This window comes from Folsomia candida, unplaced genomic scaffold, assembly GCF_002217175.1.
Source record: "Folsomia candida strain VU population unplaced genomic scaffold, ASM221717v1 Fcan01_Sc005, whole genome shotgun sequence".
NCBI classification, from domain to species: domain Eukaryota; kingdom Metazoa; phylum Arthropoda; class Collembola; order Entomobryomorpha; family Isotomidae; genus Folsomia; species Folsomia candida.
This window is the reverse complement of record NW_019091197.1, coordinates 10,740,189-10,809,630: the sequence shown is the minus strand read 5'-3', so window position 1 is coordinate 10,809,630 and position 69,442 is coordinate 10,740,189. Positions and strand designations below refer to the sequence as shown.

Here is a 69,442-nt window from a genome sequence, read left to right as displayed (position 1 = left end):
ATCAGTTGGGACGCATACTACGATTTGGACTCGGTTAAAAAACTTACATATTTATCTATTCCATTCAAATCTCACCAACTAATTTTCCCGCTAATTCTTTTTTTAAATAGATCAACCAATACCTGACCGTTCAAAGTGTCGGACATCCTGACCTCGTGACCCTCACAACGATCGGAAAATCGTTCGAGGGAAGGGACTTATTTCTCCTCAAAATTAACAATGGCAGCACCACGAAACCAATTATATGGATTGATTCTAATATTGTAAGAATATTATTACCGCCATTTTTAAGCTAATTATTTCTTCAAATGGAATCTTATTTTAGCATGCCCGAGAATGGATTTCATCCGCGGTCGGGCTCTATTTGATCGATCAACTCCTGAATAGCCCAGATATTGAGATTCAAGCTTATTTGGACGATTTTAATTTTCACATTTTACCCATGGCTAACCCGGATGGATTCGTTTTCTCTCATTTAACCGTATAAATTCAAATGAATGTCAAGGGAGACCTATTTAGTTTTTTTAGTTAAAGCGCATAATCTCTTAAAATGGTCTAATCTCGCAAACGCAATTTCCGACTCGTAGACTATCAATTTACCTTTCACATTACTTAACTCGCTTAATCTTGATTGGTTCAAACAAATTTACTTCAAATTAGTTCAACTTTATGCGCTTAAAACAAAAAATACTGGATTCCCCCCCCCCACCTATTTGCTAACCCTGTACTGCATTGGCCGCGGATGACGACCTTTGTTCATGTCAAAGAATCTCCCCACATTGGTTGGGGAGATTCGCCAACCAATGTGGGGAGACGCGGCGTGGGGAGACGCGGCGGCTAACCCAACGCGGCCACAGTTCACAACAAATATCTAATTCCATTATTATTCCTAAGTAGGACAGATTTTGGAGGAAGACGCGATCAAACACTTCCGCAACGGCAATAAATGGATGCCGTGGCGTAGATCGGAATAGAAATTTCGACGCCTACTGGCTAGGTAAGGTTCAACAAAGACTTTGTTTTTCTTACCCCTCACGAGTTTTCTCCATATTTTTCCTCTCCAAATTTTTTAATTAGTTCCGACAAGAAGGTCACAATGTAGTGGACATACTATAAAATAGTATAAAAAATTGGAAATTTTAGTAAATTTTAGTAGTTTTCAAAATTTCAACCTTTCTACTTATAATTTACCGATTCACAGGTTATTGCATTTGAGCAAGTGTCCATTTTATGGGGCCAACTCTCTCTATAACTTGAAGGCCAATCAGTATCTATTTTCTATTTTTCAGAAAACGATGGGGGTTCTAAAGACCCCTGCGACCTTTATTTCGCTGGAGACGCCGTTTTCACGGAGTTGGAATGCATCGCAATTGCGCAATATTTAGACTCCATCCGTGCCAACCTTATTGCTTACATAAGCCTGCACAGCTGGGGGCAAAACGTTTTAATTCCGACGGGACGAGATTCTACGCAAATACCGGAATATAATGAATACGTACGTGCGTATTCCGCCGTTTGTAAATTGTCTAACTCAAAATTTTACCCTATTCGATAGATTTAAAGTCAAAATCACCTTCTACAAATTTATATAAAATGCTCCTTCCGTTACCTAATTTACGGATAGACGTTAACAAAAATTTTACCCAATTCCGCCACAACAAATACCAACGAACGTAAATATTTTATTAATCTAGATTAGAATAGCAAATTTGGCCGCGGCAGCCCATCAAATCCCACATAGCATGATTTACACAACCGGAAGTGTGTTTGATGTTTGGCGTATGCTTTTACAATCATTTCGTCCAGTAAATTTCACGATTTATAATTGTCTTTGAATAGACCCGGCCCCAGGGACCAGTATGGATTGGGCGTACTTGAATTTCCCATCCGCCAAGATACATCTGACCTATGAATTCAGGGACAAAGGTCAATACACCGTCCTTTTACCCGCAGATCAAATTTTGCCGCAATGTGAAGAATTCATGGCAGGGATTAAGGTAATTTTCGACGAGCTTAAATAAATTCCATGTAAAAATTCATGAAATAACTTATTACGACTTGAGCGAAGCGGTAATAAACTATTGACTTAAACTAGCTTGGGTTTATGTATTTACGTATAATAAACTATTTTCGCTTCAAATTTTTTTACTACATTGAATAGTTTACAGTAGTGTCGTTTAAACGAGCGGTTAGGTCGCATACGAGGGTGAAGCTAATGAGAACAAGATAAGAAATTATATTTCCTATGAAATTAGTGATAAATTTGTCTATATTTTTAGGTTTCGTTAGGTTCTATTCTATTTCTGCATTGAGGGCGAGGCAAGTTACGTAGATATTGTCCCATTACATAATTAAATATTTAACTATCAGAATTTACTTTCGTTTTGAAAGATTTAATCTTTTTTTAACAGTAGTTACAGTGTACTGCATAATCAGAGACAGATTTATTATTTAAAATAATCGGAATGAAAATACACGCAGAAGAACAATAAATCTTGGATAAATTTCGTATCTCCGTTCCGATATATTCGCTTTATTCTTCATGTAAATCCGAGACAACTTTCAGCATACAATCGAAATCATCCCCCCGGGAAGCTTTTCCGAGAGCTCCCAGCATAACCATTATGTACATTAGAGGTCTTTTTAAATACTAGTCCTATGATGTGACAAAATCTCCGTGTCAAAATGACATTTGGTTAAGCAGTGACGATGTTGGTGACGCGCGGAACGGTCACTATCGTTATGCGTTTAGTAGCGCAGGTACACTTTCACCACCCGCTCATCACTCATCTCACTGAAATCTCAACCCATTTACTCACTGGGCACATTGTTACTTAATTTAACTATACTTGGAATATTATTGTAATTTACATTTATAGCTTATCAATATTATTTTTTCCCGTTTGAGTTTTAAAATTATAACATTCTGACGCCCACTTCGAAATCTGTGAAGAACAAATCCCTCCACTTGCTTGAATTATGAATTATATTATATGTTAAATTAATAAAAAGTTGTGACATTTTTTTATACATAATTCTTATACTCATATTTTAAAGAAAAACACAATATTGACAAGCTGTAAATACATAGTAAATAAATTGCAATTATATTGTAAATACAGTTAAATTAGGTACCAGTGTCCTCGATGAGTAAATGGGTTGAGATTTCAGTGAGATGAGTGATGAGCGGGTGGTGAAAGGGTACCTGCGCTACTAAACGCGTGGCGATAGTGACTGTTCAGCACGTCACTAAAATCGTCACCGCTTGACCAAATGTCATTTTGACACGGAGATTTTGTCACATCATAGGACTAGTATTTAAAAAGACCTCTAATGTCCATAATGGTTATGCTGGGAGCTCCGGGCACTCTAAAAGTTTCTCTCGTTAGACACGTCAACCTATATGATGCGGGATAGTCTGTTTTCAATCAAGAATTTAAACAGTAATTTTAGTCAGTTGCATTGGTTTTATCCTTCATCTATCTAATTTGTTAATGAGAAATAGAACATTTTGTTAACTATTAAAATTTAAAATTAATCCTATTATTACCATTGTGACTAACAGCATATAGTATTTGGACGTGGCAAAGACCAATTTGGATAAGGCACCGTGTGTTGCTTAGAAAAATGCTTGCCATCAAATAACATATTCTAAAAAATTACGGATAAACCTTAAATTGGGCAACTTGGGACAAGCATTGGTCAGAATATATAGGAAATATCAAGATATATCAGAATCTGGTTAATAACGCCCGGGTTGCCCACCCCTAATTTGGGGCCTGGAATCGCAAGGCATCAAGTCTGCATAAACCTTTTGCGAATTTTGTTGTAGATTTTTGGTAAAGTTTGTTTGTTGGAATGTGACAGAATGGTGTACCCTTGGTTGACGATTACGGTTGGACTGTCTTTCATCAGATGGGTGATATTGCAATTAATAATAATTCACATAAATTCGTGCGAAAACTACATGCAAAAAGTTGGAAGTTGTAGCAATGAAACCCTTAATATCAGTACATTATTGTACCAGTAAGCAAATCCAGTTTTATCCGGAGATAAGACTGTAATGGATTTTTAAAAGATTGGCACATTCAGCCTTGATGCCTATGAATTATCCGACTTAAAACTTTCTACATGGCATGCAGAAAAATTCCTTTCAATATACTTTGCATATTCAAACGAACAAAAATAAGCAAAAAACAAAAGTTGGTCTAAATCTAGTAAATTTTACTTCAAACCTTTGTACCACTTTACAAGATTTCCATGCAAACTTTAGTCTCATTTTATAAAATTCCCATTGTCAATTTCATTATTATCTTACATTATCTTTATTATGGAGTTCCTCCCTGGCATCCAACCGTGCACGACGTGTCTCTCTCTCGCTCTGCATCTGGATCCTCTTCCATCTGGGTCGCGGGTGTGCCAGGGCAAGTGAAGTGTGTCCCAAGGCCTTACCGCCATGTGAGCCTCGTCCACTCATAACCCCCACCTGCGTGCCCGGTGACACCCCCTGCCACACCCGTCCCAGCAACGACAAGCTGAGCCATCAGGCGAAGACGGATCGCCGGACTCTGTGCACGGGAGGATCTACGCCAGGAGGAGTCCCCCAGGTAAGACCTTTGATTGGTATATTGTGATGGTGAGCATGTGGGGGTGGTCGGCAGAAAAATGGGTGTGCGCAGTGCTGGTGGGAGCGGCTGGACTGGGTCTACGGGGTTTCCCATGACTTCGTCATGTGCTTGTCGTTCAACCTTGACTTCCAAATCAGCACCCTTTCCTTTTGCCTTTTCGCAGCAACCCTAACTGGTCGCATTGGTTTACTAGCTGTTGGAATATCTTGAATAATATTCTCACGCGACGTCGTGTGCTGGGATTTGCACAATTTATAATGGTTCTTGAGACTTTTCATTAACGCGTGATATATTCCACAGAGGTGGCATGTTCGTTGCTGAAGTAAGTCTTTTACAGATGGACAGCAATAATCAAAAGCAAATTCCTTCTTGGTTCCTTGACGAAGGAAGTTATCGTCGAGATTTTTTCTAAACATCATTGAAGGGAAAGCGTCGATTCCACTAGAGTTGTCGTTAATTGTTAACCCATCCTGAATGACACACAGCGGTGCAGGCACGAATTGATTTAAAATCTTAAAATACGAACTTCGTGGTTGAAAGCAGCAATCGAAGTTTGAACATTTCACCACCTGAATTAATATGCAAATCATTCTAAAATATTCGACGTTGAATAAAAAACAAAATACCTGGAAGAAATAGTGACTTTCTCTGACGTGTCTACTACTCCAGTCTGCATCAACACAAGAGCTAATGATTTCTTTTTCTGAATCATCCGGCTCGACGTAGCATGCTACAGTTTTACTCCCATCAATTACTATACCTGACCAAATTTCGGCCAAAACTTTGCCAGCATGTTTGAAGTTCTCCTTCTGGAGCTCGATGTCCATCGTCTTCCCGTTATCATCCAAATGGCTCCGGAAATGGTCATGGGGAAGAATTACGCCAGCAAGTTCTTTACTTAGTGGGGCCATCCCACGTTCCACCCGATTGAATGCACTCCGTCCTGGAGCATTTGTTGCAATAAACAGAGCATCGAGATTGTACTTCTTGAAATGTCCAATTGCAGCGTTCATCACCTTCTCATACCTGAGAAACAAATAAATATTAGGAAATATATTTAATTTCAAACGACGTCGTTTGAGATGGACATTAACCGTGGATTTTCATCAGGCCCTCCATCGACAACAATCACCACAACTGGCTTAATATCGTTCGGGTTGGTCTTGCACAGTTCGACAAAATCCTCGTTTTCTAAAAGTGTTTCTATATCTCTGGCATGCGATGCAGCGCTGCTGGTACTATGCTTTCCACTACGAATGCTAATAAACGTAGGACCACCGTATGTAACAGCTTTTGGATCTCCAAACATATTCGATTTGATCTCAATTATCGCGGATAACTGAAGGAATCAGTTTATGCTTATCTGCAACGACCCAGTCATGATGAGGAAGACGAACTCTGTAGTCTAGGTGCATCAGCAATGGACTCTGTTTATTGGCTGCAGTCTTGCCAATCGGTACTCTGGTTAGAATTAAAAATATAATTTCCATGGACGTCCATTGAGCCGAATATGAATATTTATATCCGAATATGAAGGTACCAATTACCTGATCATCCTGACTAATGAATAGGACCTCGCTGGGCCCCAAAACCGAACAAATCTCTTCCCAGAAATTTATCGTGGCTTTGCAGAACTTAGCATCACTGTGTTCCTTATGGAGGTCATTTGTGGATCTTGCAAGTTTCACGGGGACAGTTGTTACGTGGCGCTTTCCTTCCGCAGTCCGTGAGTTGTTTGGTAACAGGCGAAGAAACACTCCACTACGTTGAAGCTTTACACAAATCAATACATTTTGACTAGTATCAATCAGTAAATAATGTTAAATTATATTAAAAGTTAACTGATTTTGATAAAGCAATTCGTACCATGTAACCTTGTAATTTCAGCTCAGCTGTTAAATCATCCAGCGTTTGAACTGTTCGAATCGTATCCGAACGACGTCGTTCGTCTGCTCCGGATCCATACATGGCAATCTCAACAATCGCCTTAAGTAGTTCAGGCTGATCTTCTTCTAGTCTTGGTCGTCCGCCGTGTGACCTCTTTCGAAGTCGAACGCCAATTTCTGGATCTTGGTCAGTCAACTCCTGTAGATTTCTTTTGAAATTTACTCTGTATCTGTGTTGTCGAATCTGTCCCTGGTTAGTTCTTTCCGTAGTTTTTCAATTTGTGTCTTGGTATGTTTTAATTTCTCCGTTTCGGTGGGCGTGGCATGTCCAATCTGTTGAGCGAGTTTACGGGATTCCGACTGGTCCAAAGCGGCATCAAATCACAGAATGTGCTAGTTTTTTCCCACCTAATTGCTAATTTTTCGCTGAATTTTTTGGTGCATTTAGTTTCTTAATTGATCAAACCACACCCACACAAAGATTAAAATACTCAGAATTTCGAAATTGCTTGAGATGGAATATCTCAAAAGAGGAAAGAGATTCGACCAAAATGTTCATTTAACTTAGGTTTTATAAATCGAAAACTGTGGTTTAAAGGGTTTCAAAATCACAAATTTCGAAATCTAAGGGTGTGGCACATGCTCTCTTTGTCCCCATTTTTCAACCTGTGCCTGTGCCCCATTCCACTACCTGGTGACAGATTTGTGTACCTCTCGACACCAGAAGTACGACAAAATTTTGTCCCAGTGGAATGGGGCACAGGCTCATGGAGATAATGGGGTTCAAAGTTTGGGGGTGTGTGCGCCACTGAAGGAGCGTGACAGAACCACGAAAGTTACTTTATGTCAATGAGCTCCGTCTGTCCGTCTGTCCGTCCGTCTATTTAAATCCAACTTTTTTCGATTTTTTTTCAAAAATGTACAACATTAACTCCATTAGGTCAGCCCGTACGTGACGAACTCAGTTTTTGACGCCATGACGTTTTCTGACCGTGTTGGTGACCTGAGTGGACGCCAGCCGAACCACTGTGTCGATTGAGTTGAAACTCGAAACTTAAGCTCTATTGGGTCAGTTCTATGTGCAGAACTAAAATTATTGACGCCATGACGTTTTCTGACCGTGTTGGTGACCTGAGTGGACGCCAGCCGAACCACTGTGTCGATTGAGTTTAAACTCGAAACTTAAGCTCTATTGGGTCAGTTCTATGTGCAGAACTAAAATTATTGACGCTATAACCCTTTCGTTCCAAATAATTATAAGAAATTATAAAACACAAAGGTTAGATTTAGTTTTTAATGATTTTTAACAGGTTTCGACCCTCCAAAGGTCCAAGGCGGTCGCAACTCCGCTCATTCAGAGAAACGGACCAGTTTCTGACCTGTCTGCAGTCGTGTACCAATGCCTGTGCTAACCACAAACAGGCCACAAGGACACATTGCAGGTGCAATGTGCAATGTGCCATTGTTGCAGATATTATGAATGCCGGGTGCTCGTATGTCTTGCGTGACAATTTAATTACAAAATATTATAAATTATTGCCGACCTTTTCCTTTGCCACTACCTGTCCCAGTCAGCATCTCATTTGGGAATAAATTCCTTGTACTTAACTCCTATCCGAAGTGCACTCAAATGAGACACTTTTAATGACATGGGACACCCAAAGATGACTTTAATGCAACAAATGCAATCAAAGACACCTACCTTGTCTAGCGAAGAACGTGAGTAATTTTGAGTTTTGTCCGCACAGGATACGATTTCAGCTGAAATAAAGTTTCTGGAAGGCGAAAAAGGAGTTGGTGTCGTGCTGGGTTGAATCACTGACCATAGAGTAGGTCGCGTTGTAGGTCTTGAAAAGATCTTCACCAGGTCCTGTTCTTGAATTTTTAGCCCTCCAGTAGATGGTGAATGGATGGAGAGTGACTTGCTTGTGGCTGAAATATTCCGACTGCACAGCTGGCTGAATGATTGGAGTGTAGTTTTCTGAAAAGTCTCCCCACACGATGATTTCACCCTCCCTCAAATTGTTCTTGAGTTTGTTGAGGAAGTCCTGCTGGTTCTTGTAGATGTAGTGGTGCTTCAAGAGTTCTTCCAAGGATTGGGTGATGTGATCCAGGAATTCTTCTTTTGACTTTTGCTCGACGACGAAGTGCGTTCCATTTGTGAAGAGCCAACGCCGGTAGGAAATGGTTTCTTGATTCTTAAGGACCTTGCTGTCTTCTGAAATCTTCAGCAAAACTTTGCTGTTCTTCTTGCAGTGGTCGCACCTACGATAGTAGCAGTTCTTACCTGCGCCTGGGCAGACAAGTTGCTCTATGTAGGGCTTCATTGATGGAAGACCCACTGCATTGAATAGAAGCTTTACGTTCTCATGATAAATGCAAAGGCAGACGTTGTGGAATCCTTTTGAATTTTGTGATACACACTCCCGTGGACGCTGGGTGCAGAACTACGTCATTCCGATCTTCTCTTGAGGGTGATCCATCTTGAACAGTTGGTAGAGTTCCTTCAAGTTACTCCTGAGATAACGCTTCTGTTTCTTTTCCCGCTTCTTTTTTGATGGATTGAAAATGGAAAGGACATCTCGTAGTCCAGGTCCGGGTTGGGAGACGTCATCTCGGTAGTAAAATTCTTGAACTGCCAACTTTGCTGATTCCGAAAGTTTTCTTCCATTCTTGGGCTTGATTGGGGGTAGGATGCATCCTGCTTCCTCTCGACGTTTCCTGCTACTCCTAACCAGGTGCTCACTTCTGCTGAAGAACGCAGAAGTGTTATAAACACTCCAGTTAGGAGGAGCGATGGTTAGTAGAGATTTAGCTTCTGCCCTGGAACATCCTTCGAGTCTGATCTTCAACTCGTTCATGATCCAATGGAAGCTTTCGGAATCCCTTTCAAGCTGTTGGATTCGTTCTTGCTCATCCGGGACAAGAATCTTTAGGCCCTCTTCTTCGAAAGTCTTGATTATGGAATCTTGAACCTGTGCCATGGAGGATTTGATTAGGACGGATTGTCCTGCTGCATTCCTTTTCCCGAAAGAAAGGGGTTCTGCGGTTGGATCCAGGATTTGGCGGATTCTGTTCAAATCTTCCAAGGCTTTTTTCTTCTTGGCGGGTGGGGGTTCGTCTTCTTCGGAGGAAACACTGTTGAGAGTGTTAGGGAGTGTGCATTCTTTGCTGTTGCAAATTGCGTCATTTGGCAGTAGTCCAAGGTGTTTATGGGTTGAGTAGTGTTCTTCAGCCGTGATGAAGTGCAGATTCTTCTGATGTCTGGCTCGTTGTCCGACATGGTGTTTGTGCTGGCACTGGTTGTATCTTCTTCTTGCAAAAGTTTTGATGCACTTCGGACAGACTTGGTTGAGTTAGGTTAGGTTAGGTTAGGTTAGGTTAGGTTTAGAGAAAAGTTTTGAAATCCCTTATTTTTCCAAAGTAGGATTCATGGTCCACGGTGGACACGCTCTCGGGTGGTGGTTTCATCGAAAAGGCAACAAAGACTTTTTCATGGTCCGTGGTGGACAGGCCATGAAACAGCTTTTATTTTCATGGTCCGTGGTGGACAGGCCACGAAACACCTCATGTTTTCATGGTCCCTGGTGGACAAGCTCTCGGGTGATGGTTTCATGGAAAGGACAACGGATTTATTCATTGTCCGTGGCATATATGAGCGATCTTGTATATATCGCGGACTTGCCTTCACACGACTTTCTACCACTACCACCGCCACCACCACCACTGTGATGAATCTCTCTTCCATGCTCGGTGTCTTTTTCGCAGGGTGATGGTTAAGGTTGTGCGTGAACCAATCATAGTGTTGCATTCTTAGTGCTAAGTGCACCATTCTTTTGGGTATTTTCTTCCCTGGCACTGGGGCCAGGGAAGAAACGACTGGGTATTCCGCGTTCCATAAGGATTGCTATTCCATGGGTCCGTGGAGGACAAATTCTAGTATTGTGGTTCCATGGAGGAGGCAACGAAGATTTTTGCATAATGAAAGTGGGCGCATGCAACAGTCACTATATGTTTTTCATGGTGGACGTGCCGGAAAGACAACAAATTCATGTCCTGTCAATTGTGGTTTCATTGAATAGGCAGCAAAGAATTTTCCTAACTACTATTTACGTATGTGACAGCCACTACATGTATTTCATGTCCTAATGGTCCAATAGTAGTCAAGAAAGGCTTCATTGTGGTTTCAACAAAAAGACAATGCGATTTCCAACTATCAGGTTTGGTTTGAAAAGACATGCCAATCTGTTATGCTTGGTGGTTGCTAGCTATATTATTAGCTGGAAATGTTTGTTGGCAACGGAGGTGAAAATAATTTTCCGGAACGGAAGTGAAAGTGGAGAAAGTTAAGTTTCGAATGGCGCGAAAATTCAAAATAAATTAAATTCGAAAAATTAAATGCCAGAACGTGTGGTACTCTTTGTGGGCGGTTATCTGAGAGTGGAGGTTATTTGGGGCGATGGTTATCTGGGGGTGGTGGTTATCTGGGGGTGGGTGGTTATCTGGGGGTGGGTGGTTATCTGGGGGTGGGTGGTTATCTAGGGATGGCGGTTATCTGGGGGTGGTGGTTATCTGGGGGTGGGTGGCTGTACCCCCAGATAGGAGGGGCAGTTAGGTAACAAGATTCGATTCGAACGTTCATGTCATGGACTGTTTGTGTTTAGTGTGCACATGTTTGCACCAAACAAGATCGTCGCCTCATGTCGTGAACTGTTTGTGTTTAGTGTGCACATGTTTGCACTAAACATGATCGTCTTCTCATGTCGTGAACTGTTTGTGTTTAGTGTGCACATGTTTGCACTAAACATGATCGTCTTCTCATGTCGTGAACTGTTTGTGTTTAGTGTGCACATGTTTGCACTAAACAAGATCGTCTTCTCATGTCGTGAACTGTTTGTGTTTAGTGTGCACATGTTTGCACTAAACAAGATTGAAAGTGGTTATCGGGGTATGTCTGCTGCATGGTGGTTATCGGGGTGTGGCGGCCTGCTGGTGGTTATCAGGCTGTGGCTGCCTCACGGTGGTTATCTGGGAGTAGTTATTTGATGGATTGTCGTTTGGGTGTGGTTGCCAATGCAGATCATTGCCAATGGCGGACTAGGCTGGTAAAGATGGCAGAGCCAAGTGAGTGCCAGACAAACTGTCAGTGGCCCTGTCATTGCCAATAGCAGACTAGGCTGGTAGATATGACAGACTGGGATGGTTAGGTTAGGTTAGGTTAGGTTTAGAGTATTTTTTAGGGTGTGTCTTACTTTTGTGTGAGGTTAGGTTGGGGTGGGAAGGTGAGTGAAGGGATGGAAATTGGTTGTTAGGTTGGGTTTTTTTGGGGGGGTTTTTCGTGTAAAATATAGGGTATGCGTGATTTTGTGGGTTTTAGACTCTAGGTAAGGGTTAAAAGATTTAATATAGCTGTGACAACATGTGGTGTAATGGGATATTGATGTAAATTAAGCGAGCGAAGCGAGCGAAGGTTAGGTTAGATTAAGAAAATGGGGAAAATGTGTCCTAGAAATTTGGGGAAAGCGTGTCCTAGTTGTGTTAGAAAGGGGGAATCTAGAGGGTTTGGTTTGGTTAATTTTGATGTAGTTTGGAAAAAATTGGTTAGGTTAGGGTTTATATTTCGGGCTGGGGGGTTTGGGTTGTAATTAATTTGGCTAGTTTATTTAAATTTGGTGGTTTTTTTTTTTTTTTTGGGAAAAAATGTAGTTTAGGTGGGGTAGGGTGGGGTAAATTTATTGAAACGTTCTAGTTTATAATTAATGGAGGGTTTAAAAAGGGTTTTTTTTATTAAGTTGATTTGATTTTTAAGGGTTTTGGGGTAATAAAGAGGTTTGTTTTTGTATAATTGGGATGGGGGGTTTTTTTAGTTAATTGATTGATTTTTTTGGTTTTGTAATTGATGGAAAAGTTGATTAATGGTTAGATTTAGTTGATTTTTTTTTTAATGTGGTTTTAATTTATGTCACGTAGGGTTAGATAATTATGGGTTAATTCATTTGGGATATTTTTTTTGTATTTTTTGGTTTTTTTTTATGGAGAGGTTTTTTTTATGCGGGGTTAATTGATTCCATTTTTTGGTGGGTTTAATTCATTTATTTAAAGTAGATTTGTTGAATAGTCGAAGAGAGGAAGAGTTTTGTAGGGTTGGGTTAGGTTTGGGGTTTAAGGGTTGGAGGTAGGGTTGTGATTTATTTTGGTAGTTTTCGGAGGCATAATCTGCAACCTGGTCGGGTTGAATAATTGGAGGTTCTGCAGTTTGGGCAGATTATTTCAGGGTTGTGAATAGGGGTGGAAGACACCTGTTTTTCGAATTTGCGGGGATTGTTTGGGAATTGAAAGGCTGGTGCGGCAAGAACAAGAGGACCGCCGCTCCCAGAGGGTTGAGGGATTGGAATGGGTTGTGGGGGGTTGAGGGGGGCTTGTTGGCGTGGTTGTGGGATAGGAATGGGTTGTGGGGGTTGGGGGTTAGGCAAGGAACTTACTTGAGCGCCCTCGGCCCTTGGCTGGTCGCAATAAGCGCAACTTGTACGGGAGGGAAAAACCCAGCGTGCACAGTGCGTGCACAGCCACATCCCGGCGGTGCGGGGGACAAAGGGGGCCATCGTAGGGTTCAGGGGGGTTGATTGGATGGTGTGTAAAAGTTTGGAGGGTTTAGGTTGATTTTTAGGTTTGGCTGGTGGAGCAGGTCTGTCTTGTTTGGATGTTTAAGAGAGACAAGGATATTGGTTTGGTTTTGTTTGGTTTTGTATAGGTGCAACTGGGGGTGAGGTTGTTTGGAAAGTAAAGATTGGGTGATGGGCGACAGTTTAGGGTTATTATTTGAGGTGGGGCGACGTTTGGTTGTGGAGATATGGGGTTTAGAAGGTCGAAATAGGGCGGGTTTGAACGTGTTGGGTTGATTTGTTTTTTGGCGGGTAGTGAGTTGGTGCTGGTAAGGTTTTGAGGGTTTTGTTTTGTAGTTTGAAACCTTGCCAACAAAAAAGGTTAAGTGAGTTTTGGTCGGGGGACGTTTGGTTTCCGAGATGTTGGGGCTGGAAGGTGAGGCTGGGTAAAATTGGGTAAAATTGGGTGTTTTTGATTTTTTGGTGTATTTGTTCGGCGCGACTTTTGTTTGGCGACTGAATTGATTAGTTTGGGTCCTAGTCGACAAATTTTGGTATCCATGTTGGGTGGTGGGGGGTTTGGATGGCGAGATGTGATGGGTTGAAGGTGGGTATGGGCCAATTTGGTGAAATGTGGAAAAATGGGGTTTATAGGAAAAGTGTATCGGCGCGACTTGTGTTTAGCGATTGAATTGGTTAGTTGAGATGCTAGTCGACAAATTTTGGTATGTATGTGAGGTGGTTTGGGTAGCGAGATATGGGGGTTGGGAAGTTGATGAGGGGTGAATTTGGTGGTTTGGTTAGGTTTTTCGTCGTTTGACGGGTAGTGAGGGGGCGGGACTCGGTTTTAAGGGTTTTATTGGTTAGCTGGGGTTTTCCCGGACAGGTTTTGTTATTTCAGTTTGATGATACGACTTGAGGTTGTAGAGATGTGATGGGTTGAAGGTCGTTCATTTAGATTTGGACATTTGTGTTTCGACTTTGACCCCACCCCAGACCCTTAGGTAAGGTTAGGTTAGGTTATGTTAGGTTCGGTTAGGTTTAGAGTATTTTTTAGGGTGTGTCTTACTTTTGCGTAAGGTTAGGTTGGGGTGGGAAGGTGGGTGAAGGGATGGAAATTGGTTGTTAGGTTGGGTTTTTTTTTGGGGTTTTTCGTGTAAAATATAGGGTATGCGTGCGTGGGTGTTCTACTCGAGTGCCAGAACGGAACATATACTAGCAATTATGTCTTGGCTCATTGTAAAGATAATGTATCATAATTTGACTAACTTTTAATGCCATTACCAATTTGTCATATTGATTATTGCAATTATCCTCGCCAAGCGCATCCGTCTCATATTTATTATAAAGTATTCCATTCTATGATTCGTTTCGAATCGCAATAGTTAGTTGAATACAACTGAAAAAAAACAAGTCGCCAATTTTGATGTTAATCTTGGCAAATTGAAAACGTGAATGAACCTCAAAATAGTCCGTTGTGAACATAAATTCTTAACGAGGACAGAAATAGTTTATCAATTTATATGTTCTAGCCGATGCCACATATGTAAGTATTTATTTATTCGTACGTAAATATGTACATATGTATCCCAATCCGTTAAAAAATATCCCAGTTTTTGCAAGTTTTTGCATGTACAACTTTTCATGTTTTTTTATTGTGGACAGGGATTGGTTACTTGAATGTGGATTAAGTGCGAAACACTTACAATTCAAGCCTTCCGAGCTAATTTTTTCTTGATTGAATGTGACTCTGTCTTAAATATTACTAGGTTAACAAGCAATCATATTTACGACCTGGAAAGAACCGCTTATATTATGTTAAATACCACCTGACAAAATAATAATTTGCAAGAATCGTTTCGCAATCTACATGGAAGTAACCAATTCCTGTTCTCAATAAACAAGAGAGAAGTTTGCATGTTGTGTGTACTCACATATGTCTGTGTACATATGGATAAGCTATGAAAAGGTTCACCATAGGTGAATAACTTGCATTGTTTGCTGGGACATCAACCATTCCTCAAATCAGGTATAGTCAAATACATACATACTTTTTAACCGATTAGGATACAAATAGATAAATAAATATGTGACCTGGGTAAGTGTACACAAAATGATAAGAAGTGTCCGTCCTCACCAACAATTCCCTTATTTATGTTCACAACGGCCAATTTTACGGTTCATTGACGTCTTGCAATTCGCTCACATTTTACACAACTGAGAAAAAACTAATCATCAAACCATCCTTTACATCTCTTCCTAATCACAACGACTAGGCAAAATTATTTGTGACAACGTCTGTTTTTGAATGTCTATTTCACATTTACAGTTTCCTCGATCCCTTTGATAAATAAGGCCGCAGACAGTTATTCCTTTAAACACGTCAACGTTATATTTCCCCGGAATGATTCACATCCTTGTTTGCGGTTTACCAAGTAAGTCCTTATGTAGAATTTGGAGAAGTTTTTTTTAGACAACTTTACCTCAAATTTCCACAACTGTCAGGATATCTTGATTTTTGTCATAATTTGTAGAGATTGTATCGTACTATTTATATTTGGAAAACATCGAAGAGTAATTAACCACCAGCTCACACAATTGTATTAGAGATCATAAGGCATTGAGAGTTATGCGAATTTGACGTACAAACTTTTCTTGCTTGACTAATACCAACATACAATTGCCAATTATGTCTAATTTTATCCTACCTCTCTCCAGAATCTGGGACGACTAGCCTAAAAAATCTCGGGGGATATGCGGGATGAAATTATCCGACTGCGGAGAGAAACACGGGAGAAAATTTTATTTTGGATTAGGAAACATGTCCATGCGCCAGGGTTAAGGTTCATCCACCAAAACCACAACCGCAAGGAAGAAGTTTTTGTTTGATTCTTTAACCGATTGTAAGGTTTCTTTTTGGAAATTCTGTATTTTATAGGTCCTGGAAGTTGTAAGGTGAACGACCTACCAAAATGCACTCCTGGGATTCTTTTAATGCTTGAATTATTTAAATGGTAGGTTTTCTGTTAAACTTTAAAATAATTATATTGATATATATAATTTGGATGGAGTAGTTGTGTAATTGATAGTTTATAAAGGTTTTTGGGTTGATATTTAATCGTATTTCAGTAAACTTACAATTACTTGAATAATTCAATAGTGCTATTAGCCTCACAAATGAATAATTATGATAAGTCTTTATTGAAGGTTCTACTACATACACATCTACACTCTGTATAATTAGAGTAACTAAACAATACTTGCATCTTAATACATGTGTGAAGATTATTTTTTAACATATCAACAATAAATTATAATTTAAAAATTGTTATTTTGTCACCCAACACTTTATTTTCATCTCATCTCATCTCACTACTCGTGAGATGAGACGAAAGCCAAATGTTGGGGAGCCAAAGTTTTTTTTAGACAACTTTACCTCAAATTTCCACAACTGTCAGGATATCTTGATTTTTGTCATAATTTGTAGAGATTGTATCGTACTATTTATATTTGGAAAACATCGAAGAGTAATTAACCACCAGCTCACACAATTGTATTAGAGATCATAAAGCATTGAGAGTTATGCGAATTTGACGTACAAACTTTTCTTGCTTGACTAATACCAACATACAATTGCCAATTATGTCTAATTTTATCCTACCTCTCTCCAGAATCTGGGACGACTAGCCTAAAAAATCTTCTAGAGTTGGGTAACCATGACGAAAACCAAACCGTTGAAGAAATGCAGATTGGTCGCATTGAGGAAACCTTGGCCAACCTCAACCCGTCTATTCCCACCTGCATAATCTACACTTTGAGAAAGGGCCGTGTTACATCCGCCCTTGACGCTTTGTCCATAAAGGAACGGCAATACCTATTCAACGACAAAGTTCCCACAATCCTTTACATTTCTCACTGCGACAACCTGTCGGATAACACCTGGTGGAAAATTAATTCCGCATTCGTCCAACAATTCGGAATTATTCCTTGTCGTGAAGTAATCCATGGTTCAATCCGGACGTGTTCGTCGAATGGGTGGGACCCAGAGCCGAGAACCGAACTAATGACTGCAATCCAGAAGAATTCTGGGACTGAGTGGATTCAAGAAATTCAAAATGAGATGCGAAACCGAGGAACACTCTTAGGAAGGTATTCCAAAGAAATTGTTTATGGATTAATTTTGTTTTCTGGCATAGTTCTTGTCTTTTTGTTAATTTATTTTGGTATAACTCAATCTAATAATGATGTTAAAGATAATAATGGTACGTACGAAATTCGTCATGACAATAAGTCTTTTTTGCAGGGGGTTCCCGCTCCTGCCTAGATTTCTTTACGGTCTCGCTAGCATTTGTGTATCTTATTGCGTTACTAAATCAGTTAGAAGGTATTGTTTCATTCCAAGATTTATAATTGACGTGTACGGATCTGGGTTAGTTAAAAAGGTTGTTAATGTCTTGGCATCCGTGCGGGATTTTGTTTTCGCGCATCGCAATCGTCGAGAGGGCCCAGGCCTGGGGGAAATTGAACTTTACGTGGTCTCCAGCTATTAAATCAATCAACAAAAATATTTTATCAAAAAAGTTTGACTTAAAAAACTAGGCTAGAATTGATCTGATGGGCATTGTAATTAATTTGTTTAGTGGAATAAAGTGTGGTTTATTTATATTCGAAAAACAGTTGGACAGAGTGGAGTTGCCACTCCTAACCAGCCATTTTCATTCCAACTAGAGGGCAGTTTTGTGAATTTTTGTAAATGTCCAAAATGTTCAAAATGTCAACGCCAATGTGTCATGACATGTTACGACATATTGACACTTTGAGAAATACTGACGGCTTTTGTGTCAAAATGTCAGACATACTGGACATTTATGACATGTCCACAAATGACATATATATTAACAACCATAATCCTAGCACGAATATGGGCTTATGAAGCTCATTTTATAATTTAGCCAGTCATGTTTAACAAATATCTCACCGTCGAAATATCCCCCAGTCAAATCTACGTCACCATCGCCATCCTCCAACATGGAATCTCCCCTCCAAGGGGAGATTATTTGCGGGAAGTCTTCCACTCCGCTGTCCTTCATAAAAGAGCAGCGACTTTTCCAACACCTGGCGATAGTTTTGACTTTGAACGCTGCAAAATGCAGCCAGGATTATGGAAAATGTCGAAAATGAGGTCATTCTGGTTCCCCGGAGCAAGAGCAAGTTACGATGGAGCATCCCGTATGTATACTCGGCTTTATATACGTGTGGTAAGTGCAATTAGGCCAACGTGGCATTCCTGTCGAGTAAAGAGTGACAGCGTTAATCAGCTAAGTTCACAATAGAAGTGCAGATTTGGAATATGAGGGTTCCAAAGAGAAGAGACTATAAATATATGATATCCTAACTAAATTTGTTCTAAACTAAAATAAGTAAAATCTGCTAAGTAAGATTTACTCGGCAATAAAGTAAATTTTGAGCCAGTGTTTGATTTCTTGTGCCTTTTTTGAAATGGAAGGAATGTGAGAAATTTGGCGCCACCTGACGGCTAACCCCTTGAACTACAAATACTTTTAGGGATTCTCCGCCAGATGGCGCATATATGCAATAAAACAATATCTTGCGGTTATTTCGTGCATATCGCATTTTAACAAATACTGGTTTGCTCATATCCAAATCTTTAGCTCATCACAAATTTTATGTAACTTCACATCTACATTCGTCTTCCAAGGGCAAATGTCTGTTGGCGACGGATGCGTTAGTGACGGCGATTGGTTGGTGGTGGTGGCCACCGGAGATAAGTCAGCTGTTCATAAGCCAGCTTGACTGGCTTGTATTTCAAGTAATTACATACATACATAAATATGTATTTAATTAAGGAAAACTGTAGTTGTCTTACAGCTTATGTATGATCACCTGAGTAATAAATGAACCTCTCATTTACATACATGTACTTAACGCACTTTTATAATGAAAAATACCTCACCGGCCCAAAAATAAGGCAGACTGCAAAAAATAGTTTGCGAACCCTTCATATTGCACTCCAAGGTGGAGTCTCCACCTTACAAAACATGCTTCGTGTGCAAATAACATGGCAATAATTCAACCAAACTTGTTAAGTTGGTTGTCTTCTCATCAAAACAAAATTGATTGATTATGTTATAAATAGTACACATGCACGTAGTGTCCCTCGTTGTCCTCGGATAAGCACCACTTCAATATACAATTTACCTCGAACACGGGGAGAAGCATGATAAATATGAATCTGCATACATACTTCTTAATTTGTGTTCATTCCAAAAACATGCAATGGTTATTTATTCCCACGTACGGTGCGAACTGCGAGCTATACTCGTGTTGATAACGTGATAAGTAACTGTCGGGCGCAAAATATTTGGTGCAAAAACATTCATTTATGGTACGTGCAAATCGAGTTGTGCTGATGCAGATGCCCAGGGCATATAAGCATTTGTCGAATTTGCTCGGCATTTTGAAAGTAGGGCATTTTGGGCATTTTGAAATTTGACCAGATTTCTCTATTTTAAGAACAATAAAACGAAAGAATTAAACATTTATTGGAAATTCGTAGAAATTATTTTCTGCACGTACATTTATGTATGTGGTTAGATACTATCTTTAAAACTTCTCGTAATATTTACATGAATATATGTAGATTTTCCAAATGTTACTAGTTCCCCTAAACTAAAGAATGTATTTTAAATTAAGAGACAAAGTGCGAAAATTCGCGATACTCGCGTTGACATATTTTTTAGAGAAAAGTATTTTTAGTAGCCCAATATATTTGCTTTCAATAGACATATACCATGGATTTATCGGTTATGGATAAGTTAAGAAAACATTGGGTTGAAAGATGAGAATAGACAAAAAGTGTGACTGTGCTTTACAAAGTTCTCAAAAAGTATGGCTGTAATATTATTTGTAGCTTTCTCAAAAACGAAAATATTCCAAAGATCTATGTCCTCGATTATACACAGGGCTTCAAGTTTTCCGACGATGTACAACTTTATGCCTCCATTGGTCGTACAGCGACGCCAGCCACGCCCAAACTCAAATATTGATTTTGGACAAAAAAAATGAAATTCCTTCCAATTTATGCAAACTGTGTCCAATAAAATAATTCTGGACATAATCCAACTCCAGATATTGCAAGTTAATAAAAAAGTCAAATATTTCCAGAGATTTCTAAAACAGGTGGCAATACGTCAACATAAAAGTTGTGAAAGTCGTAGGTTGAAAAATCACGTAGAATTCTGAGACATAAATCGAGTTTGTCACCGAAGGGGGCCTGGCAGTTCTGCGACCCTAATTTTATTTAAGACATTACTCCTTGCTGATAAACATATGCAATTGTTTTTAAATTGCTACAAAAATTGATGGAGCTATAATTGTTTTCGTATAACTGTCTCTTAATTTAAAATACATTCTTTAATACGGTTTGTAGGAATATATCAGATATATACATGTATATAAACATATGAAGCAACATTTGAAAGTTGTACATTAGATATTTCTAACGAAGAAATGTGTTTCAAAGAAAATAATTTTAAACTTCTTAAAATACCAGTATTGAACAACCGTTATGGAATGTTTTGTCGAAAAATTGATTCCCACTATTATCTATTTAATTCACCAACGACGTTAGAAATACATATTTCATTCTAGCCTTAGACATTTGTCTTATTAGTTTCTCTTTACACTTAAGTAGACACGTGTTCAGAACACAGTCAGCTAATGGTTTCACTATGTAGTACCCACTCACACCAATTACATATTATCTAGTCGGACTTTGTAATCCACGTGTGGATTTTGTAAATATTTTACTTCTCTTTTGACTTATTGGAACATGAATAATAAGGTCCAACATTATACGTTTGTACTCATATATGTATGAACATTATCAAACTACATTATAAGCAGCAGTGAATGAATTTAATGCTGTAATAAAACGGGCGATCATGTTCAGTAAAATATGTAAACTACAGAATATTCTCACCATTGGATTGGTGCATCGCATCAGCCATCCAATTTATATAATTTGAGTGGAGTAAAATGGCTTTTGAGACAAAATTTGATTTTTTGCTTTGGGGGGTCAAAATTTGCTTCATATTTTTTCCGATATCAACAATGAGACATAATTATGTACTTACTGAATAGATGCGATAAGTTCAGTGTTGATTTACGCCTCAGCTAGCATAATGAGTCTGCATATTACATGGCAACCTCCAACCGAAACGAAACAGAATTTTTCACTTAAAAAATACACAAATTCAGATTGGGTTTGGATGAATACCTTATCCAAAAGTTGGATAACCGACTCGACTCTATCGTGCATGAGTCTATGATGCAAATTCAAATATAATATCTGTACCACAAGTCAACACCGGTGCCACTATGGGCGGCGGCAAGAATTTTATTAATGTTCGGCGGTTGTGTAGGGAAGTGAGAACCGTGTCATGGCAGCAGGAATGGAACTCGAGTAAACTTTAGTGACTGCATTTAGAGGTTGTTAACCTTCATACTTGTCACAAATGATTACATTTAGTAATTACCTAGAACGCCATTTTGGGTACATACATCTGTTTACCAGTGCATACATACATACATTGTTGAACCTGGCTTACTTTTGCTGAAAGCAATATGTAAATACGTTTCATAACAAAAGGAAGGATGTATGTCACGGTTTTCTGGGCCAGACATGGTTTGACTTAATTTATCTGGAATTTGTTCAATGGCTTAATTACAATAAATTTATATACACTAACAAGGGGACCTTCCGAGGTGTCCATCGAGTTAAGGGTCGACACCTATACCAAAACAAGCACAATACATTACTTTTTCGGTGAACTGAAGGAATTTCCGTGTAAAATTCATTTTTGACTTAAAAATTGAGCTTCAAAACCAAGAAATAATTTTATAACTTTTAGGTATCGGAATTTGAAAAAAATTTGAAATTTTGACAAAAATTTGATGAAATATCGAAAATTTGAAAAGAATCAGAATTAAAAAAAATAAAATTTAGAAAAATTTATGGTTTTGGACGGAATTTTTTTCTTCAAATTCAAAATTTCGGTATTTTATCAAAATTTTTGTCAAAATTCCAAATTTTTTTGAAATTCTGAAACCTACAAGTTATAAAATTATTTCTTGGTTTTGAAGCTGAATTTTTAAGTCAAAAATGTAAACAAACAGAGAGAATGAGCGGAGGGATCGAACTCCTTCCACTCACACGGCACTCGATGGTCAACCGCTCGTCACAAACATCGTCACAACTTGACGAGAAGTGAATTTTACACGGAAATTCCTTCAGTTCACCGAAAAAGTAATGTATTGCGCACATTTTTGTGTAGGTATCGACCCTTAATTCGATGGACACCTTGGGAAGGATCCCTTGTAAATTATATACACAAATTTTTATACACTTGTACATATTTTATGTACAATCGCTACTGTGAAAAGTACCTTTACTTTTTCTTTGTTTGTTCTGTAGTCGTGGAGCTGCATGGTTACATATGTGCAGGACACAGAATTAAACGCCGAAAATAAAAACATGTTCCTGATCCCAATAATAATTTCGGTCTTATTAAGTGAGAAGCTTATACGGAGTACAGGGCTGGATTCTCCGTGTGAGAAAATTGGGAAAACTTGTGGAAAAAGGAATGCTGGTATTTCAAGAATTAATTTAATTTTTAAAACTTGAGTAAATTTCAGCAAATGAAGTGCAATTGAATTGTCAATTCTAGAAGAAAAAATTGTTCAAGTCGGAGATATGTTATTTTATGGTGACGATTTTTTCACTAATGAGACTTTAAAAGGTGCCATAACCTCGGCACAACGACTTTGGGATGGTGGCATTATTCCGTACGAAATTGATGACCTTTTCAGTAAATTTAATAAATTTTAATAATTTTAAAATAAAAATTAACATAAACTTTGAAATTCACAATTTTTTTGGTAATAGACACTTTTCAGTTACAAAAATACAAGTTTAAAATAAATTTTAAAATTTCTTAAACTTTAATCAAAATTAACTTACATAGAACAGCACAGACCCCTCGTCATGGCCGCTATGCAACAATATCAGGATTTCACTTGTGTGAAATTTGTACCTCGGACGACGGAGGTGAACTACCTTTACATCGAACAAGGTACGGCTGGGTGTTCAACTTTTGTGGGGAATTTGCGACGGGGAAGGCAAATATTGCAGTTGGGGCGGGGTTGTCTCTTCATCGGAACTGTGGTGCACGAGCTGGGTCACTCCATCGGTTTCCACCATGAGCACAATAGGATCGACAGGGACGAGTATATCGACATTATATGGGAAAATGTACAGAAAGGTGAAGCATAAATAATTTGTATTTTGAGGGAATGTCCATACAGTTATGTATTTATTTATTTATTTGAATCCCGTCCAAATCGTCGCCCTAGGCAGGATAATCAATTTTTTTCGAATCTACTATTATGTATGTCACCCCGCAATCTTTTCTAACTTTTCATACTATACCATCATTTTTAAATTCGGCGTGCTGGCTATGTTTTCGGTTATAAACCAAACTTTTTAGAAAAAATTCAAATTTTAGCTCAAAATTCCCACTTGAAAAGTTACTCGGATAAACTTTGATAGAAAAAATCGTCCAGACTATTTTCGATGGGAACTCCTTTTTTAGTCATACCTCAGGAATTAACGTCACGCAGAAGGTGAAAATTTCAGGGTCAAAAGTTGCACACTAAATAAAATTTTATCCAATCAACACCGTCTGTGTCAATATGTGACTTGATTACAATATTGACACCGAGCGGAATTGATTTTCTATCCGATTCTTACAAGTTCTTAGCCATTTGCATATACCTTTTTCCGTGCAATGTCAACATTGTAACCAAGTCACATATTGAAACCGTTTTGCTAAGAGTGTGTCTCTCCCAAGGGTGAAGTTTCTCAAAATCACCAAACGAGCTTGCTACTTCTAAAAAAATCAAAGACTCCAAATTTAAAAATTCTGAATTCAGAGACGGACAAACACCAGTGCAAACTAACGACATTAGAACATTTGTATTTTTTAAGTTATTTTTGTTGAAAATCAAATTAAAATCACTCTTCTAAACATATCTGTTATATGTTCACCGCACGCGTTTCCATGGTAAAATATTTTAGCGCATTTTTTAGGATCGGAACGACTATTTGTGAAAACGCCTGCATCACAAGAATGGATGATTAATGGGTATGACATCAACAGCATCATGCACTACGGAGAGACGGCCTTTTCAAAGGACGGGATTAGCCCGACGATGAAAAGCAAGGATGGCCGGCCAATTTACGACCCACGGGGAAAGCCTGGCCTCAATTGGAGTGACATTTACAGGATTAATATACTTTATAATTGTTAGAATGTCGGTACAAATCAATTGACTAACTTGTTTCAAATCATTATGTTTTAAAACTAATCGTATTTTATTTTATGAACTTTTAAATTTTTTATATTTCTATGGAATTTTTTTGTATTTTTTATCATTAAAGAGCAAATGTGTTACATTTTTGAAATCAATTTTTAAAAGTACTTTATTATATTTTATAAATTTTCATTTGCGTAGTGTGAGACGAAAATCCTTTAGGCTTGTTAAAACTGAGTTTAGGTGAGACTCATCAAATCACAAATTTATTAAAGTAGTTAAATCATATGAAGATTGAAATTTGTGCAGTTACCCCAATTGAGTGTATAAATTATTGCATATATGCAATAATTAGGGTGTCAAAAGTATACTTTTGACACCCTAATTCTTATTTACGTCTCATCTTCACTTCGAAATCAATTAATTAGTAAAACTTGCTTATTTCATGAGACCATTTGTCTCGCAAATTTTGCCTGTCGGTACAATCTTTGTTTGCAAAATTCATAGAACTTGACCTCATTTCCCAACTCGTCACGGACGAACTGTTTAATCTCTTTGGGAGTGCTGGGTTTCTCTAGATTTTTATTAATTGAGACCATTGTGTCCTTGTCTTTGAAGTAAGTTTCCCTCGCACCGGCAAATACGAGGGGAATGTAGCTCTCAAAAACTTCCAGGCTAAGATCGAGTTCTTCCAGTACACCGACAACGGAATAATATTTGTCCACATTTTCCATAGCCCTGCCCAAGCACCGTTCTTCTCGCTAAAGGAAATTTATACAATCACTCAAAAATTTTCAAATTGTACATAATTTTAAAAATTACATTTCGTTATTTCGAGTTATGCAAAATGTAAATTTTACAAGTAAGTTTACAAAATCATTTCCCTAGACTGTTCAAGGTAATGGTACATATTTACAATTCTCAATATAAAATCGATAGTAAATTGAGTAAACTATTTGTAGCCCAGACTAAAGTTCACGATTAAAGTTTACGTTGGATTTAGTACACTTAAAATTGATAATTACATTTACATACTTCAAAAAGGTAACACAATTTTTGAGAGCAGGACAAATATGAGAAACTTAACGTATCCTCATGAGTAAATAAACGTCTTAAAAATTGAAAAAAATTCTTACTTGCACCGTCTATCCATTCCACAAAAGAACATCATTTGACTCCACACATTTTCATGTCCCTCAAATCGACACTCGTCATAATTTTGGAGAACACAGGTGGAAAAATCCTAAAAAATTTCTAGTGCCGTATTTATTACATTTTCGTCATGGAATTTGCTCATTTCTTATAGCACAGTACCCTCTGCAACCACGTGTCGTCCTCCTTTTGGTGGGCCTTCTTCATCCTGGCGGCAAAATTTCTGGTCCCGTTCAATCTGATGTAGTAATACCATGAAATCATCCGCTCTACAGGATCCCTCACCATGTTGATGTACACGACATGATTACATCCACCCACTCCCCCACGTGTGAAGTTTACCATAGCGACGTGCTTAATGTACACGCTGGGAGGTTGTTTAGGCAGCTGGCAGAGGAGGTGAGTAAGGTCAGCTTCTTGGGCACAATTGAGCCTGGCCTGCATCCCTGGGTGGGCGGCGTCTTGGAAGAAGGCGAACCCATTCCGGATCGACAGTCTTCTTAGGAGATTCATCATCATGGTGCTCCCTACTTTGGGGACACGGTTAAAAAATATTAGGTCCGGATTTGGCGCCGTGACGTTGGTGTTTTGGAGCCTTTCGGAAAAAAGGGATCCGTCTGTGGAGGGATTGGGCAACGTAGGGCTAGTGATTTGGATCGTTTCGGCGAAAATGGAACCATTTGTGGAGTAAATGAAGAGAAAAAATGCTAGAAAATAAAGAGTCGACATGTTGCACTAGGTTCGGATATAGAAATGGTGACATTTATTTCTGAAAGGGTAATATATGCCAAAAACTGTAATTTCAGGTACATAGATATATTGTTCTTTTGAGAGTTATAATCCAGGTTAATTTGTTGGACTTTACTACCCACCCGGAAGCATAAATAAATAAATATGAGGAAAAGTGTGGTGTGAGGTGTGAGGCGGCTGATGATCAATAAAATGTAGATACCACACATTCCGATAATAAAGATGCCAAGTAATATTCCACAAAAGTGGGGCACATAAAATGTACCCGAAGCACTTAATTGGCGATTGTATATATTGTCACCAATTCCACGCATGTTTGTCTAGTCTGGGCAGATTCGCGTATAAATAAACAAACACCTACTTTAGAAACGGCAAGCAACTCGACATTGTCCTGTTTAACAATCGTGCCGTGGACCACGGCAAACCCACCCAATCACTTAGTTGAATTTACTAGCGACATGAATTTCGCCCACCTTTTCGCAGTCCTCACATTTTTCGAAGCAGCTTGTAAATTCACGGAAATGCAGACTATTACGGTAATTAATAAATCCTGACTTGCAATTAAGGTGTCCCTTCAGTAGCAAGCAAATTTTTGCGAATATTGTATAACTGAGGGTTATTAAGTTGTATAATCCGAGTGACTAACCTTAAATTTTCGGACCCATTTTACAAAATTTTGAAATGGAGTAAATGGATACTTGTTCGATTTGAATTAAAATTTGGTATTAATTTAAAATATTTCTAGTAGGCGCCAAAGTTTCTTATATATGGACAATTCGATACTCGGACTATACAACTTAATAACCCTCTGTAATTGTAAATAAATGCAATGACGACATTTAAAAAATGCATGATCTCCCAATTCTAAGGTTTGGAAGAGATATTTGCACCAGAAGAGGGGAAAACGTCCCTGCATGTTCACCATTTTTGCACATATATTCCAAACTTATTATGCGTTTTCTTCTTTTTGGATTCCAATATCTCCGTCAAACGTGGGAAACCGTGACCTTTACAAATTTGTGATTCCTATGCATTCTTTGCGAGTAAATATTGCGTAATTCATTTAATCAGGAAAATAGCACAAGCTGCGTGGAAAGAACCCCGTTCTGCCTGAGGCATTCCGACTGTTGTGGTCATCGATGCGTTCCATTCATTTCGCACATTATCTCAGCCACAACAGTGTACAACACCCTTGTCAATGTAGGACTACGGGGTGAGAGTCAATTTGATCTCTCCAGCTTGCGCGTCTGTTCGACAGAAATGCTGACAGGCGACAAAGTATCGACTCCGGATGAGTGGGAACTAGAAAAAGCGTTGTCTAGGACAATACCACCGGAACCGCCATCAATAACAGGACCCACGCCAGCGCCGCCACCGCCATCACATTACCCACCCCCGGCACCGTCGGGACCTGCACCTGAACCTGCACCACCGTTCCCAGGTTGTCAGTACCCACAGTACCCTAATTGGTATCCGAAAACGTTGCAACGTAATGTCGCCATGGAGTTGGAGAAATTTACGGAGTTTGTTCCCACTGCTTGTCGCCCTTATGTAGAAGATATCACGAAAATATTTGGCCCATATGCGAATCATAATCCTGTGGAGAAAGTGTCATACGGAGATGATTGTGCGGCTGATGCCCACGTAGATAAGGAAACCTGGGCCTTTGTATATTAAATTGCTAACCATAAAATATATATATACTGTCAGATAAACTGGAAGATTAAATCAGTTTTATACATTGGTATTACGTGTTTGGATATATTTTATGTCACTCAAATAATTCTAAAAGTCGGATGGTATGCCTGATAAAAATATTGTATATTTTCTGTGATATAAGAGACCCAGGGGAAACATATTCCATAATTTACCAACCTGCAACTGTGAAATTATGACGCACTGAAAACAATATACTTTTTTGCTTGAACGAACGCGTACCACAAGCGTGAAATCCATGCACATATTCAATGCTTGTCTGGACGCTATGGGGGATAATTTAAAAAAAAATATTCAGCATAGCTTACAAAGAATTTCATGGCCTTTCTTGTGATAAAATTATTTTTACAAAATTCTGTCAACTTTATCTGATATAACGATTTGAACACATAACAGAACTTATGCAGGGACTAGGTAGAATTGACATGAAAACAAAGACAACCTTGGTCAATTCAGGAGAATTTTGCATGCTTCGAGGCAGAATTGAGCATATGTGGGGGCCCAAGAGAAGGGAAAAAGATCAGAAATTGATTTACATAAAACAATCAAATTGGAGGCAAATGTAGATATTTGGGAGGCATGTTTTATTAATTTAAGAGGCTTTTTGCATGGAGGCTACTTGTATATTATTTAGGAGGCATTTAACATATGTTTAGGAGGTGCGAAAATGATTTCGCTATTCAATTATTTTTATATTTAAATAACATATGACTTCTCTCCACAACAATATTTATTTATTTATATACATATTATTTATCTTCATCTAGAACATTCTCTAAGTTTGCAGGAACATAAAATTTCTAACATGTAACTAGTATTTAAATGGCTTGTAGTTTGAAAACACAGAATTCGCATTCGTGCCGTAAGCAGTGCGAACAAAAAAACTGTTCTTTTAAAGTACAAACTATAATACTCGAAACAAATTCACGAAATAATGCAACTCAGTTAAAATAAATATGCGCTAATTGTTAAAGATAATTTATTTCCCAGATTCTGCCACCAAAATACGAGTAAGTTATTTCTTCGCTAATTAATATACATATACATATATCTAATTTTTGGTTTTCTAGATAGTGATGATCTTCTTCTTTTACAAAGCTATAGTTAAACCTTATGGAAACACGATCTCCTTTTCTTCTTCTGTCTCATCCTCCCCCCAGTTTTGCCGTATATCTCCAGTGGTACAGCTACCTAGGCAGATTCCATTGTTAGACGCCGTATTTGGTCTGGCACACCAATTATACCGCAAATTCTTTAAAACTCCATCAACTAGGGTCCACTGCATCCCGTCCCGATTATAAGTACATGGCTGCAACGTTATTCTCGCATTTGCAGGCCCATTATTAAAATATAGACATGAATTTGACCCTGAGTTTCTGATTGTTCCGTCCTCCTCAATAATCCAATCTTGAAAAGGGCCCCCTTGACAATTTTGCATCCTTACATCGCTTCCATAAACCGTTATACATCTATAACTTTGCTGATTTTGCAATTTCCTCCCATCCACGACTACGAACACAAAGGAAAAGAGGATACATAGTCGCATTTTCTAAAATTGTTGTAAATTAAAAAATTAATTGGGCGAGAATTATCACATATTCCTAGGTATTTTTGCATTACAAATGTTATCAGTTTTTACAATTTTAGAGTTAAATATGTACCAGGAGTGAATTGGCAATCAATTTAATTATATTTTTATTCAATTTCGGATAAAACTTACGGGAAACTATTGGCATATAAAGTGATGAAGTAGAGTACAAAGTAGTAATTCCAAATTTGTAATACAATGTCAAATTTGAGCTGCACAATCTTTTTATATTTTATGAATTTCATTCACAATTATGATAATCGAAACGTAGCATATTTTTTTATTCTGGTGCAAATTTTGTAAATCCGCTTTACTCTGGACAGCTACATTATTTAAGCTGGAATTAGATAAACTAGTTTTAGCACATGTTTCGGTCTTTGTACATAAATATTTACATAATTACAGGTATGATCAGAACTATGTGTCCAAAAATATGACGAGTATTTAGAATTGATAGGAACTCGATATGGCTTCTACGTGCCGGATTTTAGTTTAAAGTTTAAAGTATTTTTATTTAATTTTTGTAACATTCACCAAATATTCGTTCTGGCAGACGGATCATTTGTTATCTTAATGACGTATGTAAGCCATACATACTTATTAAATATCTACATTTCATTTCATATGTTTCATTCTCGGGATTTAACCTTGACTATAAATTTATAATTAAGATTAAATTATTTGGCAGACTTGACAAATGTTTTGTGTTAAATTATTCATGAAATTATAAAATTGATGTAGTGAAAGAGATGGAAAATCCTAACGACGCTTATCCATATTAACTTGCTTTAAATTCTAAATTGAATGAAATGCATGATTTAGCGGAAATTGGACAACTGTGTGCGATAGAAATGTTTAATTTATAAATTACTATATATTTGATTAGACAAGGAGAGGTCATAATTAACCCTAACACTATCAAGTTCATGTAAATCTGCATGAAGTTCATTAATCCACTAACAAGGAATGGTCGCCGACTGTTTCCCGCCCCCAGGGTACCCAGTATACTTTTTAGAATCTACTGGGGCTCTAGATTAAGGATCCATTCATATTTCCGTGTAAAACTCATAGTTGGCGCCGTGGCGTGGCGCCAAACTTTTAAGGCTGGATTTTCGACTAATTTCAAGCCTTCATAACTTTTGCAGTTTTAGCGGGATTTTCATAATTTTTGGTTTAAAATGATCAAGAAAGTCATTTTTCGCCCGATCACTTGATTCGCGAAATTTCGAAAATTTTCAAAAAAATTGTAAAAATGTATTTTAATTTTTTTGTTGAAAATCTAACTCTTTGTGATCATTTTCCTGCAAATTTTTTGAAAATCCACCGAATATTTCAAAAGTTATGGCGGTTGAAAAAATAAAATTAAGTGAATTTGGCGAATTTGGCGCCACACCACGGCGCCAAATATGAGTTTTACACGGAAATATGAATGGATCCTTAATCTAGGGCCCTAGTAGATTTTAAAAAGTATACTGGGAACCCTGGGGGCGGGAAACAGTCGAAGGTCCTTCCTTGTAAGTGTTGACAATAACTGGATTTCATGAGTCATTTAATTCGAATCAGTATTGTAGAATCTGTTGCACATCGAAAATAGATGCTCAGGTTATCTTAGAAAAATTCCCAAATGTTACTTCGCGGTCGTACTAATGATTCTGACGATTTGGCTGCAAAGGTTACCTGGTGTCCAAAGAGATTGTGAGTTAAATAGTATTTTAATTTCCTAGACACACCCACAGTACCCACAGTAACCGTTTTTGTACAAGTTTACTTTTGTTTATTTGTGTCATCTCGAGATTATTTTTTAACAAGCTTGCACAATTAAGTAATTAATCATACGTTATTTCGTGTATCGTTTTGGTAAATATCTAGTACCGAAATTTGGTAAGAAGTAAATTGTTCCCCGACATGGAGGGACTTCTTCACCGTGTCGAAAAATTGGAACAGGTCGTCACACAAATTGCAAAATGGATACATTTCTCAGAAGTTATGGATTTTGGTAAATTACTATTTTAATAATTTGTTCTTAAATATGTTACATAATTTATGAAATACTTACTGATCCGGTGCGAATGTAAATATTAATTATTAATTACCGAAATTAGTCAGAGTTTGAAACTATATTTAAATTTAAAAAATATTTTTATGGAATGAAGATTTAATAGCTATGTATTCATTTAATCAATTAATTTCACCATTTTACTTGTTTTATTGTCAACGAATTATTGTGTACATGAATTTTACACGAGTTCATTAATTGCTCATCGCATTAACCCTGCTAAAATAAATAATTGTGATTAAATAGAAAAATTGTGATAAATATGAAATACCTTATTTACAGATACTTGGACCATAAATTTGTCCATTAAGTTTTTTTATGCCTTTGTATTTGACTTGTTTTTTTATTTTATAGGTATTTTGGGTAGTACTAAGGTTGCTGATAGGATATCAACTACCTCCGGAAATCCGGGATCTCCTCAAAGAAAACGTGATATTTTCTTATACATATTTTAACCATTTATTTGTAGTAATGTTCTCTTTGCAATATTAGTCAATTGTTGTGTAAAATAGGCAAACGAGCCAGGAGAAAGACTAAATCTGGAGGAACAAGCAGGCACGAAGTAGGAGAAAGTTGTACCACAGATGAAAGCGAAATTGAAGAGGAAGTTATTAACGTAACACAAAATACGGACTTAATAACAACAAATAATTCCGCTGCTACAATTGTTGAAGAAGTTACAAACTTAGAAATTGTCAAAGTCGAGGATTACGCGATCGACGTAAATAACGATGACGATGCTAATAATACCACTGAAGGCGAACGATTCACAATTCATGTTGATCATACTGCAGACTATTCACGTAAATATGTGTGCATGTTAAATTATGAAATATGTAATGATTGTGTTTACAATTTTTTGCAATAGCTTTTTTTGCAAAACTTTCAGCCTTCGAACTGGAATGTTTACGAAACCAGTCAGTTTTGCTAGGGAGGATGGAAACGATAGAAAGTCTGTTGTTAACTTCCCTCCAAAATAAGAATGACGCCGATGTTGTTTCTCGCAGTTGGATTTGGCCCCTTAAAACGGAACAGGAAATGAATAAAGTTGAACTGTGGCTGCAGCAGGATGAGCGGCACTATCAACATGAGGTTAGCGTAGGTCATGAGATGAAAATAGCAACCGTCTTAGTATTTCAAGCGTTGGTTTTAATTTATATTAATTTTTCGGTAGGTGTTGGCATTGTCAAAAATCGGTGGGACATCGGAAAGTAAATGTGTCTATAACACGTTGCAATGGACGATAGCCCACGAACTCGCGTTAAATTTACGTTTTACCAATAAAAGTGGAAAGACTTCGTTTGGCGATAAGCTAATCGCCCAGCTAATCCGAGATACTCAAAATTTAAGAAGTGATAAATTTTCCGTCATTACGTTAAGTTTTAGATTTTAATCCTTATTATATAAATATTAAAATAATTTTTCAGATGCAATTAAAGCTGGAAGTTCAGACGTAGGATTAACCGATGCAAAAATTAATGGTCATATTGCCTCTTGGCTGAGACAATCTGCAGAAAGAGAAAAATCTCGAAACAAGAAAATAGCCGAGTAGACACATAAATGATCATGGCCACACGCAAATAATAATGAAAGGATTGCTAAGTTATTGTTAAGTAAATGAGTCAGTGATCATTAAGATGCAGACTAATTTTATAACAAATTATATTGTCATCATAGTTTTACATATTGTTTTACAGAAAACCATAGTGGTTTCGCAATGATGTACTTAATGTTCTTGAAAACTAGCATATTTACGTATATAGTTCGAGTACATAAGTAAAAAAATGTCGATGTGCCCTCTCGGACGGTACGTATTGTAACGAACTGCATTTTGATGATTTTAGTTTGTATTGTGATGTGAGGAAGTGTGGTCGAAATATGTGTGAGTCAGACAAGTGATATTGTTGTGAGTAGCTTTTTATTCATTTTAAAATTGATAGAGCGATGTCGGGGTTCCGTAGCGTACTGACTTCCTTGGTCTCGTTCCTTGGCATATAATAGGGATAAGCACCTACTTATTAAACTTCATCAAGATTTAATAGTGGGATGACAAACATTTTACCTTGTCTAATATGGAATTCTTTACTAATGAAGTGAGAGAGCTTATCAAAGATTGCATGTAACACAAATACCTTAATTAAAGAGAGGCAGATGTACAGTGCGAATTTGAGTGATTAAAGCACTGACCGAGAGATGCATGTATGTATCTACGAAGGTCATACAAATCTTCACGCTTTACAGTATGTATGTACATACGGTATGTAGGAGTGCTCCGAACGAAACGAGACTTGGATAATTTCGTTTCGTTTCGAAGATGGGCGGATTTCGTTTCAGTACTTCGAAACGAAATGCCAATTCCCGAAACGAGATCGAAACGAAACCACCACTGCATTTCGTTTCGAAACCAACGAAATAATTCGGAAATACAATTATTTTATTATATATTCTTATTTTCCGATTGAAAGTGCTAATTGACACTTTTGGCTAATGTGACAATGTATTTCTATATTTAAATAATTATGTATTACGATTGGATTATGAACTTGTCCGTATATGATTCAAGAAGCGATTGTTGAAGTCTTGGTACCCATAATTAGATATGGGCGTTGAGTATATTTAATATGATTACACCATTTTTGTATTGTGATACACCTCAAGACTGGATAGTCTATTAGCATTGGTGACAGTGGATCATCTCCTTTTGGAGTAAAATGACATTTCAGACCGTGGTTTCTTATGGCCATTGATTGTATCGACTCATTGATTGTATCGACTCATGTATACAAAAGCCGTGTTCACTACACAAAGCTTGAACTTACCATACTTAACAAATTTGAATTGTCACACTAATAGTAAAACACTAACCCAATTATGATACATAGTGTGACAGGTTGCTTAGTAAAAGTTAAATTGTTTATAACATGATTTTCTCCTGAAAATTGAGTAAGATAATTTTGTAACGGAAATGTGTTGGATTAGCGAAAATAAAGCATGAACGGGAAAATATGAAGTAAATAAGTAGGAACGAAATATTTTCTTTCGCACGAAACGAACGAAACAACGTCCAATTTATATTTCGTTTCGAAATTTCAATATCGGACGTTTCATTTCGGTTTCGTTTGGAGCTCTAGTATGTATACACGCGAGTCAAGATCAAGAAAGTTATAACGGGTGTTGCAACAAGGCCCTGTGGCCCAATGGATAAGGCATCTGACTACGAATCAGGGGATTCCAGGTTCGAGTCCTGGCAGGGTCGTAAACTTTTTGCTTCTTTTTTCTTTTTACAACTTTTGTAATGGCAACATTTTTGGGAATGTAGTGGAAAATATGTGTACGTATCTTACAAGTTGTTAATTATTAATTGGTGATATATGTATGTATCTATAACTTAAAATTCATATGCATCTGTATTTATTAATTGACTTGATTAGAATGATTTTCTTGATTTCCTGCTCATAATGCATACATTCCTTTTGCTATATTGTTTGTTATAAAGCAGTCGCTTTTAATTTTAAGCACAGTGTATTTTTTTGTAATTTATTTAATCGTTGGAAATTGTACCATGCCGGATGTGTTATGTATAATGTTTGTGTCACGCTAAAATACATAGTATTCAGTAGTTTACGCAAGCTGTGTATTTCCCAGCAAAAAATTTGCATAATAATTTTTGCATAATTTTTATAAATTATATCGTCCTTTTTTGTGGACTTACGTATGTATGTATATCTGATAAAAGTTGCTTCTACGCAGTAGAAGCAACTTCTAAAAATGCGAAGGTGTAAACGGCTACACTCCGATTTAGATGGTACCACTATAATTTGATATTACATGTCAACTTTACCAACTCTTGGTTCGCATGTTATCTTAAATGCGCAATTTTAAGTCAGATACGAGAGCTTAAAGTTTGCAAAAATGCATGATTTTTACCGTGCGGAAGGCCAGAAAATTCTTTCACTCCGTTCATCCAATTCGCAGGTCAACGATTTTCTCGCCTCGCTAACTTGGTTTTACATTCGCTTATCCCGATTGCTATTTAATTGTAGACACCAAGCATAAAATTGTATCTCTTTAGTTATAAATTTAATTAATTTTGGTAATGTTGAATTGCATTCCATCAACTTACTTTACTGCGCTATCATGCTAATACGTTTTGTAAATAATCAAGCATTATCATAGTCAAACACTAATTGCCAATATTTATTGAGACCAGTTGCCAGCTCATGTTTCATGTTTTCGTTTTTAATTTTCTCGAATGAAATTGCGTATTTTTTAAAAATATTCATCGAGATCAATGTATGATGACCTCCTTTGTAAGTAAGTAATACCAATTGCAACTAGGGGACGAAGCTTTTTTACCAAAGTTTTGATTTGGAGTGATAAATATCTAAGAACTGAAATAAAATAAGTAAATATGAATATGTTTAGTATTCACAGAACACATTCCAATCAGGATTGTAATTCTATTATGCAGGTTAAGTAAATATAACCCGATTTTTTCGTGTATCCATTTATATGAAGGTTTGGATAAAAAAGGTCAGAAACAAGATAATTTTGGTATATTTATATCTTATGGATAGTCATGCGTATTTCATCAAATTCAGGCCAAGCACTAAGGGGTGAAATCCTCTTATTTCTGCATCTTGTCCGTCAGTCCGTAAGCAGTATAACTTTCGACGGAACTTTTACCAATTTTGTTTTCGGATATCGACATGTAATTTTTAAAAGGTATGAAATGACGGCTAAAAATAGCCGTCATTTTCATGATCATCGTGTGGACATAGTCAAAGCTCAAAATTTAACTTTCACACAAATTGCAATCAAATATTATGGGTAATCAAGAAAGTTTTTAACGTGTTATGACTATCCCACAATATTAAATAGAGTATTGTTTGATAACGCGTAGGATAATTGCTGGATATCTTCTAGATACAGGTCCACTGTTGATGTGTCAAAATTAGTAGAATTAAAACTTTGAAACGTTACTCGTAAAAAAGGTAAAAAGTTACACGAGTCATTGACAGCAACACAGGTGCAGTTTCACCCCACGTTTATTCAATATAAAGTCCATCAAACCTGATACGTCTTACTCACCAGCAGAAGCGTAGCCACAGGTGGGGCTAGGATGCTTGAGCCCTTCCCATGACTTAGAAAATCCAATGTTTAATATGCATTCTAAGCTAACAAAAAAAGAAATTTTAAAGTTATAACATAAGTAATTTGTATAGAATTTAACGTAATTATTTATATTGGAACTTATATATTTCTTTTTTAAGCTTGTATGTATTTAAAGTTTAAAGATGACCAAAATTATGCTCATTTTTCAAGCTGAGCCCCCTATACCCCAATCCTCGTTACGCTACTGCTCACCAGCCTGAAATATAAACAGATCTCATATTGATTGACCTAATCATTGGTGCATTTCACGTCAAGTTTGTAACCTGCGTAACTGCGTATCGTTTGTAAATTTACACAGGTTTGACGTGAATTGACTTTGTAAAAATTTTCGTAAACATCTCTCTGTATTTTTTTCCTGTTTTGGTGGAATGCAAAGAAATTTTTTTTTCAAACCATAATAATTTTATTTAGCAATACAACAAATAAAGAAGAAAACAAAGAAATTCTTTGTTGTCATGGTGATGAAATCGAAATGCAAATATCAATCACCCAAATAGTTTACGAACTTTTATTTACGAACGAAAAACATGCCTTTGAAGTGCGTAAGTTTCGTAAGAGTTCGTAAGCTTATTTTCCCTAGAAATGTGTGTAAAAGTTTGTAAGTTTACAAACGTAACGCAGTTACGCAGGTTACGAACTTTGACGTGAAGTGCCCCATTATCTTGTTGTGTACATTCTGTACACGGGGCGATAAATATATACATCATGCAAGCGTAGAATAAAGCTTCTGTTATACATTCGTACATTTAATTCATGTCATACATTATCACCAATCGAATTATTTATATACGGCTTACAACGGTTTCTCAGAATTCTAAATGATTACAAGGAAAGCAATAAATATTTATTTGACGAAAATAAATGAGATCACATCAAATACTTAAACGTGATCAAGGCGTCCAATCCGATCCGCTGAAAGCCCAGCATGGATATATGACCATGATAATTTATGCAGACATATCATGCAACCGAATAGATTTGGACCGCTTTAGGTCATATCTAATTGTGGTGTGGGTATATAGGCCTCATGACACAAATGTTCGAAATAACCTTCCGACACTTAGAACTTGGTATGTGTGGTCTTTCAATACAAATTTAAATCACCATTAATTAAATGAAACTACAAATCATTGTTCATTAGCTTCACTAGAGTGACTTTACTGACATTAGGCCATGACCGGCAGAATTTCTTGTCAAAGAATATCAAAATAAGTAGACGCTAGAATAGAAATCGCAATTCTATTGCTCAATGCTGTTGTATTGATCTTAATACGTGGGCACAAAGTATTACAATATGAGAATTGAACTAGTATTTGAATGAATAAATGATTGTTTACAATTTGGTAATAAGTACATACTAAAAATTCCAGAGTATCAGAATGACGTATAACACAAAAATAGGAAAATATAGCATTGTGTAAATCTATAAAGTACCAAATTACAAAAAATACCGAATGGAATAAGCCTTAAGGTCATGGATCTTAGACCGAATCGTATTATTGATAAGGTTCTAACGCCGACAGCTGCAAGTAAGACAGTATTTAATCCAAGAATTGACCTTGCCCCAAGCAACACCTTCCATTTACTTTGGGGAGGCAACAATTTCTAATAAAATTGGCGTTTACAATAACAATAAATAAATCACAAGGTGACAAGTAAAAAACCATCTAGGATTTCTTGCCAGAATTCATGCAACTTTATTTGACCAATATTACACATAAATAGGAGATATTTTGAATTTTAAATTTTAAATTTTATGGCTTATCATGTCCTTGCATCCCTGTTACTTGCTGACTACCGGTCTCTGACACAAAACATAAATTTCCTCCGGTTCTCCAGTATGATCCAAGCAATCAATGCTCCACCAAATTTGGAGCTCTTCAATGAAATACATACAACTATTTCTAGAATTCGGTTGTGTAGCTCCCCATCGAGTATAGTTAAACGGAACTCGGTCAGTTCGCCAGAACCACTCATTCGTTCCAGAGAAAGCGTTGGTTCCTCCTAACCAAAAGTTGTAAACTATGGAAAACACAAGATTTGGTTAATTGATATATTGGAATGAATATGTGTAAATTTGCGAATGTTAGTTTTACACAGTGGAACAAACAAGTACACTTGTTGGTATTGATGAGCTGTAACAGTTTCCCCAATGGACATGTTGAAGGAAGCGCAATAAGCGACGGCATCTGTCCAGCTTATGTTCTTAGAAAAAAAACTTTTTACCAGGATTTTTACCCAAAATGTATAAATTACCCTATATCCCGAGTCCACAAAGTATTCTTTGCCCTCAACTATCACAACCGGGACGAGTTCTCGACCATCTTTAAGTCGCAATTTATTCGGGATTTGTTGCAAATCTTGCTTGCTTCCTGTACATAAATTGACACATTATGTAAGCACTTTTCCTCCAAATATGAATATCCTGATTATAATAATTTGTATTTTTGCGCTCACGTTTCTCAACCGTAGTTGGCGCCACAGTTCCAAATAATGCTAAAAGCGATAGAACGCTTAAAGCGGTGAGTTCCTTGAAAACCAGCATCCTGCTCTGTTTGTTGGAAACGTACGTATGCTTCCAGTAGGTTTTGAGAATTGATTATGCATACGTGGCAATCAATTGTTATACAAATTATCGTTATCAGTTGTCAAGTTCAATTCAGTCAATTTTTCACATTCAAGTTGTCGTTGCGTAATTGCATAAGGTATGTATAAGATTATATGAGTTAATTACCTTATCGCTACCATTCAGTAACCTTTGTAATCGAGTCATAAATGTATGAAAACCGTTTGGTCTTATGTATACGCTGACTCCGTCACTCTGTTCATGCTCTTGGCACGATCTAACTTGGGAACGATTCAGGTCTTCCAAATTCTATGTTCCCCATTTCCGGTAAGTAGAAAACGTCAAATATTTTGTATCGACGGTTGTAGCCGTTCTGTAAAAATGGGATCATGATCATCAATGCCTTTTCAAGCCATTTTGACCGCCTTGACCGTGTCGGCGATGCGAAATTCGAAAAAGTTGATCCTGTGCCGTATATAAATGTAGACATGATGCGATTATTTGATCGTGCACATGGACTAGCGAATAAGCTCGTCTCACGCCCTTTATCAGACTATATTCTGATAACCGGACAACTACGATAATACGTATTATTTATTTGCTTGGAGAAAGATCTTTTTATTCCATTTCTTTCCCAGAAGTCTGACAAGGTCAGTAATTCGACAGCCTTGGTCAAACCACGCGTTTCTTTTCTGTATGGGCTAAACCCCTTACACAGAAGAAATGTATAATCACAAGTTTCTCTTTGCAAAATGGCCGTGTGATGCTGGAGAAGCAAAACTTGGCAGAAGACAATATGTGAGTTAAGCGAGTGATAACTCTTAATATGAAGTAAATATTTACGTAGTATACTTAGCAAAAAGTTCTAATTTTACTCCAAATACGAATTAATGCTTGCTTGCTGGAATATCTAACAAAATAATAAACCCAGCGTTAGAGACGTTATGAAAATTGTGAAGCATTAATTAAATCAATGTAAATGTCATTTTAGAGTATGTACATGTGTACACTGTAAGAATAAATAAACCCCTACGGAGTAAAATACTATCCGTGGCAGAGTTAATAGTGTTTGCACTCTCTATGGTGTACGTGGGAGCTTAAATGCAAAAGAGTTACGCGTTTTACCCCGTTTGAGTACACCGTTACCTTCAGCGGAGTAACGCTTCCACAAGGGCACTGTGAGTCGGTAACCCTTATTGGAGTACTGCTTACTCAGTACGGTGTTCTTTTTATGAGAGCGGTATATGCAAATAATTTGAAATCCATTCAATTTTGTTTACATAATTTATTTATGGAATTTTATTAATTATTCATTAATTTTAAAATTCTACAAGAACAGTATTGCTTAAAATATTGCAACAATTAAAAATTTCACTAATAAAATATAATTTACTAGTTAAAATTACAACCTGGGCATTATTTGGCCGATTAGAGCTTGCACAACCGGGGTTAATGTTGAGTTATCGCAGGGTTTTCCAGCTATACCGTGTAACAAAAATAACCATACATTTTTTGCTTCAACCGGAGGGGGCAGGTAGAAAACACTAAAGCTTTTAATGCATGTATCTAAGGCTACAAAGAAACTATCCCCACAAGGGATAGCCATCCTATCTAAAATTACGAAGTAAGACTCAATCCTTAAATCGTATGTAGAACCAAGAGCCAGTATGAGGGGGGCAACATTCTTATTCTCACTCAGGACTTCCGCGACATGCGTATTTTTCTGCAACAATAAAGAAATGCTATTACTTTCATGTCATTTTTACCTTAATTTAATACTTTTATATAATCATTCAACTTAAAGATCTAAATATTATCAAGCTATTCCGAGCATCCAAATCTGTTGCTTTTATTGATCTCTTAACTCGCTTTGGCTTAGGACCGCTGTCCGACTGACTAATATTATTGTCCCCAGTGGGCGCAGGGTTTATTTTACGAGCACAGGATGGGAGAATATGTGGCAGGAGGCTGAACGCAATCAATGCTATGTCATCTAAAAATCATTGAATATTAGCTAGGTAATTGTAATTATAGTTGAAGAGCAAATAATGTTGTTAACTCACCCCCAGTTAAGTCACACCTTGGCTTTCGAATATCCAATTTTTTTTGGTAATCAACGCCACTTTCCTCTGCATAGGTGAGGAGCAATTTCGAGGCTTTCGGCCACCGCTCATACATCACAAGACTAAGCCTTGGATGTCTCGAATTGAAGTCTTCAACAATCTGAACAATAGGAAAGGATTATGTTTTTATATAAATAGCATTAAGCATATTATGTACACAACATAATTCTTACCATTCCCTTAATATCAAACAAGCGTGGTAAAATTGACGGGATCCTTCGAAACCCTACCAAGTTCTGTTGCATTTCTTCGCGAATTACAGTTCGCCTCATAAATGTGGAAGATTTCATAGTAGGAAGAACATCCAGGGGGTCAAAATTGTCCAAAAATCGATCACGTGATTTATGGACGCTCCCTTAATCAAACCGATGGCACACCTGGTGTAATGGTCCAGATTCTAATTCATCGGTACTATGTAATTGCAGAAATGAGCCATCAATCTCTATGGGAATTGGATCGGAGATTTGGTTAATGATCTCTCCTTGCGACGACTCGTTAATAATAGGCTCTCTGGTTGTCAATTCTTCGTGATTTGGTGATATGTCTTCCTAAGTACAGACCAAACCAATAACTTTCGCAATTAAATCATATCCTTGCGCTCTTGATAATGAAATAAGACTGGATTTAACTTACAAATAAATTGCTTGGCTGAAAATTTGGTGGGTTACGTTTCCGCTCAGGTTTGCTAAACAATGTTGGCGAAATATTTAACCCCCGTTCTCTTATTTCGGCTTCATCTAATATTGATCCGCTAAAAACTGATGACTGCGAATCCTAAATTATATATTTATTAACAACTTACATAATAATTTGAAGGGAACGCCCATAAATTATTTCACGAAAAAGTGCAGACTTTTCAAACCCTTCTTCCCCTCGTGATGCATTATGTACATCCCATTTTTACATATGGCGCAAATGGGAGTTATATGAACCTACGTTATGTTATGAACTTATGTTCATTTATAGTTAAATTATCTTAATTTTTGGACATCCCCTCAATAAATTATTGTTTACTACCACAATAAGTTTAAATATATATTATTGGCAGAATAATAAAATGCTCTGAGTCATTGCTAAATGATATAGCAGAATAAAAGCATTGAAAATATTTTACATCATTAGAGTCAATAAGTATGGATAGTCCGGATTCATAAAGTTTGTATCCAGCATATTGAGCAATATACTCACTACTAAACTTTTTAACTACAAAGTGACAATCGTCATTGTCCAAAATGATTCTGTCAATGCGACCAAAAATTGGCATTTCTCTGCAATATTCTAACAAGATATATCCACCCACCTCAAAATCAGAGCCATTTTTTGTAATTTTAGTCGTCACAACTATCTGATCCGTCGCCAATTTGCTAAATTTTCCCAGTAATAATTCATTTTCTATCGTGTCTGCCAAATTTATTGACTCGTAATCATTGCAAGCAAATGAGTGTGGCGAAAATGTTTCCAAAGAAAGCAGCTTAAAACAACGAGATAATTGAAAACGATATGCCAATGATTTCGAAATATTTTTGAAATTGCCTACGACATGTGCAGTTGTTTTGAAAAACTTATGGCGCGCCTCGAAGGGCATGCTCCAAAACTGACGAAGGGGTCCTATCTGCTTAATGGCGGAAGAATAGTGCAACATGTGATGATGTTTTGATTTCAATGGCTTTCGAATCATGTCCTGATATTGGTGCAGGAATTCAGCGATAAGAGAATCAAGTAAAACAAGCCCACCAGATGAAATAAAATTTGCAAGGAGGATCCTGGCTATTTCGTTTAATAACAAGAATAGTGACCAAGTTTTATCAGAAGTGTCGATCAAATCGCCAAGTAAAATAGGAAGATAAAGAGCAATACATATATTTTGCGAAGCATTTTGGCCAGATTTGGTTTCTCCCTTCATAAATGTTGGTTTAATTTGTGACGGCCTACTTTTCCCGTAATGGCGACCAAAATCATATGACTCTAGGCGATAATTCAATTTGTCAACCGACAGCTTATTTTTTGAAACCAAGTAATTTACAACGGAATGAAATAAGTCAGGCACCACCCCCTCAAATAAGTCGTGCATAATATCGAAGACAAAATTCTTAATGACATGAAAATATGGTAAAGTATTCAGAATGGAAGAAAAATTCAACCCTGTTTCGCAGAGATTATTTATCTCCACATCTAACGAATAATTTGCTACAGTTCTGAGTTTAGATTTTGATTCGAAACAAACACTCTGGCACTCTTTTTTATGCATTTTACAACGCCGACAGGGATAATTTGCATTAAAACCTTCGGAAAATCCTAAAAGAGTATGTAATCCTAAATTATCTCCACATACCTGAGCTAATGCAATTTTTAAATTAATTTGCTCACCATTGTGTACAAACAATATTCCTTCCTCCCAAAGCTCCTTCAATTCATTAGTAATTACTCGTAAAACCGAATTTGGGGAACATAATTTGAAGTCCTCGGTTTTAAGTGATGCAACAAGAATAACATTGTCTAATTTTGAAAGGAGGTGTTGTGGAAGATCAATTATAGAGAAATAAAAGTTTGCTAGTTTGTGTTTTCCACTTTTTGAACCCAGAGGATTGGCTACTTCTGCATCATCGTAATAGAGATTGATAAATATTGTTTCTCTGGGCTGATTAAAATCTCTTACAAATTTTCCATCCCGGAAGCAAGAGAAATTTTCACCGTTAAAGTTACTATTAGTTTGCAAAATTGAGAAAAATCCTGGTTTTCGAAGCAACTGTTGAATGGATTTCTTAATAGAAATGTATTGCATAGTGACATTCTTATATTCCTGCTTTCGTGACCCCAAACTTCTAGACTGAAAGGATATGTCGGTGTCAAGGACAATTTCTTTGGGTTCAATCATGAAATTTCTACTTAATAAATACTTATCCATTTTGTATCTTGAACTAAACTGGTCAAAAACGGCTAATAAATCCCTAACCGGACTGTACTTGGTTGGATTTCCATTATAACTGTTACGAAATTCGCTAATTTTAATTACTTCTGCTATGCTTTCCTTCACGACGGACATGATTTTGGTACAACTAACCATGGGGATCTTTCCAGACTCTAAGATACTAGCGTATAATTTTGCAATGCATGATTCGAAATGTATAACTGACTCAGGACCAGAAAAGTCTTCTAATTTAGGAGGGGACAAAAACTCGTCATCTTTTTCCTCTAACTCTTCTTGATTTAGCAAATCGGTATGGCAATCAGTAAGTGATACACCACTTAAAAGTTGGGAATGAAGTTTAAAAATATTCGCAAAGTGACCAAGATAAGCCCTGCGTGCAAATGAACCATTACAATGTGGGCATTTATATTCACTCTCTAGCTTTAGTTTATGAAACTTTGTTAAATGTAGGGATAATAGCCTTAAATTTCTAAATTTATCTGTACATTTAAAACATACGTAAATACTCCCTGATTTTAGCTTAACAATGGCCTTGCTGAGTTTTGAGCGATGTCCAATACTGGGGATGAGGTCTGCGAGATCTTCCTTCGATAACTCCAGCAATTCATCATCGGTAATATGGTTTTCTGAAAATAAGAGGGAAAATGGCAATCACATTTATGAGAATAAAATTTATTGTACAATTTCGACAATTTGCAACTTTAAATTAACTATTTACCCTCAAATTTTTTGGCGTACTCTTCTAATCCGCACTGCTGCAGAAGTCGTCGCACCTCTTGCGTTGCCATTTCTGAGTGGGGGTGGTTAAACGGGGGCAAGGAAATGAAAATTTTTCCACTGCCCGAATTACACTCGCAGCGTGGTGGAAGGCGATTGAGTGGAAAATGCTCTGTTTTGTGGTGTAAGAGCCAACCTGCCGCCCAACTCACATAACTCTGCCACGGGTAAGTTATGCATTGTTAACTCTTTCTGGATTAAATCCAAGCAAAGTAGACTAAACAGAGTAAGTATTGGGGCAACCCGATGATAGGTTTGCCACTTTACCCTGTACAGAATTACCAATACCCCTGTCAGTGTATACTGGCAAGTAACTCAGCACTAAGTTACACACATTTTTAACAGTGTAGAGATTTCAATTTTTCGTTTAATCAATAATTTACTTTATTCAGTGATGATATAAATTTTATTTTTAAATAAAAATGTGTCCTTTTTCTATTGACAAAAGTTCACCAATTTCGTTAATAGTTAGATGTATTCTTGGGCCACGTCGTGTTGGCAGTTCTGACGTCATTTTGCCCCTCCCACCAGGTACGACTGATTGCAGTGTAGTGCCACAACCACCATTCAAGAATTAAATCAATTCTTCAGATCGGAATATTGGATTTTGGCGTTCAAGTTTTACATTCGTTATTTAAATCGTATCAAATTCTGCAATTAATTATATTTTGTTTTCATTCGAACGCAAAAAATGTAGTCACATAAATTGGAATATTCAGTTAAAAAGTGAGGAACCAACCAAAATTTAATATAGAGGAATTTGCTACTATTAAAAATAATGAGTGTAAAACTTGCACGCCAAAATGCAAGTTTTAGATCCGAATAATTGATTTAATTCTTGAGTGGTGGTGGTGGCACTACACTGCAATTATATGTATCTGGTGGGAGGAGCCAAATGACGTCAGAACTGCCAACTCGACGTGGCCAGAGAATAAACGCCAATTTTGTAGTTTCTACGTTGTACTAATAGATTTAATCAATTTCAGATGACATTTCTAAGGAAGGAGGTAAAAATTGTTAATGTGTTAATCCACGTGGTGTTTTTAGTTGAAACAGCAAATTTACAATTTCAAAATTTATTTAGTTTTCATCCGATTAATTTTTCTAATTAAATTCAAATTAAACTGTATAGTAAATATGACCTATCAATTTGAGACGCATGATTATCCCAGATTAACTTTGCTTTGTACAATTTCTCCGATTCGACCAGGTGTCATCGACCCATATCTGTTCACTTTCAGTCATAATAGCGATTTTGAGATTGAATGATAGTGAAATTGGTTTCATGTGAATGAAAGTGAATGAGAATTACCATTCCTTTCATTTTGTTTCACCATATGCTTTATACATTGGGCAAGGAAAAAATGACGCAACAAATCATTACCAGATTAATACCAGGATGTACATATATCACTCTACTACGAGGCATGTAATTTTTTTGCTCAACTGAAAACCAAATCTAAAAAATTGTAAAAATGATTTAAAAGTTAACTTCATACATTTTAATTCATAATCTGGCTTTGTAGAGGGTAAGAACTTCCTTGGTAACCGAAATGGTATATTTCGTGGAAAACATTGATTTTTGGCCAAGTATTGCAACAGTTTGAAAAAATGATGTTTTTAATGCTTCATGTTTTTTAACTTTTACTTAATTAGATTTTTTCCACGATTTTTTCCACAGTAAAAACCTACAAGAAAAGTAGTCTGGCACTTCGAATTTATTTTTAAAAGCCAAATTTATAATTGTGCATGAGTTACACACGAATTTCTAAATTTTTGCATTTAACTATATTCTGGGATCATAGATATTTTCAAGCTAAATTTCTCCATCACCACTATTTCGCATGGCTATTCTATTCATATAATATGGTTCATTGTATGCAATGATTTGGGAAAGACATTTGAATAAAGAATATACAATAAAATACAAAAAATGAAAACGTTTATTGAATGATGTGTTGCTAGATTAAAAATTCAATGTTCAGTTTTCAAGTTCCAATTTCTTTTTATTATTCCTCCAATTAATGTTCGAGTTAAGATATAAATATTGTATTTACAACAAAACCTTCGCTCCTGGATGAAATTAAATGTTACCCAGTGGTAATATTTAATTAGCAGCCTGAGTATAAATTTATACCGCTTGATAACACACTTCAACCAGCTGGTAAAAGTATGTCAACTAACAGTAAAGAAATTACCGTTATGGTGGAATAACCTACGATTACAAGATTTTTCAACTTTATTAAAACTTTTAAGATTTATTTTGTCAAGGAAATTGATTTCTTGCTAAAATTAATTTAGAAACCTGTTAGTACATCATTGATTTCGCTATTTTGATTCTAAATTTGCAAAATTTCTGTCAAGTTTGTAAATTAGTTATATTTACACACCAATGCCATAGCTTTTACAGGTTTAGCTAATCAATTTTGTTACGCTAAGGTAATATTTTAATTCCCGTCAAATGGACCAATAAAAGGATCCCACTGTTCCCAATCCTCTCTCTGGGGGGCTAGGTGGCCCCCAGGAGGTGTGGGTGTGGTTATTCAATATTTATATAATCTGAATACCGCAAATGTGACCAACAAAAAATTTCAAATTTTGCATTGACAAGTGGGAATGTTCAATTATTTGTGAACTCGTTTTTGCCCATTCCTCAGTGGGATTGAACAAAAAATAAAATTGCACGATTTTTAAAAGCATTCGGTTTAAAAAGCAACTCCCGTAACCAGGGTTCCGGGTGGGAATTACCGGGTGGTAAATACCACCCGACCTCGGTGTGAATAACTGTGAATAACTGTGAAAATCAAAGTTGGGGCAATTTGAATCACGTTGAAGGAGCGAAGTTTAAAGTAAACTGTTTTAAAACTGCTATAATCCACTATTTAACTCGTTTTCTTTCTTTCACTGCTTCAAAATTATCATTGGTAGTGCTAAACAAAATTTACTATTTAACAAAATTGATCCGCATTTGATAATTATATTTTAAAATTTCAAGAAATTTACAGGAAATAATTATAATTGATTAATTGTTTTATGAAGTAAACAAGCTTACATCTAAAATATAAGACTTTTTCCCCAACAATATGCCAAGAATTTCGATATTCACAGTTTTTCCCGATTTTCACAGTTTTTCACAGTTATTCCCACTGTGATGGGCATTACCCAACAAAGTGTGAATTTCCGAAACCTTACCCGTAACAGATGAGGACCATTCCTTTATAGGATTAGTTTATTGAATTTCCATTTTTCCGAGGATGTCTGTAATTTTGCTTGGTCCATGATCCGATTTTTTTGTACTTAAAAATCCATTTCCTTCTGAAAACTGGATGTGTAAAATTTTTGTTTATTTTGAATTTTCCTACTTTCATTCTTTCGTTATTTATTTTGAAATTTGAGTTGAAGATTTTTTATCATTTAGAAGGTCTGTTTCGCAATGATTTTTCAGGTGCAAAAATTAGTTTGAATTACATGAGAAGTTCATAATTTTCAGATTCTAGATTTAAACAGAAACATAATTCAGATGGTTTGTTTAATTTTGCGAGACAGATGTTGCGTGCAAATCTTACTAATCGTACTTAAGTTAATCGTTGATTAACTTAACTGAAAATTATGCGAAAATCAATCACAGAAATTTTTGGATTGAAATTGAACAGCATTTTAGATCTTTTACCGCATGCATTGCAAATTGATGTAGGCAAATTTTAAAACTGTATAATTTACTCGCCAATTCGCTAACTTTTGCATTTGTTTCCTTCTTTTAAATTTGTGTATAAACATATCTAGCACACCAAATTGACAAAATTTCTGCCCAAAATAGGATTTGAGCACTGAAAATAATGTGGTGACAAACATTGTGACCAGTGGGGTAATATTGTTCGAGTTAATAAATTCCGTCAGAATTCTCAACTTATTCCATACCTTATGCAGTTTATCTTGGTTAAAAGGATTCCAATTTTGCCGATGATGTCGTAGAAAATTTCAATTTCCAAAAACTGACGTCTCCTTCTAATCTGCCCGTACAAATTGTAAATGTCTGAAGCATCGCTTTTTAAAGTACAAAAATATATTTTAGACTGCAATCGGTAACATTTTTTTCCATGTTTTGCCAGAATTATTTTACTAGATAATAGAATCGTTGCAGGTATGAGAATATCAGATGTATAAGCCAATTTCATCAGTGCACAATTAAGATAGTTACTCCAATGGCAATTGAACAACCGCAAATTATTAGAATGATAATGTTATGTGATTTCTTAATTTAAAAGTGCCATTTTGTTGGAGCCAATAGGTTTGCAAATGTCACGTCATTCGTATTAGGCTATGAATGTCATTCATGTCAGATTTACGCATGGATTTACAAAATCCAGCATTCAACAAGTTTTTCAGGAATTTGTAAATAGAAGTTATCCGCTGCATATTTTTAATGAAATTGAAAATGATAGAAAATAAATGAAATTCGTCACTCGGAAATCATAATGACTGTCACGTTTGTCTGTACAATGCAAAGGACTGTCTTTTCCGGAGGTAAAAATCACCTTTTTCTGGAAAATTTTTTCGATAAATTCTTTTCAAATTTCAAATTTCCATACACTTTGGGACAATGTAGATGACCATAAGAAGTTATACAAACATAGGATCATAAGATTTATTTGAAAATGTGTATACATTCCAATCTCCAAGATGCCTTGGATACAAATGAGTTCAGAATTTTGAGTCGAAGTGTCAGATTTAAATGCCAATTTCTTAATTTTCGTAGTTTTTTTAAACTGCTGGTTATTTTCAGATTGAAGGGTCTTCTAGTATTTTATTTAAACTTCGATTGGCAACCTTTTGGTATTCTTTTTCAAAAATCAAATGCATGGAAAATAGAATTCGAGCAGGCTAGAGATTATCAGATTTGTACGTCAATTTAATATGTTTAGGTTTTATTCCAAGCAATTGGTTGCATTTAGATTGGTCATCTTAATGAAATTTACCAATACAGATTGTGAACGTCAAAAGGAAAAATCAAATCTAAACCGTAATTATCAACAGATCCATAGTTTTTTTTAATTAAAATTAGTTAAATTGAATTCAAAATTCAAATTCATACCTTCTTAAATAGAATTTAAGAAAGTTTGAAAATTATCAGATTTGCACCTCTATTTGATAGTAATGTAAATGCGTTAAGATAATGAGTAATGTGAAAACGGCACTTTTTCATTGAAAAATTACATTTGAACAGCTGACCATTTTGACCATTTGTATACTTATGTTTTACTCCAATTAAATATTTTGGTATGGAGTAGAATTTATGAAGATTTGAGACTCAGATTCACAGTTTTTTCGTAATTGTAGAGTTTAGAAAGTAATGTTGGTCGGTGCACTTAAATTTCAATTTCAGAACACCAGAAAAAATGAAACTTTATGCAAAAATCAATGAGGAAATTGCAATTCAGACCAAACTTTATTGATTTTGAATATATGATAATGGGATAGAGGAGTTTAATATTGGGCGGTGGTGCAAACAATTGCGTCATCCTCATTCCCCTTAAAATATAAAATTAAATATGATTTAATAATTTAAAACTGTCATTTTGTCGAAGTTGATTTGATAATGTCATACTTAAACGTCATTTTCATAATTTGTAGATCTCATGTTAAAGTATTAATTGGTTTCAGATCATTAAAACCTTCTACCTTGACAAATAAAACTTTGAAATGTTCAAAATGGAATTTTTAAATTAAAACTATTCCTACAAATTCATCGTGTTTAAAAAATGGGTAATTGACGCTGCAATAATAAGTAATTTTTACACTTTAGTAACCGGTCACATTCCTGCTCATTTTCACTCATAATAATCAATTCAGAACGTGAATGAAAATGAAATTGATTTCATTTAAAAGCGAATCAATTAAATATACTTTCATTTCATAACTATGAGACTGAATAAAAATTTTCAGTCCTTACATTTCTTCCACGTTACTACATGGGGGGAAATAAGAATGTCGAGAAATCAAATGCTAATGATGGAAACTGTACGAAACTGAATGAGAATCGTTATTCCGAAATCAGAATGACGTATGTATGTCACCCCGCAAATTTGTATTGAATAATCATTTTCAGCTACAATTTAATTTCATACAGTTTCCGTAAATAATAAAAATATCAAATGCATAAATCCACGTTTACTGATTACTTATAATTTTCAACTTACAAAAAATTCTTGAAATATAAGAAAAATGTCCAACGTCTTAAAATTTTTACACAATTCCGTCTTCTTACCTGAACTAATAAGACGTACCGTATAAATAAATAATAATTAGACAAAAGTTCGACTGAATACAAAACACGTGAATAAATAATAGTCGCTAAACTCGGTCGAAATTATCAGGATTCACAACTAATAATTATCTTGATCCGTTGAATTTTTTCATAAAGTTTGAAAGTATACGAAATCGTCCTGTTCACTTTCAGTCATAATCATACCTGTTCAAAAACGAAAATTTCATTACATAATCAGTCATTCCGATCTCCGAATGGCGATTTTCATTCACTTTCATTCAGTTTCTATGATTTTCACGTTCATTTCATTTCATTCCGTGTCATTCTTTCCTTGCCCCATGCGTTAAGCATAGGGTGAAAAAAATGATAATTTTCAGTTACTGTCATACTTCTGAAATGTGAGAAAATTTCATTCACTTTCATTTACATTTCAAGTAATTTCACTTTCACTCACTATCATTCACTCTCAAAATCGATATTATGACTGAAAGTTAACAGGTATACATGACTACAACACAGTTCAACTCATTATTACCAGCCTGGTGGAGTCAGGAAATTGTATGTTTCTAGAAAAATCGAAATTTCAAAATTTGATATTGATAAATACATACGCAGTTGACAGAATTATTTAAATTTTGTATTTCTACACAACTAAATATGTACCAAATATTCTACGTGACGTAATAAGAAGTTATCCGTTTTAATTCAAATTCATATTATATGATCTTATTGAGGAGGAACTGACCTTTAATGAGTTTCCAATGTAAATTAAACCAAATAGTGATGCAAGATCTGTCCATGGGTTATTCATTGTAGGGAAATTTGCATAAATCTGATACGTAGATTTTTTAAATTTAAATATTAACAATGTTTAAAAACACGTTAGTGATACATATACGTATCGAATTTAAGTTTAAGAATGAATAAAATTAACTTATTTAGATACTTCTCGCCTCCGTGCTCAAGCATGTTATGTAACATTCAAAATGCCATTTTTTTAGTAACCCCAAACAAGTTGTGGATGTTTAACTATTTAGCATTAGTCTTCACATGCGCCATCACTGCCGCTATAATTCCTCCATATCCCATGGCGGAGAATACTTCCCAAACTTTGCTGACATCCTTGGGATCTATTTTTCCGGCCAAGTCTCGTTTTTCAAATATTCCCGCCATCTTTTGCACAAGGGCGTTTCCATCAAAATCCTTTATCATTTGCAAGCCCTTCTCCTTGAGCTCGGTTCCAATGCACTTTCCGGCATCCTTGATTGCATTCCAGTCTGTGAGTAAAATGTAAAATTTGGTTGAACTATGATTATGCATGGTTTCGGGTATAGCGTTCTTACTTCCTCCAAGCAGCTTCCAGGAGCAGTATCCCACAGCTCCAACCAGAACCGTGGCTCCTAAAATGGCAAAAAACTTTTCCCATGGCGACATATCTGCATGAGGCAAAACAAGACTTTTTTAAAACGGGATGGATAACAGGTTATGGTCTGTGTAAAAAGAACAGGGTTTTATTCCCAATAGGTTTAAGGCCGACTTTTATTAATATTTGTGACAGAGGACAAATTATGTTAAGGCTGTTGCAATTGTAAAAATGAATAACAAATTGGTGATATAATTATGAGACTGTAAATAGTAAACATTAAAAGGCCGGCTACTTCACGTGTACAAAAATGTCATAATAAAACGTTCCAACTTTAATACACCTATTTACCATAGTGAAGTATAGTTCAACTTGTTGATATCCGACCACCACATTCCCTCGCACGCGACATAGTATATCGTAGTTACTGATAAGCCTAAACATTCAAATTTCGGCTCATTTTGTAGACAATTTAATGTACTTTAATGCAGGGTTCGGAAAAACCCCGGGATTTACTTCCAAAACCACTACCCACGGGGTTTTATTAGTAAAACCCCATGTTATTTGGGGTTTTACTGGGTTTTACTGGGTTTTACTCAATGACTTGGGGTAAAATAACAAAATGAGAAGTTTGCATTTTATTGTGAAATAATGAACAAATAGATGAAATACAACTTTAAAAATTGTTTTACTTGACTTACTTCACTAAATTTTCAGTAAAACCCAGTAAAACCCGAGTAAAACCCAGTAAAACCCAAAAACCCCAACCCAGTAAAACCCGGGGTATGAATACCCTGCTTTAATGTAACATTAAGTCTGGTTTAATGAAAAAAAAATATTTTGAGGGGAACTTACTAAATACGACAGCCCGACAAAAATGCCCCAGAAAAAGTATCCGACCACTTCCACGAATTTTTATTTAAGCCATTTTGTTGAGATAAGTTCTGTTTCAATTTACTTACTGAACATTTTTCTTATTGTTTCAATATTTTATTTGCAGAAAAATATGATGGGGAAAAAGAAAGCGGAAGTTCCGATTGCTGTCCGGGACTTAATTATTCAAAGATGGATAGGGGACGAAAACTGTAAAATGTCGGACAGACAGGTTTCTGCAAATTTAAAAATTCCGAAGACTACTGTCCACGACACTATCCAAAGGTTAAAAACAACCGGATATGTTGAGAACAGGAAAGGTAGAGAACCTAAACCAATTCTAACTAAGGGAGAAAAAGGACGGGTGGTGCGACTTGTCAAGGTCAACCCTTTATACAGCGCCCCAATTATCGGTTGTGGTGAAAAACACAATGGGAAAGAAAGTCGGACCACACACGATCAGAAAGATTTTGAATAAAAATGAATTCCACGCCCGAACACCCCTGAAGAAGCCTTACATCAGTATGAAGAATCAATGCAAACGATTACAATATGCTCTCAACTACGTTTCGAAGATTTTATCCTTCTGGGATTCAATAATTTGGTCCGACGAAACTAAGGTTAACCTATTTGGTTCAGACGGACACAAGAAGGTGTGGAGGAAGAAGGGAGAAGCACTCAAAACAAAAAATCTTCTCCCTACCGTAAAACATGCAGGAGGGTCAGTTGTGGTGTGGGCTTGCTTTGGTGCCAAATGGGTTTGAAATTCGGAATTTATGGACGGAATTATGAAGGGCAACTCATATCGAGATATTCTCATCCGAAACTTGTTGGAATCTTTGAAATAGGACGTCGATTTATTATTCCAGCAAGATTCGGATCACAAGTATACATCAAAGGCTGCGTCAGAGTTTTTTTTAAAGAAAATAAGATTAAGAAGCTAGAATGTGTTTCTCTGTCCCCGATAGAACATCTCTATGATTTCATCAAGAGAGAAATCAGAAAAACCCCAGTTTCCAACAAACAGGAAATAAGAAACCAAATTTTGGAGATTTGGAACAATATTGACCAGGAAATGCCTCAAAACTTTGTACATTCAATGCCAAGGCGACTGTAGGCTGTAATTGCTAATAGAGGAGACCTGACCAAGTATTAAACAAGTTATGCATAACTTTGTTATTTTGTAGTTAAAAAATGTAGAAATAAAACTGCCTGGTCGGATATATACCGGCAGCATAAACTTTAAGGATAAAACCTGCAAAAGGGAGATAAACCATTGCGTCAAATTTGAACGTGTTCGATGAAGAAGATTGAAATTTGAGTATATTTTATGCATGTTGAGTACATTTAACTCAAATTTATTTATAGTGTTTTCTGTAGATAAATTTAACTTCGTCCTTACTAAATTTCCCTTCGTCGGTGTCTGGGGCGTCACTTTGGGGAATAGAGAGAAATAGAATTAATTTCATGCATTACAAAATTCTGCAATGGGCGCAAATATGTGCATGTTGTTTATTTTTATAAAATTCTAGGTATGTATTGATATAAAAATAATTACTGGATTTCAAATCCCAGCGTGAAAGTAGTATCAAGTAACTTTTGTGGAACAGTGTAACTTTCTATGATGAGGCAGACAAGGCATGCCACAAAGGAGAGCAGGTATTTCCCCATTCTTCAAGTACGCAAGTGTGGAATTGAAGTGAAATATAAAAGCAGAGAGAATTCGTCCCATAAGTTTTTATATGCTTCGTATCCTGTCGAAGCTTGTCATTGTTAAATAGAAACAATACAACATAAAATATTTGCTTTCTGAAATATTGCGTTTGTGATAATTGAAATATCAAACGGATAATATAAAGTATTTGATATTTAAATTTTTAAATCTTGTCAATTTTTATGCTGTATGAATTAAAATTAAACTCAAAAATTTAATAAGGCATTCAAACAGCGTGGAAAATTTGTTAAACTAGGATTGTATCATTCAACATTGCTAAAATTAATTGTGTATGTTGAATCCGCGGGTTAGTTTAATATAGTTAGTTGATATGGGTTCATCATATAAGTACGTAAAGTATAAAGTAAATTTTAGTTGTAGTTCTAGCTCAAGGGTTAGAGCGCCTGACTTATAGCAGGAGGTCGTGGGTTCGAATCCCAGCAGGGCGTAAACTTTTGCAAGACTTAGACTTTCACTATTAAGTTAGGAATATTGTAAGTTAGTTTGATTGTGGGTTGTGTTTAGTTTAAACAAGTTTAAACCGACCGTGTACAGGTCCACCCCTACTGTTTGAATATGTTTACGGTTTAAACAAGTTTAAACAGAACACAACAGACTGTGTACGGGCCCACCCTGACTGTTTGAACTAGTTTTTTGTTTTGTTGTGTTTGGTTTCGTTTTGTTGCAATAGAGTGTAGTGACAGTTTTGAGTCTGTTTTGTGTTTAAACAAGTTTAAACACAATACAACAGAATGGGGAGAGCTCTTCCCTGACAGTTTGAGTATGTTTGTTGTTTAAACAAGTTTAAACACAACAGAACAGGGTCGTCCCTAGTGTTAAGAATAATTGTATGTAAGTTTCTAGTAGTTAAACATAGTAAGTAGGCTCGCACCAGAGAGCCCCAGAAGCGCACTAGAGCGCACCAAAATTGTAGTCCCGGAGTCAGTAAGCAATGTTAATTATCGTTTAAGATCACTCGTTATATCTATTTAGATCATATTGTATACCCTTTTTGGATCATTTCTAATGCTTGTATATTGTTTGTTGGGGTGTCAAAGTAAAGTAAATAAAGTTGTTCACACCCGTATTTAAACTTGCATCTAGAAGTTGATTAATAAGGTAAACTCCAATTCTTCACACCTCGAAGCGTTTATAGCGTGTTACGGGTTCGACGGTTAGTTGCACCGACTGAGCACAACAGTGTACACTATGAAAAATAAATGCGTCGCTGGTGACTGACAAAAAATCATGTAAATCATATTTCGAAAACCGCGTGTAATTTTCAAACAATTTTTTATAAAGATGGTTCTTAATTGATTAATGTTCAGCCACCCTACCTGAACAGATATAAATAAATTTGCAGAAGAAAAACAAATTGTTTTCCATATGCATTTAGGTGCATAATAACGTAATCTTGTCCATGAAACCAATTTAGTTGGAAAACATTTATGAGTTGAGCTGGGCAACATTACTGATGCTTGTTGAAAAACTCAACAGAATTTTATTTTTAGAAGTATGGTTACAAAACCATCTACGTAAGTACAATAAATAATTCGTAGAAGAACAAGTCGTCAATAATGAATTCGAATAAATATGCTAGACTTGGGACAAGCATATGTATGTATTAATGCTGAAGTGCTGTATTAATGGTTACGTATGCCAGGTTTATACTTCACTTTTCACTTAGAGTGAAGCCTATCCTCCAATGCTAATAGTTACCATAGAGAGATAGGGTTCACTCTAAGTGAAAAGTGAAGTATATACCTGGCAGTACTGGTTACGTGTATATGAATATTTAAATTTTTTCTGAAGCAAATTATGTAAATATGTAAAGTATGCAAATTTCGTACTTTCGTAACATAATTTAATGTCGCTTATCCTAGTTTACACATTATACATACTCCGAATTTTGTAGGCATGTCTACTCATTTGCATAAATCTCACTATACCCATATTCGGCGATACGGGATTTCCCTGTTTAGTAAACACTATGTCTCCCACGAATGCGTCAAAATATGCAAATGAGGAGAGACGCCGGAAAAATTTGAAAGTGTGTAGATATACACTTACACACATACATATATGCATATGTAGCTTATGATACGAAAATTGAGTCGATTATGACTGGTATGTTGGATGCGCCTCAAATTCGTCACAACGAAAAGTTGGGATGTAAATCGAGTTACGGAAATCGCATAAAATTTTGTTCAAATATTTGGTGTGGAGTCATTCCACAGACAAATTCCATCATTTGTTGAAAAAACCTGAGTATGTTAAATAATAATATTGCAAAACTGCGATTTCCGAATAATTATTTGGCATTAAAGTCTATCTTGTTAATGTTTGAAATTTTTGGTAGCTCGTTCCACGAAACCTGTTTTTCTGAAATTTTACAAACATTAATCCAAATACGTAGCGTGTAAATACTAGAAAAATTAGCTTCGAATCATCTTACGTTCTGAATATATCCCAAACCAGTTTTTCCGAATTTGAATTTGATATAGTGTATGTTACAAGCAAATTACATTGTATTTATAAACGACGTTTATATGAAAACTGCAGGCATCAATGATCACTATGGTATGTGCGTTAAAAGAAGTCCCAGTTCGCTATAAGAAACACATGCAAAGTTAAAACTTGTTTAAAAAAGCATGCCATACGTGTACATACTTATGGAATTAGAAAAAAACTCTAAGATACTTATGCGAACAAAAATAAGCACTTGAAAAGACGAATAAAACTACCTGTAATTCATTCAGTTATGTAAGCTCATTAGGAAAAGTTTAGCACGGAATTGTATACATGCAATATAGGGCAAAACTAATAGGATACTAATACTTGTACGTAACAATAACGTACTTTAAATTCTGAATTGTTAAATATAACAAAGTAAACAAAATAAATATATTAGTACATACGAATAACGACATTCAGAGTTGGCCCTCCTTATTGAATGCATACACATTCAAGTTTAATACGAGTGGAATTGCATACTACAAATATAAGTAAACCAACTGTACTCTGTACTACGCCTCACGAGCATAATTTAATTTTATGAAACTCAGTTGCACTTTTGTATGAAAATTTCGTACATATTGCACTTTTCTTGTTTAAGCTTTTATTCCCAAAATGCCTACCAATTCAAATTTAATATTAGAAATTAAAATTTTTGCTGCAGTTTTTTCAAACTTTCAATTACCCTACATCTTCAGTCAACACGCAATCCAACTGCCGTCTAGTTTTGACGGATGCACATTTTCAATTTTGAGTGATTTTAAGAAAGATCTCCGCCCGTTCCTGTCATTCGTTCAGCCGCAGGTTGACCATCCATCCATTGGACAGCCACCCATCGGACAGGCGGTATTAATAGATCACGTATTCGGTGCAAGCAACACGCCGAAATACAGCGCAGTTCGTGGGTTGCGAAATTCCCCATCAAAACATAATTCATGCACCGCCCTTGTCCTTTACACTCAATGGGCTTTCAAACCAATCCGTTTTACCATGGCGTACATCATGCTTGTCGGCTCCCGCAAAATGGCATCGCCGGGATTTGTCCTGCTTCAATATGACGAGTATAACAGGCTCCCCCCACTGAACGACATGTTCGTCAGGATGACGGCCACCTTCCTGATTTTTTCGTCTTCCCCAACTCTGGGTGACCACTGTTTCCTGCCGTGTCTAGCATGTGGGTCGGGCTCCGGAATGCAAGAACGAATTAACTTCCAGGACACAATGTCCTTAGCGGACATTTGGAAAAAATGGTTCCGAAAGAATAGGAACCTTCAAGGGAACCAGGTTAATATAGAAATGGATCCAAGTCATCAAGAAATTTGTTCCTCATTGAGCACCCACAACCTTGCACACCTTCAGCCCGACAACTGCGTTAAAATACTACTTGCACAGAAATTCAACTTCACTACCAACCCATTCTCCCCTGCTGTTTATGGAAACGTGATCAGCCACATTGTGGCTGGAAGGGAGTTAAACAAACTAATAGCGGGGGAAGGCTCTGGCTTTTTTGCGTGGATCGTTCAAGGGGTTAAGATTGAACCGTTTCGATTCGCTGTGGTTACAGACTTGAGTGAGATGGATCTGACCGCGGTATTCATGCCGTTTGATGGGATCACTTGGTTTCTAGCCGTCACAGTTTTATGCAGTGTCGCAACGTTACTGGGCGCATTTTCTAGGGGCAAAAATACAAAGGATATGTACTGGTTTTGGGCCACGTCGGCATTTTTGGAACAATCTGACTCCATCGAGCTGAATATTTTAGGGCAAAGGAATAAAATAGCTGTCTTATTTCCCCTCTGGCTGAGTTTGTCCTTCTTCTGTGGAGTGTTCTACAAGGGGGCGTTGTACTCGTATGTTACCACGTCCCCAATACCGATCGTACCCTTAACATTGAGGGAAATTGTGGGAGAAGGCCTTGCAATAGTGACCAGCACGAAACAAGAAATCGGAAGACTCACGGTATTCCCGCTGGTTGGAATAATGAATGATTTGCTACCAGAAAACCTGAGCATCTCGTCAAGTACCGATGAGTACTTGAGTATGCTTAGGATAATTAAAGGCAGATTTCAAATGTTATTAGGAGACGAGTCGGAACTGGCGAGAAACGTTTCGCTGGGGAAACCTGTGCGGGTGGGTGGTAACCGGAGTATCAGGATGCCGTCAAGATTCGTAATTTTAAACAATGCTGGAGATCTCGACTCGTTTATTGAGTCAATGAAGTACTTTTCTAAAACCTCGGTCGTCATAAAGAGCAGGGAGGAGACGTCGTTCGTGGCTAGAGTGCCGTGGATTGCGACCACCAATTTCTTTTATGACGTACTTTCCTACGGGTTGGGAGCCTTAGTTGAGTCCGGATTGTATGAAAGATGGAGGATTTTGGCAGATGCGGGCGCCCAGCTGGAGGCTTTGGATGGAATTAGTGATTATGAGCCGCCTGTCAACCATTTTGCGCGTTTGATGCTTGCTTCGAGGCGAGAAAAACCAGTGTGGGCAGAGGCGCAAGAGGTTAGCTTGCACGTGATGAAAATGCCTTTTGCGACTTGTGGGATTTTTCTGATTTTACCGGTGGTAGTTTTCATCTGGGAAATGGGAGTGTTTTCCAGGGAGGGGATTGTGAAATGAGGTTTTTGGTGGAACATGTACAAGTTTCGAGTAGGCATATTCCATGGTTTGGGAGGATAGAGTAGATTTTGGGTAACTGTTTTCATTGATTTCACGGTTTTTAAGATTTTTGAGATCAAAATTAACTTTATAATTATGTACGTGTGCACGATATTTATCTGTAACTGCAGAAAAGTATGTGAAACAATTCTACTAGTTCTACAGGATTAAAATATTTCAACAAACAGAAATCATTTCCTCTAAAATTTGATTGCACTTGAAGTTACTAAAAAGAGAGAGGCTCTTCTAAATATCTTATTTACCTCCAGCGCATGATGAACTATATTTGTGCGGAAGAAGAGTGAAGGCAAAGTCCACTTGTAACTCGATGGACTCCATCGTCACTCGCTCTTCGCAAAAGTCGTAACAACTTAACGAAAAGATAATTTTACCCAGAAATTCATTCAGTTCACCGCCAAAGTCATGCCTTATGCTCATTTTGGTATAGGTGTCGACCCCTAACCCGTTTCACACCTCGGTAGTATCCCTTGTAAGTGTTATTTTACCAAATATGAATGAAAGCCCAATGAAACCAGGGTAAAGCCCATTGGCTAGGGATGAACTCACAGATATTAAATTCTACCTCAGCATTTCAAATATGCATGTCCAGTAATTACATATATTTTATAGTATAGTTACTTATTTTTATTTATTTCATTGTTTATGACTGGTACCCACTCCAGAATTTTTTGGAGTCTTCACCTCATTTGTCTGTTACGACGCAATCACTTTGTCAAGATTGAGACACTATATCGCTGAAAATGAGATGTATGCCAAGAGTGAGGTGATTAGCCAAAAAGGAGGGGTGACTAGCCAACAAATGTGCCAAATGTGCAAAGGTGATAGTATTTTAAGTGTATTTCGGATAAGTTTTCTTCAAATCGTACATGTATTTCCACAATATTAAATAACACAATTTAACACAATTTAACACAATAAATATTTAATAACATACTCAAATCAATGGAATAAGCAATATTTAAACATGATGGTGCATCTCTCCATTATGTACTTGAAGCTGAGCGAATTTACATTTCTACGCGATTGTATCAACAAAATTGGTCATCATAATCTGATCGATCGACTTATCATGAAACTCGTCGAATTATTTTTGCCTTGCACACAAATATTGTAAAGACACTGATTTATCACTGGTAAATATTTATACATTCAGGTTGGATTTGATAATTTCCAGGAAATCCTCAACACGAAATCGCCGTTAAATAAATACGCCTTACATATTTACAATTTATGATAGGTGTATAGTCGACTTTCTGAAAAATAAGTCTGCAATCTATGCTAAACAAAGATGCTGAAATTTACAAAAATATATAAATATGCGAAGATACCACCACAGTTCACTGTTTGTACGAATTTGAGGGTATTTACTGGTCCGTTAAACTTATCAACGTTTACTTGTGTATTTGTAATACTTCCACAGCTCACTCTCCCCCCGAAACGGAAAGGCAAAACATTGAGATCCTTAGCTCGCAAAATTTTCAAGCAAATCTTCCACACATTTCCACACATTCCAAATCAGCCACACTTCAAACCCCACAATTTCATATATACAATTTCTATATAATTCACAGCATTTTAACAAAAACAAATAATTAGATTAGGAAAAAATCATGGCCCAAATAGTAGCAAGTGGATTAATCTCGTTAGGAGCTTTGTTGGTAGAAGTAGGAGCTTTTGTTGCAGTAAGTTACATACGAAGAGATATAAATAAATATTGCATTCCTTTGCATAATATAAAAGAGTTTTGCATGCAATGTTGTGCGTCCTTCACGTCGCCCCATGTAGTCGGTCAGGTAAGCAGTTTGACGCACTTCATCTGGTAGTGAGGCAGATCGGAACTCTGCAGCGAGGACTCGACCAGTGCATAAGTCGAGATTTCGGGCAAAATAAGTAATAAGTCGGAGTCCGACCAGAAATAAGTAGTAGTAAGAAAGTACATACATATTCTCCGGCCACGCCGCGTTGGCAGTTCTGACGTCATTTTGCCCCTCTTACTAGGTACGTATGATTGCAGTGTAGTGCCACCACCACCATTTAAGAATTAAATCAATTCTTCGGATCTGAAAGTAGCATCTTGGCGTGCAAGTTTTACACTCATTATTTTAAATAGAAGCAAATTCTTCAATATTAAATTTTGGTTGATTCCTAACTTTTTAACTGAATATTCCAATTTATGTGACTACATTTTTTGCGTTCGAATGAAAAACAAAACATAATTAATTGCAGAATTTTATACGATTTAAATAACGAAGGTAAAACTTGAACGCCAAAATCCAATATTCCGATCTGAAGAATTGAGTTAATTATTGACTGACATGACACAAGGGTGTTGCTTAATGTATGTAACTTGGCCAGAGGCGATTTTAGGGAAATGCAGTGAAAATACAAAGTGTGACTCGAGTTTTGACTCTCAGAATGAATCTTATTAGCCGGGAGGATTACAGTAATGGTTGAATGGGGGAGAAAGATGGATCATATATATTCCGCAGTGTTATGTGCATGTGGAGGATGCAGCAGCCTGTGTTCAATCCGAACATTAAATTATTGAGTGGTGGTGGTGGTACTACACTCAAATTATACGTATATGATGGGAGGAGCCAAATGACGTCAGAACTGCCAACGCGACGTTGCCCAAGAATACATATGTACGAGAAGGAGAAAAGTGGTGAATAAAAGCTGACATTGCATTGTTAATTTGTGAGTGCGGTGTCGCATTATTTCACACGTAGTACCCCCTTCAAAACCAGGAGAGCTATCTGCTATCAAGTGGGGAGTGGATACTCCAAAATATCCACTAAAGTAAATTATCTTCGTAAATTTAAGGTGGAACATTTTCTAAGAAATCGAAGGACCCGTTACTCACATTCATCCCAGAATTATGAGTCTCGAGAAAGTAAAATTTCCGTAAGTCTGTTCTTATCTCCAAATTCGATATTTTTGAATTTATATCATATTAAAGAACTTGGAGAAACAACGAGACGACTTAACCCGGCGGATGGAAGCGATTGATGAGAACATTGAAACAATAAGAGCTCGATTGGGAACAGAAAAAGGGTTAGTTTCTAGATTATCTGTTATTCAAAAATAATCAAATTTGCATATTAATTGCTTGATAGTATCTTCTACTAATTTTCAAATTTTCCAACAGGAATGACAAACTTGAGGACAAAATCTATCGGGAAGAAGCCAAGTCTCAAAATATCGCTGATAAAATAGTTACTTTGGACGAGACAATAACTAAGATGCAGATTGAAGTTGCAAATCAAGTAAAGGAAAACGTTTCAATGTTGAGGGTTTGAAGTGGATGTCAAACTTGGCCTGTCACGATTAGATAAATAAGTTTACTAAAGACAAACAGTTGCATGTTAGTGTTTACGAAAATGGTATTGGGGTTATTTATTTATTGGTCACTTCCTTATTGTGTGTAAACAAATGCGCGTAGAAGAGAGTAGGTCATATCGCTTATCAATGCATCAAGGGCCAGCACGTTGCTATTCACTTAAACAGATAACGTTCTATCATTTGATCAGGTACGACGCAGATATTTTCAACATTAAATTCGTGCGAAAGGTATGACTTCTTTTTTGCTAAGTGGAGATCACAATGTTTTGAATGGTCTGGAATTTATCGATACTGGCATTTTAGTTTCGGGTAACAACAACAGATTAGAAAATATGTGTGCTTCCAAGTCCGATAGATTCATTGAAATCAGGGGATCCAACAATTCTTTACACCGGGTCCACTTGATTCCATTGAGAATTTAGGTATCATTTCATCGTGTCTGTCAGAAGGAAACATGTTTCAGAATATTTACGGATTAAATATTCCACGTGGAATCTCCTGCTGTGGAAGTAATAACAAGTTTAGTGAAATTCATCTCTCCAAATTGCCCGGCTTCAAAACGTCTTGTGACGTATATTTGGTTGGTTAGACGAGTTTATTTTGGGGTAAATCCAAATATAAGGAAAAAGTTCATAATTCATAATTTTTTCAAAAAAGGAGGTTTGCTACCTCGGCTACACCTGGATATACGGTCACTACGATGCTCCCGCTGAGGAGAAGGATATCCAAATTATGACGGCAAAATTAAACGCCACCCTGAAAAAAATCCATCACCTTTGCACAAACCCTTTTTACCCTGGCGACAGAATATTTCCCCCACGTGACTGGCCAATCATTGCGGAATGGATTTTACAAAGAATTCGACGCTCTCCAAGGAATCGGTGGACTCTACTATGCCACGACGCTGCTTTCCTTTGAAACCCTTGATAATGCAATTGAAATGGGAGAAGGGCTTGTCGAGAAATATTTTTATTAGGTGCATATGTACGTATTTATATTAATTATAAAATACACAGATTTTTTTTCATTTAAATGATATTTTTCTGAAATTTGCCACGTAAATATTTATTTAGCATCTTAAATTTAATATGTACTTACAAATAAAAATTACAACAAAGGGTTTACTTTGATTTTATGAGTTGTATCTTTCAAACTCCAAAAATATTGTTATAAAAAATAAGTATATATTTTTATGTACTTATATGACCAAGACTGCGAGAAAATTTACCTGTTAATCCGCCGACAATTATACGCCTGATGAGGTTTTAATCGTTGAAGGGGAAAAGTTGGACATATTATTTTCATTATTTCTATTAAGTTCTATTCCATGTGCGACGATAATGTGGGTTTAATTTCTATCTTGTGCGACAAAAGTGCATAAGGGATCACGAAGTTGCATAAGGTCTTGGAAATCTGAGGCGACACGATGGTCGCGACAAGAGGCAATTGCCTCTTGTATGAAAATTATGAAAACTTGTGTATGTACAATAAAAAATAATAAATGATGTACTGAATAACAATGTGGAGTACATATGTGACTCTACCGGGTTGGTAATAAAGATCATTACCGCTGAGTAACGAAATGGGAATGAAATACTTACTGGCAAGTATCGAATCAAAACGAAGGCAGTAACCAAATCATTACCACAGCGGTGTATAAGTATATGTGACGCTACCGGATTTTTAAGAGTGTAATTAATAAAAACAATTAAAAACAAAAATTGTCCTTAATAGTTGTATTGTATTTGAACTAAACACAACAACGACAGCATATGTACATACCAAGGCTAACTACATATATAAATATGTACATAAATATATATAATCCAGAGTACATTCATTTCAAGTTTTTGGTATCTATGTCCTTGTCAAATAATGTAATGAATGTACAATATTTATCCACCGCGACATAAACCCTTAATCTTACTGTCTTTGTTCATATTATTTAACTCTGCCACTTTTGATACCAGCTCCCACTACATTTCAATAAATACACATCGCCATCATTTTTGTCTTCCAAGCATTGATCCGTTTCTAAATGAATGACGCCGAGTGTTTTTGTGATTCTCCATTCCTGATGAGAATCTCCAAGGGGATTCTTCAATATATTACAACCAATGGCGACGACTTTGTTGTCTTTCGTGTCCAGACATTTCCCCGTCGCAACATTAACGATGGTTTTGTTGGTGGGGTGATGCTCCCAGTTTTGAGAATTTTCACCGGTACAATTGACCAGAGAAGTGTGTCCGTCCTGAATGCTGTCGAGACAGTTACGCGACTTAAGGTTAAGGAAGCGACGCCCTTCAGAGGCGGAAATTACCAAGGCGATTAGGACAAGGAGAAAGTTTCTCATTTTTTTTGTCTGAAATTCAAAGAATTTGTAACGTTATTAAATTTTAATTCAAATTTGACATGACTAAATTAAATGTCTATACTTTCGCAATGTACGAGTATTTGGATAGTTATCAGCAATTTCTATTTGTAAATATGTACATGAACTACCGCATAGTTAAGAATATGTGCAACCAACTATGCTTTTTAAATTAAAGATACAGCTGAATGAAGAATGTAAGTAAATTACCTGATTTTCTTCGTGACAAAATTTTGCGAGATTTCTATAAAGTCTATGTAATGTTTATCTATTGGTGCTTCAACTGAAATGATACAGAGATGGATGGGATTTGCAAAGATAGCAATTCTTCCGCAATCAATAGCTATTTACATATGTACCTCAACTAACCAGTAAACTATGCAAATCTTTGAGAATATCATGTTTCCATATTCGTTGTAATAACGTAATCCGTCACTACCAGTTAAAAGTGACGCAGGTTGATGTTACTTTACTTGTTTTGCACTATTGTCTTGTTTGTACATATACAGAAAGGATGATGATTAGGTAACGTATGTATGTATGTGCATACATGCATAAATACATACGTTTACTGTAAACGTATTTATGCATGTAAGTCAGAGTTGTGTAATCGATTACTTCAAGTAATCAATTACTAGTTAATTACACATTCTCGAGTAATTAGTAATGAGTAATTAAATTTAATTACACGTTTCCAAGTAATGAATAATGAGTAATTAAGCTTAATTACTTGTAGCATATGAAATGTAATGAGTAATTAGATTTTAATTACGATAGTAATTGTAATGTAAAAATTGTAATCGATTACATCTCAAGTAATCAATTACATACCATCCGAGCTGCCACCTTTCACACTCCATAAAAATTAGCTACTGAGCGGATTTCACGGATTTTGATGGCAGTTTTGTTAGACCTGCTCTTCGCACTCGTTGTTTACTTAGATCTCAACTTTTATATAAATTACAATTTATCGTTTGTTGTAAAAAATTCTCTTAAATGTAATTAAAATTGTAATTAGTAATCGATTACATTTGTAGGTAATTAGTAATGAAAAGTTAATTACAAAATTCTCAAGTAATTAAAATTGTAATTAAACTTGAATTACTTGACCCATTTAATGAGTAATGAGTAATTAGAATTTAATTACATGTGCAAGTAATTGGTAATTAGTAATTGAATTACATTTTCAAGTAATGAATACAACTCTGATGTAAGTTACATGCATGCATGCAGGTATGTATGTAACGTAAACAGGATTGCCTATGGTAAGGTGTGACTTTATGTACCTTCAGTGAGGAACAAGTCATGTCCTTATGTCTGTTTGTATACCATGCTGTGTCTATTTATGAAGATCAAATCCATACTGCTATTTACGATGCAATGGTTATAAAATTGCACATTTAGAATCAATGAATCCATTGTTAACGTACTTTGTGGTGGTTAATGTCACTTTGATAACTTTTATGAAAAATGTGGCATGAGATTGCATTACATATTTATTTTACTTAAAAAACTGCCAATTTTTAAATAATTTGAAATTTCATAAATTACTGTTTAGTAAATATGTAGATAGAATATGATGCGAACATGTCTACGTAGTTACGACTTATGTAAATATGTAAGTGGGCTACACAATGTTTTTTAAATAAGAGCGACACTTACATTTTCTACTGCATTTCTACATACGTATGTATTTTTATCTCCTCAAAATAAAGTCCTGAGACGTTTCTTTGACAATTTACCAATCTAGTAGTGGGAATTGATCATCATTATGTATGTGCACTCTTAAGAAAATTGTAATAAATAATTACCGAGTGGAGTACATATGTGACTCTACCGGGCTGGTAATAACAATCATTGCCGCTTAGTAATAGAATGGCAATGAAATCCTTACTGGCGTGTGTTGAATTAATACGTAGGCAGTAACCAATCATTACCAAATCTTTACCACAGCGGAGTACATATGTGACTCTACCGGATTTTTAAGAGTGTGTGCATTTACATACATATCTATATATGATGAATACCCCATTAGGAGAGACAGGATTTGCCATTCCTTCTCCATAATTTGAACCTATCTATTTACCTATTTAATTCTAAATGGTATGTACAAATTTTAACAACGTACGTATTATTTGCCGTACATATTTAGTTACACATTTATGCATTTATTTAGGTCAGTTGTGACGCGATTCTGAAAATCGTATATAAAACCGCTCATTGCTACTTCAACTTGCCATGCAAGGAAACCCTTACTGCAATCTATATCCGGCCAATAATCGCTGGTAGAAATCCTCTCCAGCCGACTTACATATGTCCCATCCTCTCGTACAAACTGGCCGTGAGGCCTGAGTCCCATAAATTAACGGCACCCAGTCATACCTGTTCACACTCACTCCAAGAAGGCGAAATGAAGAGAGAGTGAAGGAATAATTCACTCAATGAGTGAGTGGTGAGTGAAGAACTCGCTGCACCAAGTCGAAGTGAGTGAAGAGTGAGTGAATATTTCTTCACTCCTGCCGAATAAAGCATGAAGGACCAAGTTTTTCACTCCTTCACTTTTCGCTCCATGCTTAATACATGGGGCGAATGAATAAATTCATTCAATGAGTGGTGAATGTGCAGAAAATGAGTGAATAAAAGTGAGTGAGTCATTCAGAAAAATGGAGTGAATGAATTTTGAGTGAATGGCTCAACTCAAAACTCAGAGTGAGTGAATTTTGAGTGAGTAAATTTCTTTTGAACAGGTATGCACCCAGTGGAAAGTTTTCCGGAGAAATTGTGCAACATTTTCCGTGTGACATATAATTTCCTGCTTTCGGAATAAATGTCACACTGATCTGTTCAAGGTCATCGGGCGTTTCTTGATGTGCATAGCTCACTTACCTTACCCAAAAATATGATGGGTGGATCGTGCTTAGCTTCGATGTAGGCGAGGTAGTTGGTTAATTGAAGTTTTATGGGTTCTGCAATATT

General features: G+C 36.4%; 9 protein-coding genes, 1 long non-coding RNA gene, 2 other non-coding genes and 1 pseudogene across 17 annotated transcripts in view; 7 read left to right on the top strand and 6 right to left on the bottom strand.

Moving 5' to 3' along the window:
• Positions 1-2,493, top strand: part of LOC110850574 (zinc carboxypeptidase A 1) — a 3,728-nt gene extending 1,235 nt beyond the window's left edge. Inside the window, exons 3-10 of one of the 2 annotated variants that reach the window (XM_035852521.1) lie at positions 1-33; positions 111-263; positions 326-481; positions 898-997; positions 1,290-1,495; positions 1,695-1,761; positions 1,840-1,997; positions 2,280-2,493. The exon at positions 1-33 is cut by the window's left edge and continues 47 nt beyond it. In XM_035852521.1, coding sequence (XP_035708414.1) covers positions 1-33; positions 111-263; positions 326-481; positions 898-997; positions 1,290-1,495; positions 1,695-1,761; positions 1,840-1,997; positions 2,280-2,312 — 906 coding nt within the window. In that variant the 3' untranslated portion in view covers positions 2,313-2,493. Of the gene's footprint in view, positions 34-110; positions 264-325; positions 482-897; positions 998-1,289; positions 1,496-1,694; positions 1,780-1,839; positions 1,998-2,279 lie in introns of both variants that reach the window. The other variant, XM_035852520.1, reaches the window with a different exon arrangement.
• Positions 2,494-15,092: 12,599 nt separating this feature from the next.
• On the top strand, positions 15,093-17,790 carry LOC110849858. 2 transcript variants are annotated; one of them, XR_002547886.2, is made up of 5 exons: positions 15,093-15,551; positions 15,835-15,959; positions 16,055-16,130; positions 16,788-17,265; positions 17,420-17,790. It is a non-coding gene; the product is annotated as an uncharacterized LOC110849858 (transcript). The 2 variants fall into 2 exon arrangements; XR_004835041.1 differs by having other exon boundaries at positions 15,094-15,551; positions 15,835-16,130.
• On the bottom strand, positions 17,524-21,574 carry LOC118435867. The gene is made up of 4 exons (XR_004835042.1): positions 21,416-21,574; positions 21,273-21,345; positions 18,095-18,403; positions 17,524-17,659 (listed from the first exon to the last, which is right to left on the bottom strand). It is a non-coding gene; the product is annotated as an uncharacterized LOC118435867 (long non-coding RNA).
• A 1,045-nt stretch (positions 21,575-22,619) lies between these two features.
• On the top strand, positions 22,620-24,530 carry LOC118435883 (astacin-like metalloprotease toxin 5). The gene is made up of 4 exons (XM_035852386.1): positions 22,620-22,787; positions 22,866-23,006; positions 23,163-23,459; positions 24,287-24,530. The coding sequence occupies exons 1-4, from the start codon at positions 22,625-22,627 to the stop codon at positions 24,505-24,507; spliced, it is 822 nt and encodes a 273-aa protein (XP_035708279.1). The 5' UTR covers positions 22,620-22,624; the 3' UTR covers positions 24,508-24,530.
• A 131-nt stretch (positions 24,531-24,661) lies between these two features.
• LOC110850573 lies at positions 24,662-26,415 on the bottom strand (annotated as a pseudogene).
• Positions 26,416-26,747: 332 nt separating this feature from the next.
• Positions 26,748-28,159, top strand: LOC110850030. 2 transcript variants are annotated; one of them, XM_035852507.1, is made up of 3 exons: positions 26,748-26,948; positions 27,282-27,404; positions 27,484-28,159. In XM_035852507.1, exons 1-3 carry the CDS (start codon positions 26,871-26,873, stop codon positions 28,087-28,089), a joined length of 807 nt encoding a protein of 268 aa, XP_035708400.1. In that variant the 5' UTR covers positions 26,748-26,870; the 3' UTR covers positions 28,090-28,159. The 2 variants fall into 2 exon arrangements, with proteins under 2 accessions (XP_035708400.1, XP_021953207.1); XM_022097515.2 differs by lacking the exon at positions 27,282-27,404.
• A 681-nt stretch (positions 28,160-28,840) lies between these two features.
• LOC118435667 lies at positions 28,841-29,916 on the bottom strand. Of its 2 annotated transcripts, none has more exons than XR_004834955.1 (2): positions 29,849-29,916; positions 28,841-29,677 (listed from the first exon to the last, which is right to left on the bottom strand). XR_004834955.1 is itself a non-coding variant. In XM_035852040.1 (2 exons), exons 1-2 carry the CDS (start codon positions 29,862-29,864, stop codon positions 29,240-29,242), a joined length of 414 nt encoding a protein of 137 aa, XP_035707933.1. In that variant the 5' UTR covers positions 29,865-29,890; the 3' UTR covers positions 28,841-29,239. The 2 variants fall into 2 exon arrangements, 1 of the variants encoding a protein (XP_035707933.1); XM_035852040.1 differs by having other exon boundaries at positions 28,841-29,637; positions 29,849-29,890.
• Positions 29,917-31,489: 1,573 nt separating this feature from the next.
• Positions 31,490-33,324, top strand: LOC118435937. The gene is made up of 6 exons (XM_035852471.1): positions 31,490-31,712; positions 32,127-32,201; positions 32,285-32,575; positions 32,662-32,864; positions 32,947-33,124; positions 33,200-33,324. The coding sequence occupies exons 1-6, from the start codon at positions 31,622-31,624 to the stop codon at positions 33,322-33,324; spliced, it is 963 nt and encodes a 320-aa protein (XP_035708364.1). The 5' UTR covers positions 31,490-31,621.
• Positions 33,325-34,955: 1,631 nt separating this feature from the next.
• Trnar-acg lies at positions 34,956-35,028 on the top strand. Its single transcript has one exon. It is a non-coding gene; the product is annotated as a tRNA-Arg (tRNA).
• Positions 35,029-38,617: 3,589 nt separating this feature from the next.
• LOC110850107 lies at positions 38,618-39,524 on the bottom strand. The gene is made up of 4 exons (XM_022097589.2): positions 39,405-39,524; positions 39,204-39,319; positions 39,044-39,152; positions 38,618-38,969 (listed from the first exon to the last, which is right to left on the bottom strand). Exons 1-4 carry the CDS (start codon positions 39,490-39,492, stop codon positions 38,731-38,733), a joined length of 552 nt encoding a protein of 183 aa, XP_021953281.1. The 5' UTR covers positions 39,493-39,524; the 3' UTR covers positions 38,618-38,730.
• A 1,323-nt stretch (positions 39,525-40,847) lies between these two features.
• LOC118435754 lies at positions 40,848-41,936 on the bottom strand. The gene is made up of 4 exons (XM_035852164.1): positions 41,810-41,936; positions 41,577-41,736; positions 41,316-41,506; positions 40,848-41,236 (listed from the first exon to the last, which is right to left on the bottom strand). Exons 1-4 carry the CDS (start codon positions 41,924-41,926, stop codon positions 40,916-40,918), a joined length of 789 nt encoding a protein of 262 aa, XP_035708057.1. The 5' UTR covers positions 41,927-41,936; the 3' UTR covers positions 40,848-40,915.
• A 1,836-nt stretch (positions 41,937-43,772) lies between these two features.
• LOC118435936 lies at positions 43,773-45,402 on the bottom strand. The gene is made up of 3 exons (XM_035852470.1): positions 45,284-45,402; positions 43,828-45,191; positions 43,773-43,778 (listed from the first exon to the last, which is right to left on the bottom strand). The coding sequence occupies exons 1-3, from the start codon at positions 45,351-45,353 to the stop codon at positions 43,773-43,775; spliced, it is 1,440 nt and encodes a 479-aa protein (XP_035708363.1). The 5' UTR covers positions 45,354-45,402.
• A 16,691-nt stretch (positions 45,403-62,093) lies between these two features.
• Positions 62,094-65,372, top strand: LOC110850263. 2 transcript variants are annotated; one of them, XR_004835033.1, is made up of 5 exons: positions 62,094-62,435; positions 63,577-63,657; positions 63,713-63,807; positions 63,902-64,675; positions 64,753-65,372. XR_004835033.1 is itself a non-coding variant. In XM_022097718.2 (4 exons), the coding sequence occupies exons 1-4, from the start codon at positions 62,364-62,366 to the stop codon at positions 64,050-64,052; spliced, it is 399 nt and encodes a 132-aa protein (XP_021953410.1). In that variant the 5' UTR covers positions 62,094-62,363; the 3' UTR covers positions 64,053-65,372. The 2 variants fall into 2 exon arrangements, 1 of the variants encoding a protein (XP_021953410.1); XM_022097718.2 differs by having other exon boundaries at positions 63,902-65,372.
• Positions 65,373-69,442: the final 4,070 nt, after the last annotated feature.

Bases quoted from the DNA above. Each gene is read 5' to 3' on its own strand.
- LOC118435883 (XM_035852386.1), top strand. From the start codon at position 22,625: ATGGTTACATATGTGCAGGACACAGAATTAAACGCCGAAAATAAAAAC. The intron at 22,788-22,865 runs GTATTTCAAGAA...TGTCAATTCTAG, and splicing joins TTGTGGAAAAAGGAATGCTG to AAGAAAAAATTGTTCAAGTC. The intron at 23,007-23,162 runs GTAAATTTAATA...TAACTTACATAG, and splicing joins CGAAATTGATGACCTTTTCA to AACAGCACAGACCCCTCGTC.
- LOC110850030 (XM_035852507.1), top strand. From the start codon at position 26,871: ATGAATTTCGCCCACCTTTTCGCAGTCCTCACATTTTTCGAAGCAGCT. The intron at 26,949-27,281 runs GTAATTAATAAA...CCCAATTCTAAG, and splicing joins CGGAAATGCAGACTATTACG to GTTTGGAAGAGATATTTGCA. The intron at 27,405-27,483 runs GTGGGAAACCGT...TCATTTAATCAG, and splicing joins TTCCAATATCTCCGTCAAAC to GAAAATAGCACAAGCTGCGT.
- LOC118435937 (XM_035852471.1), top strand. From the start codon at position 31,622: ATGGAGGGACTTCTTCACCGTGTCGAAAAATTGGAACAGGTCGTCACA. The intron at 31,713-32,126 runs GTAAATTACTAT...TTTATTTTATAG, and splicing joins CTCAGAAGTTATGGATTTTG to GTATTTTGGGTAGTACTAAG. The intron at 32,202-32,284 runs GTGATATTTTCT...TGTGTAAAATAG, and splicing joins GGGATCTCCTCAAAGAAAAC to GCAAACGAGCCAGGAGAAAG.
- LOC110850107 (XM_022097589.2), bottom strand. From the start codon at position 39,492: ATGCTGGTTTTCAAGGAACTCACCGCTTTAAGCGTTCTATCGCTTTTA. The intron at 39,320-39,404 runs GTGAGCGCAAAA...ATTTATGTACAG, and splicing joins GCCAACTACGGTTGAGAAAC to GAAGCAAGCAAGATTTGCAA. The intron at 39,153-39,203 runs GTAATTTATACA...TTTTTTTCTAAG, and splicing joins TTGTGGACTCGGGATATAGG to AACATAAGCTGGACAGATGC.
- LOC118435754 (XM_035852164.1), bottom strand. From the start codon at position 41,926: ATGAAATCTTCCACATTTATGAGGCGAACTGTAATTCGCGAAGAAATG. The intron at 41,737-41,809 runs GTAAGAATTATG...CCTATTGTTCAG, and splicing joins TGTTTGATATTAAGGGAATG to ATTGTTGAAGACTTCAATTC. The intron at 41,237-41,315 runs TTAAGTTGAATG...TTATTGTTGCAG, and splicing joins GCTTGATAATATTTAGATCT to AAAAATACGCATGTCGCGGA.
- LOC118435936 (XM_035852470.1), bottom strand. From the start codon at position 45,353: ATGGCAACGCAAGAGGTGCGACGACTTCTGCAGCAGTGCGGATTAGAA. The intron at 45,192-45,283 runs GTAAATAGTTAA...TCTTATTTTCAG, and splicing joins GTACGCCAAAAAATTTGAGG to AAAACCATATTACCGATGAT.
- LOC110850263 (XM_022097718.2), top strand. From the start codon at position 62,364: ATGGCCCAAATAGTAGCAAGTGGATTAATCTCGTTAGGAGCTTTGTTG. The intron at 62,436-63,576 runs GTAAGTTACATA...CGTAAATTTAAG, and splicing joins AAGTAGGAGCTTTTGTTGCA to GTGGAACATTTTCTAAGAAA. The intron at 63,658-63,712 runs GTAAGTCTGTTC...ATCATATTAAAG, and splicing joins CTCGAGAAAGTAAAATTTCC to AACTTGGAGAAACAACGAGA.